The 71,254-nt window shown below is 33.8% G+C and overlaps 16 protein-coding genes across 16 annotated transcripts in view; 7 read left to right on the top strand and 9 right to left on the bottom strand.

Annotated features, from left to right (window-relative positions):
• Positions 1-1,624: 1,624 nt before the first annotated feature.
• Positions 1,625-3,211, bottom strand: PHYBLDRAFT_150831 (GATA-type zinc finger transcription factor; the record flags this gene model as incomplete). The annotated part of the gene is made up of 1 exon (XM_018432553.1): positions 1,625-3,211. One exon carries the CDS (start codon positions 3,209-3,211, stop codon positions 1,625-1,627), a length of 1,587 nt encoding a protein of 528 aa, XP_018286207.1.
• Positions 3,212-6,575: 3,364 nt separating this feature from the next.
• On the top strand, positions 6,576-7,550 carry PHYBLDRAFT_79411 (hypothetical protein). The gene is made up of 3 exons (XM_018443462.1): positions 6,576-6,782; positions 6,844-7,187; positions 7,208-7,550. Exons 1-3 carry the CDS (start codon positions 6,668-6,670, stop codon positions 7,310-7,312), a joined length of 564 nt encoding a protein of 187 aa, XP_018286206.1. The 5' UTR covers positions 6,576-6,667; the 3' UTR covers positions 7,313-7,550.
• A 4,328-nt stretch (positions 7,551-11,878) lies between these two features.
• On the top strand, positions 11,879-13,513 carry PHYBLDRAFT_173656 (hypothetical protein; the record flags this gene model as incomplete). The annotated part of the gene is made up of 1 exon (XM_018437079.1): positions 11,879-13,513. The coding sequence occupies one exon, from the start codon at positions 11,879-11,881 to the stop codon at positions 13,511-13,513; it is 1,635 nt and encodes a 544-aa protein (XP_018286205.1).
• Positions 13,514-14,292: 779 nt separating this feature from the next.
• Positions 14,293-16,426, bottom strand: PHYBLDRAFT_200777 (hypothetical protein; the record flags this gene model as incomplete). Its single annotated transcript, XM_018439717.1, has 8 exons — positions 14,293-14,480; positions 14,575-14,722; positions 14,852-14,857; positions 15,020-15,107; positions 15,232-15,402; positions 15,726-15,883; positions 15,962-16,146; positions 16,285-16,426. 8 exons carry the CDS (start codon positions 16,424-16,426, stop codon positions 14,293-14,295), a joined length of 1,086 nt encoding a protein of 361 aa, XP_018286259.1.
• Positions 16,427-22,143: 5,717 nt separating this feature from the next.
• On the bottom strand, positions 22,144-23,764 carry PHYBLDRAFT_173654 (hypothetical protein; the record flags this gene model as incomplete). Its single annotated transcript, XM_018437078.1, has 4 exons — positions 22,144-22,274; positions 22,793-22,801; positions 23,064-23,125; positions 23,640-23,764. The coding sequence occupies 4 exons, from the start codon at positions 23,762-23,764 to the stop codon at positions 22,144-22,146; spliced, it is 327 nt and encodes a 108-aa protein (XP_018286204.1).
• Positions 23,765-26,293: 2,529 nt separating this feature from the next.
• On the bottom strand, positions 26,294-28,463 carry PHYBLDRAFT_136576 (hypothetical protein). The gene is made up of 4 exons (XM_018429798.1): positions 28,165-28,463; positions 27,899-28,071; positions 27,145-27,799; positions 26,294-27,096 (listed from the first exon to the last, which is right to left on the bottom strand). The coding sequence occupies exons 1-4, from the start codon at positions 28,388-28,390 to the stop codon at positions 26,654-26,656; spliced, it is 1,497 nt and encodes a 498-aa protein (XP_018286203.1). The 5' UTR covers positions 28,391-28,463; the 3' UTR covers positions 26,294-26,653.
• Positions 28,464-28,622: 159 nt separating this feature from the next.
• On the top strand, positions 28,623-30,136 carry PHYBLDRAFT_69234 (hypothetical protein; the record flags this gene model as incomplete). The annotated part of the gene is made up of 3 exons (XM_018442071.1): positions 28,623-28,741; positions 29,679-29,779; positions 30,042-30,136. 3 exons carry the CDS (start codon positions 28,623-28,625, stop codon positions 30,134-30,136), a joined length of 315 nt encoding a protein of 104 aa, XP_018286202.1.
• A 4,636-nt stretch (positions 30,137-34,772) lies between these two features.
• Positions 34,773-38,140, bottom strand: PHYBLDRAFT_173652 (hypothetical protein; the record flags this gene model as incomplete). Its single annotated transcript, XM_018437077.1, has 7 exons — positions 34,773-36,058; positions 36,166-36,326; positions 36,417-36,744; positions 36,800-36,967; positions 37,083-37,115; positions 37,254-37,426; positions 37,488-38,140. 7 exons carry the CDS (start codon positions 38,138-38,140, stop codon positions 34,773-34,775), a joined length of 2,802 nt encoding a protein of 933 aa, XP_018286201.1.
• Positions 38,141-40,010: 1,870 nt separating this feature from the next.
• On the top strand, positions 40,011-41,668 carry PHYBLDRAFT_69232 (hypothetical protein; the record flags this gene model as incomplete). Its single annotated transcript, XM_018442070.1, has 4 exons — positions 40,011-40,066; positions 41,177-41,232; positions 41,430-41,632; positions 41,654-41,668. 4 exons carry the CDS (start codon positions 40,011-40,013, stop codon positions 41,666-41,668), a joined length of 330 nt encoding a protein of 109 aa, XP_018286200.1.
• Positions 41,669-43,160: 1,492 nt separating this feature from the next.
• On the bottom strand, positions 43,161-43,604 carry PHYBLDRAFT_150824 (hypothetical protein; the record flags this gene model as incomplete). Its single annotated transcript, XM_018432552.1, has 2 exons — positions 43,161-43,192; positions 43,364-43,604. 2 exons carry the CDS (start codon positions 43,602-43,604, stop codon positions 43,161-43,163), a joined length of 273 nt encoding a protein of 90 aa, XP_018286199.1.
• Positions 43,605-50,386: 6,782 nt separating this feature from the next.
• Positions 50,387-51,843, top strand: PHYBLDRAFT_117859 (G protein alpha subunit; the record flags this gene model as incomplete). Its single annotated transcript, XM_018428599.1, has 5 exons — positions 50,387-50,504; positions 50,632-50,974; positions 51,043-51,301; positions 51,360-51,513; positions 51,656-51,843. 5 exons carry the CDS (start codon positions 50,387-50,389, stop codon positions 51,841-51,843), a joined length of 1,062 nt encoding a protein of 353 aa, XP_018286198.1.
• Positions 51,844-52,356: 513 nt separating this feature from the next.
• PHYBLDRAFT_160252 (glycosyltransferase family 77 protein) lies at positions 52,357-53,067 on the bottom strand. The gene has a single exon (XM_018434148.1). It carries the CDS (start codon positions 53,051-53,053, stop codon positions 52,481-52,483), a length of 573 nt encoding a protein of 190 aa, XP_018286197.1. The 5' UTR covers positions 53,054-53,067; the 3' UTR covers positions 52,357-52,480.
• A 926-nt stretch (positions 53,068-53,993) lies between these two features.
• Positions 53,994-55,679, bottom strand: PHYBLDRAFT_69229 (hypothetical protein; the record flags this gene model as incomplete). Its single annotated transcript, XM_018442069.1, has 4 exons — positions 53,994-54,053; positions 54,742-54,864; positions 55,142-55,256; positions 55,531-55,679. The coding sequence occupies 4 exons, from the start codon at positions 55,677-55,679 to the stop codon at positions 53,994-53,996; spliced, it is 447 nt and encodes a 148-aa protein (XP_018286196.1).
• Positions 55,680-56,879: 1,200 nt separating this feature from the next.
• On the top strand, positions 56,880-58,582 carry PHYBLDRAFT_127808 (hypothetical protein). Its single transcript, XM_018429188.1, has 2 exons — positions 56,880-57,368; positions 57,453-58,582. Exons 1-2 carry the CDS (start codon positions 57,128-57,130, stop codon positions 58,367-58,369), a joined length of 1,158 nt encoding a protein of 385 aa, XP_018286195.1. The 5' UTR covers positions 56,880-57,127; the 3' UTR covers positions 58,370-58,582.
• A 1,269-nt stretch (positions 58,583-59,851) lies between these two features.
• Positions 59,852-61,187, bottom strand: PHYBLDRAFT_69227 (cyclin; the record flags this gene model as incomplete). The annotated part of the gene is made up of 3 exons (XM_018442068.1): positions 59,852-59,870; positions 59,942-59,979; positions 60,216-61,187. 3 exons carry the CDS (start codon positions 61,185-61,187, stop codon positions 59,852-59,854), a joined length of 1,029 nt encoding a protein of 342 aa, XP_018286194.1.
• Positions 61,188-70,167: 8,980 nt separating this feature from the next.
• PHYBLDRAFT_127802 (carbohydrate esterase family 4 protein) overlaps positions 70,168-71,254 on the top strand; it is a 1,794-nt gene continuing 707 nt past the window's right edge. The window contains exons 1-2 of the mRNA XM_018429187.1: positions 70,168-70,495; positions 70,611-71,254. The exon at positions 70,611-71,254 is cut by the window's right edge and continues 707 nt beyond it. Coding sequence (XP_018286193.1) covers positions 70,309-70,495; positions 70,611-71,254 — 831 coding nt within the window. The 5' untranslated portion in view covers positions 70,168-70,308. The remainder of the gene's footprint in view (positions 70,496-70,610) is intronic.

Here is a 71,254-nt window from a genome sequence, read left to right as displayed (position 1 = left end):
CTACTGCTGCTGCTACTGTTACTACTTCTTTCAAGAGTACAATATGTCTTGTACACACCTGTATGAATGTGTGCGTGTGTTTGTGTGTGTGTGTTTGTGTGTGTAAGTATTAATATATATTTTCTTTAACCCCCAAAAAAAATTACAGATCTCCTATTACTGTTATTACTGCTATTACTGTCATTACAATGCTTGTTACTGTTAGCTAGTATTTATGTATTAATAAAGTAAAAGAAAAAAAATTGAATGATTTTTAACAGCATGATTTGTGGGCGCCTAAAACATTTGGCATAAAAATGATCGATGGATTTTGGGTAAATTTATGATTTACATGAAAATTTCTATTACGATCGCATTAAATGTATGTATATATTACAAAAAAGATAAATAACTAAATAAATTAACTCTCCTTTTTTTATTTATTTATTAAATGCTTAACGATAAATAGAGACATTTTATATATATGCATTGACCATTTCCCTAGAGATTATATTTATTTATTTTCTCTTTTGTTTCAATTCAAAATTGAATACCCTTCACCCCCCCTCCTCCTTCCTGTTCTCCTGCCCTGTTCCTTATATTGCTCTCGCTATTACCATATTATCCCCTCAAACTTTGACAGGTTTATATTTATTTTATTATGATTATAATTTTTTGACGCATGGTTACAGATGAACTACCAAATGTATATAAATATTTTTAAGATTGAAAATTGCAGATCGATTATATATTATATAATTTTTGGAGTCATGGTACACATACATACATACATATATTTTTACAATTTTTTACTTTTATTGTTATTATTCTTACATAAACGAATACATTGATATAAAAATATAGATAGATAGATAGATAGATATATTTTGATTTATATATATATATATATAAAAGAGACAAACAAACAAACAAATAAATGGATTTTAAAAATATAGAAATAAGACAAGAATTTCAGACATACAAAATATAAAATGAATAATAGAAAGAAGAAGAATAATAATAATAATAAGAAGTAAATGATGAGCATGGCCATAAGGTTTAAAGAAGAATGTTGGATTAAGCATATTCAAGTGAAATGAAACGAAATAATAATAATAATGAAATTATGAACTATTGATTTTTGAAGAAGAAAAAAAAAAGGGGGATTACAAGTGTTGCTATTATATATCTTTCTGTCTTTCTTTCTTTCTAATGTATGTATTAATGTATGAATGTATGTATGAATGCATTTATGAATGTATGTATAGTGTATATATGTATGTATATTAAAGAAGAAGAAGAAGAAGAAGAAGAAGAAGAGGTAATGCATTGATTATGCTGAAAAAATAATCTGTTGAAAGAAATAGAAAATAAATAAATAAAAAATAATGAATGAAATAAAAGTATAATAAAGAAAGCAATAATGAAACCAATAAAGAAAAGGCGACTGAAAGTTGGGGGGGGGATGTAGTAAGAAAAGTAAAAGAAGTATAGTATGAAATGAGAATTTTTTTTGCTGCTATTACTGCTATTACTGCTATTCTTAATATTATAATTATTATTTTTTGGAATAGTGTTTTTTGTGAGGAGCACAATCCTTTTCTTTATATATAGATATATAAAAGTAAATGTATAATGTGTTTACTCAGCCGTCTAAAGACCAAGGCTGATAAAAGACCCCATAGGGCGAGCCATAGGTCTGCGGCGCAAGTGTAGAAGATTGGGTGGATGAGATTGATGTCCGGTGTTTTGAGTGTGAAAAAAAAGAAGGCGAAACAGACGGTGGTGTGGTGGGGGATGACACCAGACTGGCATCAGGACTGTTGTGACTCGAGGACGAACTTTCATAGACAGAAGAAGCACTGCAGCTGTACCGAGCATGATAGAGATGCGGACGGCATCCGGATGGTGTCCAGGATCCGACTGTAGAAACCGTGGAATCTGAAGATCGGCGGGTGATTGGTGTTGACAGACGACTTTTTGTTGTTATGGCTGCAGTGTCGTCAGTGTCATCTTCTGCGGCCCAGGAGGACCAGTTTACGAGGGTGCGGACATCAACCTTGCGCTTGGCAGCCTTGACAAACAGCTCTGGGGGGCGCACCTTGGTGTGTCTGAGGTAGTAGCTCTTACAAGTTTCGCACCAATGACCTGCGCCGCAGAGATTGCGGTACCACTGATGAGTCTCATGGACACCGCAGTTTGCGCAGCTCTTCTGAGACCTTGGTATGGGGGCAATCATGGTCCTTGGTACATTGCTGGGGCACATCAAAGGCATTCCGTGGTCAGCTGTGGCTAGAGTATCGACTGAGGTTAAGGCTGCTGCTAATGTTGCATCAGCCAGGTCACTGAGACGGGGTCCGGGTCGGTTGGCAACAATGAGTCTGAGGGGCCGTGCCTCGCCGTGCTTGAGCTGGTATCTGTAGCAAGCCACACAGAGTTTGCGGCGTGAGGCTGGTTTGGTGTTGCAGTTGTGGCAAAAGGGTTTTGTTTTTGATGGCCGCGGGGTGTGCAAGAGGAGTACAAGAGTTGGGTACAGACCAGGTTGCTCTCGCTTGCCAAGGTCCTCGCCAGGAAAGTAGGGTCTGGGTAGCGAGCTTGGGTCTAGTCCGGCCGTATCAAACAGGTAATTTGCGAGTTCTACGGCCCGCTGCATTTTCTGGCCATCAAAGTTGTGCAGGTTGAAGCGAAAAAGGGTGTTGAGGACATGGTTGAGACGGTAGATGTGGTCTTCTTTGGCCAGACCGGCATTCTCGAGAAATCTGACATCAGTTCGGCCTGGAGTCGAGCCGTGCTGGGTGTACCGGAAAAGATGGAGGAGCCAGGTTGGGAAGAATATGAAGTCTGGGGAGACCAATTGGCTCTTACTATTCTCTGCTCTAAAGAAGACTGCCAATAGACGCATCTGGCGGCACAGTTCGGTGGAGCGGATGGGACGAGATGCTTTTCCGGTGCCAATGTGACAGCGGAAGGAACCATTCATGTGCCGGCCAATGACCTTAATATGGACTGGGGTGTCTGGAAGGAAACTTGAGACTGGTGCGCTGGTTGGAGTCAGGATGGCGTCTGTGAGGGTGTTGCGCTCCGAGGTTGGTTTGAGACGAAAGCCATACTGGTCTAGAACTGATTCCCAGACAGCCATAAGATTGTCATCATGGATAGGAGCCTTTAGCCCTGGGTAAGATAGATTGGTGTCTGACGTGGACGGTTTGATTAAAAGATCGATTATATTCATCAAGTTTGTTTATGATTTTTTTGGTAGGTATATTTCTTATTAATTAATTAGGTAATAAGTACATATATATATATATATATATATATTGTAGAATGGATTTTGCGTTGTTAATGATTTATTGATCGATGGATCGATTGACTGACAGACTGACTCTGATTTGATTTGATTTGAACAAATGAATGAGTGATCGGTAAGTAAGTGGGTAGGTTGGTTGATTGGTTGATCAATTGATATATAGATATTACAGTGTTGTACTTTTATTTTATTTTATTTTTGAATAAGAAATATTCTATAAAATGAAGAAACCAAAGATCCTTTTTTATATCAATTTTTTTTTAAATTTTTTTTATTTATTATTATTATTATTCTCCTATTTTTGGCTACTTTATTTATTTATTATTTAAAGCACAAAAAAGAAAGAAAAATTAAGAAATATTTATGTATATAAAATATAATTTCTTTGTCTTTATGATGAATGTTGAACAACCTGTTGAAATCCAGACACAATACTGAATTTACTATATGTTTTTGATATGTTGACCATAAATGTTAGACGCAGGTGTCTGTTTGTCTGTTTGTCTGTATATCTTTTTTTTTTCTGTGCAAGTATTCAAAGTAAGTGATCCTCTAACCAATAACTGGTCTCAAAGGCGCAAATAGGATAGAATAAAGCAAAGCAAATGCGTAGTCTTGTTGGTATTCTTGCTTGATTAGATATGCCCTTTTCTTTCATTATTTTCTTTGGCTGCTTTTGTATGTATATATAGTAGTAGAGATCAAAGGCAGTATACATGATATCCCCTTTTATATAAATATAATAGTAATCATGAGAATTATGTTATCGGATTACTATTCCTAGTCTTTAACCCTAGTCTTTAGAATCCCAAGACATTAATAGAAAAAAAAATATTCTTTCATTGTACACACCAAATAAACCACATGGAATAAGCATTGATATACTAATAAGTAATTATTTTATAATGATATAAAATCCTTGCTCCTTAACCTTGAAGCATTCAAAATGTCAAATCACCATCGTTATTATTGTGTACTGTGTATTGGGTGCTTGTACCATATAATAGAAATAAGTAAGCCAAATATGATCTTGAATCTTCCTCCTCTTCCACCCCCTTCTTTTATGACTATTATTATTATTATTATTATTTTAGGGTCTATACCCCCCCCCCTTGCCTATTATTATTATTTTATTATTATTGGTCTTAAATGATTTCTGTGTACAATATTATACAAGTTATACTTGCACTTGATACCCATGCCAAGGATATATCTATTTCTGAGATCTTTCTTTATTATTTTTCATTATTTACTTTGGATACCAAGTAATAACCATAAAGAATAAGCATAAAGAATATATAAATGCATAAAATCTATCAATAATCTTGGGTTAACTCAAACACCCTGTGTTACATCTACGCACATACAAATAATAAAAAAAAAAATTAATAAGAAAAAAAATTACAATCCTACATTGGCGTTTTTAGTCCCGAGACCCCATTGACGATCCTTGAGATCAAGATAAATATAATAGAGAGAGAGAGAGAAAAAGGACGACCGACTGAATCAATCTTAAAGGAACTGCCGATCTAACTAGTATGTGCGCACACATATATAATTTGTGTTTGTATCTTTTCTTTTCTTTTTTGGTATTTCATTGTTGAATATATGGTAAACATTACAAGTTCTAACCAACCCAACCAATCCCAACCAATCCAATCTGATCTTATCCTACCCTAGCAACATTCGTTAATTTGTTGCTATTCCTGTCAATCTTTTTTTCTTCAACATAATAGAATTGTTGCTGTAAATGTCTTTGTGGCTTATCAATTGACTACAGTATTCATATATAGATGTAGTCAATTAATAATAGCCAAATAATATTTTTTAATCATTTTAATTAGCTGTTGTCAGGCCCGAAATACGGAACCCACTTGCCGAAAAGTACAAGATTCCCAATAGATCTTTATATAGATAGCTAAAATAAACAGACAGAGACATATAGTATTCTTACTACTCGTCAGTATTGGACTCCTTGTATAATGTATTTAATAGGTAAATTCAGCTTCTTTTTTCTATTTACTGTATATGTTTGACTGGTTGACTGGCTAAATGGATAGATGTGATGTGATGTGATGTGATGTACTTCTAGAGTTTGATGATCTGGTGACACGTCTGTAATTCACTTTAAGCCGTTGCGTTGCGTTGCGTTGCATGGCATTGCATTGCATGGCACACACATAGACACATTTCATAAATGACGATTTGAACACGAATAATAGGGTTCATTGTTCTTTATAATAGATACATACATTTTAGTTACTTCTTTAACAGAAACAAATATCTATCTATATTTTGTTATCATTTCTTTACATAATATCAACAAAATTGTACACCATATTCGACTACCTCTGTATAAAACATCCCTAAAGAAAAATGTAGTCATTTAGTGCCTCATTTCAGAATATATTTATATATTTATGAATGTATTTTATGGGACGATAAGTTTTATTCAGTACACAGTAATGAAGCTAGACCTAAAATATCCTTTTAAACCTGCATCATTCCCCCTCACTTTCCCCTTTCTGTCTGTCACTGGAATTCAATTCAACAAATGAGTTTTTCCAAGACTTTTCTTTTTGGGTCTGTGCTGCCAGACACATCAAAATCCGCTTTAAATAACAGAATAAATAAATAAATATATTTAGATAATTTATTTTATAATACAAGAATTGTAGATTTATACAGAAATACATACAAAATCTAGTCATTATTTCTTTGATTTTATTTGTACTTGATTTGGTTTGGCTTGGTTTCTCTCTCTCTTTTTTTTTTATTCCTACAAGTGACGTAGACTCATAATTACTATTATTGAAACAAAAAAAAAATGAATATATGTTTTACATTCATAAGGAAGAGGAAGAAGAAGAAGTACAGCAATAGTAATAGTGACAATTGAATATGTATTGAATTAATATAACAATAACTTTTTTTTAATGAGCATAACCAGCCACAATTCATGTGTGTAAAGAAAAATAAATAGTGAATATTTGACAATAGAGTATTTTACTTGTTGGCTGCTCAGATATTACGCGTTTGTATAAGGAGTATATCTGTCATATGTCATACATACATACACACGTAAAGGCAGATATAGTGATAGATAGAAACAAAGCCAAAGACACATAGAAAGAAGAAAAAGGAAAAAAAAAAATTGAGTGCTTCACTCCGCTTAATGACGCAACTCCAACGCACAGTTTCCCTTTGACATCTCTGACCTGTACACAGTGTATCACCTTAGTTTACCTCAAATATGGACCCATATATAAAGACATCGATCCAGGCATCCAAAGAAGAAAATAATTATCATCATCATCTTTCTTTCTTACTTTCTTACTTTCTTAATTCTTGCTCTTTAACCCAAAAATCATCATCATAAACATGAAGTTCACATTTGTTCTCGTCGCTGCCCTTGCCCTTGCCACCCAGGTTTCCCGAGTTATGGCTGATGGCTGTGATTGCGAGCCTAGTGATGGAAACTGTCTTAGCAACTGTGGTAAGTAACTCTATCATTAATCTAAAGCAACATCAAACTAAAGTCTGATAACATTATCTAGTTAACTCTACTGGTGAATGTATCAATGCCTGCAATGGAGACACTACCTGCTACAACAACTGCATCGATACCAAGTGGCCCGGACAGAACAGCAACCCCTCTGTAGTCTCTGCTGCTTCTTCGGCTGCCACTTCTGCTGCACCCTCTGCTTCGTCTGTCTCTGCTGCTGCTGCCGAATCTGTAACCTCTGCTCTGTCGTCCATTTCTGATTCATCTGCTACTGCCGTGTCTTCCATTGAGGGAGCTAAGAGCTCAGATGCTGCCAGTATTGCCTCTTCTGCCAGTTCTGCTGCCAGCTCAGTCAGTGCTGCTGCCACCGAAACCCCCAACAGTGAGAGTGCTGGTGCTCGTGTCTTGCCTGCTCTTGGACTTGGTGCTGTTTCGGTTGCCATTGCTGCTGCCTTGTTCTAATTTGTTTCTCTTTTTATTTATCTATAAATTATTCCCAACAAATGGTCCTTTTCGTTTAGTCTAGTTTAGCTTAGTCTATATTTTTATTTTTCTTATTATTATTCTTTTATTTGGTGTTCTGAAGGATCTGAATTTATCTTTCACACACATATATATAAGAAGAAGAAGAACTATTCTCGATCTATTACTTTCTTTTACTTTTACTTTTATTTTACCTTATTCTACCTTATTCCATTATCTAATTATATAAAATGTAATATATGATATAATATAATATAATATAATATAATGGCAATAATAATGACAATAAATATACATTATATATATACACTTCATTTTGCGCTCATAAAGACATCTCGGTGAACAAGGCCAATAGATTTTTATTTTATTTTATTTTTTTACGCTAAACCAAAACCCAAATACACACTATTTCATACTTATATTCTTTCCGAGATTGCGTCCAAAGAAAAGAAAGAAGAAAACTATATATTTTAGACTAATAAATCTCCCGACTTCCCACATGGCTAAGAAGTATATACTATTATCACTACTACTACTACTACTACTAGTAGTAGTAGTAAGTGACTTACATTGGGTACACTCAAGAAAAGCTTAAAGACATAAATATAGAAAAGACGTGATAAAGAAGTATCCATGACATTTGTCCAAGAGCCAGTCAGTTTAATTAAAGCCTGGTTTAAAGGAAAAAGAAAGGTTTCCTGAATAAACTATATAACTTTATATGTATTACATCTTATTGCACCCCGGTTAAATGGGTTCGCCCTGAGAGAAAACTTGGATCTAGGCGTTATATACTATACTTTAATATACACATAAAATAGTTCAGTCTCAGATCATTCCTTCATCTTGCCTTCCCTTGTCTTCCCTTGCTTGTTAAGACTCAATCTGAACTAGTCCTCGGAAATAACATATTTTTATGAAAGAAAAATGTTACACAAATCAATTTGATCTTTTCTTTTCTTACTTCTTTAAAGTACACCGTTTTAACTTGGATTTCACAAAAAACCAAGACTATTCGATAAAGAAGAACACGAAATAAAATAATATCATTTCTTAATTATTAATAGACCACTGGACCAAGAAAATGTGAATATATATATATATATAAGCATAATCCATAAAAAATGTAAAGAGCTCCTTCATTTCTAAAAAAAAATTATCCATTGTACCACTGGCAAATTGTATATGATGTAAATTCTGTTGGTTTTGCCTGGGAACAGGAAGCTTATCTACAGGTGCTTTTACATTTAATTTCACCGACTATTTTTTTTTCTTCTCTCTACATTTTCAGATTTTCCTCATAGCCACATTTACAACACCAAAAGAATATATCTATATGCTATTACTCTTATAAATTAGTTGTGGAAAGCAACCTCTGTGTGAGATAATCACTATAGGGAAATACGAGGGAGCTCGACTGGTGGATTTTGTCCCAAACACCCCAGTGCACGCATTTTTTTTCTATTTTATTTTTTGATAAAGAGTTTTTTAAGAAAAAATGCCAGATCACCAACATTGATGCTTATTGTACTCTGAGTCTACTGAAATTTTATTTGAATAACTATATATATATATATATAACCTGCCGGTATGAGTTCTCAAAGCGAGAAAATACGAGATATCAATTCAAATAAGGCATGGGTTCGCTCAAATGGCTTGTTTACTTGTTGCAGTTATATAGCGTCAATATCATTTCTTCATATTTTACCTTTATCTTGCCAAGATGCTTGATAAACTCTTGAATGACATCATTGTTGGTGACATTCTTGGTGAGAGAGAAACCGACAGATGGTCACTTCTTTAATGATATACAATTTTGGTTTTATCAATTCCAAATTCAACAGAAAAAGTTCAAATCCCATCATTTGTTTTAAAAATAGACACTACAGCTTTATTACTAAAGTGCACTAGCAAATAGTTAAGATGTCGTTTTTCTTGTTACTATTGTTGTTGTTGTTGTAATCACAGCAGTTTTTAAGCCGATCTTAATAGATCTTAGTAGAGTGAGTGAGAGAGGCATGGACTTGTAGCAATTTACTTACCACTTATATTTTTCAAGTTTGTTTTCAACCCAAAATTGCTTACAAGTCCCTCCCTTTTTCTCTTTCTACTATGCAATATCTTTTTTTTTTCTCCAAAAGGTATTACAACACAACAACTACACCAGTAGATTACTCTTTTACTTGATCCATTGAAAGCGTGCCATAAACACCTTTTATCTCTCACAAATATGTTAGCAATTGCAGCTTTAAATATATTTCTAGTCGTTATAAAAGGTACCTTGATTCAATATAAGTTAATGACAGACAAAAAATAAATAATTTATTTTTTATTGACTGAGTTCACTTTGATAATTCTATATCGATTTTATGCTCTCGATAAGCTTTAAGGTAAAAGTATCCCTAATATCACTGTACTGATTGGGTCGAGGATTCTGTATAATACGCCGTATGGCAAACGTGACATTATAGTAAAAAATAAGACAGTGATTTATTATTAGACTGAATAATGGGTTATGAAGGTGAGGTGAGGTGAGGTGCTGTAGAGTGGAGTGGTTGAGGAACCTACTCATCACGATTCTTTTTCTTTTTCTTTTTTTTTTAATCATTTTTATGTGCCTAGACTAATGAAGCCATCACTTCAAAACTCATATTGCACATGACTGATTACATCATTCATGCTTGCGTCAGCCAACAGGCCCTTGTGCTGATATAATAGTGAGGTGTTGATTGTAATAGCCTTACAATAACTTTCTGATGGACATTTACATTGGCTAATGGTTTGTATTTTTAAAACAAGACATGTAATGCGCGTAACTAATCAAATTTACTGTTAATTTTTTAAATGTATACAAAAGTAACGCGTCGTGTCATAGCTGAGAGGCATTAAGACTTCTAAGAGGCAATCTAGGCCAGTGCATGCACGTCAAGGTTCCGTGGTGTACTAGCAGCTCTTGTCTGCATTTCATGTCAAGATTCCGTGAGATGTAGTTGACCTTGTTATGATACGATACGGTAAATTCTAAAGTTCATTACCTGAAGTAAGTTTTATATTTATATGCAGGTTCTTTTTTTTTTTTTTGGAAATGCACCAATGTCTAATCTTGTAATCTCTCTTTTTATTATTATTGCTTCTTTTAATTTTTCCTTTATGACATGCAAAGGTTCCATAATGTACAGTTGTCATTACTGGGATGGAAGGTGTGGCAAGTACTGTGTCATAGCGCAGGGGCGTCACTTCCTCTAGTGGCAGTCTAGGCTAGTATATTCACGTCAAGGTTCCGTGGTATGCTAGCAGCTCTTGTCTGTATTGCACGTCAAGGTCCCGTGTAATATAGTTGACCTATCTATGACACAGTACACCAAATGGGCAAATGCCCTTATTTAAAGTAAGTTTTTATCTTTATATACAAGTTTTGTTAAATACATCAAGATGCTAATTTTCATTTTTTTTTTCTTAGAATTTGATATCAATAAAAAAAATTATTATTACTATTATTATTTTTGTATGAAAATGAATGCCTTTCTTCTTTCTTCTTCCAATAAGCACCTAACCAATAGTTTATTGTCTGTCTGTCTTTTGAGTAGTTAGAATATGGTAGCTTATGTTCGTTATAGATGGGGTTTAAAGACCATCGAGCGCCTTATAAGAATAACTATCTCATTAATCATTTTAATAAGTAGGGCAACTCAGAGCACCTCTGAAAGCCATAGACACCATAGACGCTCTTAAGTTTTAAAAGTACTCAAACTCTAGCCTTTTATTTTATTTTTTGAAAACCTATTTTACTTGAGCTTATTTGAAAAAATAGAGCACCTTAGATTCCCCCAGTAAGAAGTAATTTGATGATAACGAATAGTACCTTGAGAGATGTTTAATTACATTGTTTACATTTGGCCTTTGCGGATTTCTTAAGATTTTGCAAGCAAGATTTGTCGATTGGAGTATGCTTGGGAGGGATATAGTGTACCAATGTAAAAAGAAGATTCTCGTGCTGCATAAATATTTTATTTTTCTATGTAATATCTTATCATTTGAAGGTTCTAATAAAATGAAAAGCTTCATACAGGCACATATAATATACTTGATCTAATGTGTACACAAATCAAAGGTTGGTCTGTAATATAATGCTGTTTTCAATGAATCGTTGGTTTTAATGGAATATCTGACCTTTGAAAGAGTTGCTCTAACGAATCATCTCAGTACTTTATTCTTCTTCTTCTATTTTGGTCAGTTTTGCTCTAAATTTGTATAAAAATCTACGTATATGTATATGTATATGACAATGTGGTTAGTAGTCTATCTATTAAAGGATACCTGTTTTCTAGCAACACCAACAAAAAATAATATATTGTATGCGTGCGAGATAAAAGTCCTCATTTTTTGGGTAATATTTTAAAAGGAGAGAGAAGAAAAGAGAGTTGGATATGAAACGGACAATTAACAGGTCAGAATAAACTGAAGCACGCCTATTACACACACACACACACAAAGAGAGAGAGGGAGAGAGAGAGAGAGAAAAAAAAATATTATATGTAAAATAATCCTCTATTGTTTACAACTGCCGTTATTTATTTATTTATTTATTTATTTTGGTACCCAGAATGAGTAGCTCATCTCATGTCTACACATCAGTTACCAGTTACCAGGTTCTCCAAAGAGACGGCAACAACACCGCGACTATCCACCTACCAGGCCAAGCTCCACAAACACTCGGGGTTGGTGGTCCTTACACTGTCGGTAATGCGATTCAAGTGATGGTTGGTGATGTCTGGGTCATGGCGGGCCAGAGCAATATGCGAGGCTACGGTTACATCTTGGATCCCGTCAGTGGTGAATCTCTGGTGACCAGACCTCTGGCCAGAGTGCATCTGTTTGGCTCGGACGAGAAATGGACACTGGCCAGTGAGCCGACCCACCGGCTGGCTCTTTCGCCTCGACGGGTCCACCACACTTTACCCGACCCAACCGTGCGCGATCCGACAAAACCCAGCGTGAGGGGTGCCTCACTGGGTCTGGCGTTTGCCGCCAAGTACCAGGCCGAGATGAATGGTGTTCCGGTAGGGTTGATTGCAAGTGCCCACGGAGGAGTGACGATCCAGGACTGGACTCGATCGGCCAAAGATCCTGAACAGGACACACTCTATGGAGCTATGATTGGAAGAATCAAATCAAACGGATATGGAAATGTAAATGGTATTGGTAGTGATAGTAGTAGTAGTAGTAGCATTAGCATTAGCATTAGGAATTCTGTGGCGGGAGTACTGTGGTACCAGGGCGAATCCAATGCAGTCACACACGAATTGGCGGACGGGTTCTACGACGCCACCAAGAACTTGATCAAGACCTGCAAGGATGACCTCGGAGATCAACTTCCGTTTGTGGTTGTTCAAATCGGCCGCCACCTCTGGGATGACGGAACAAATTCGATCCAGGGTTGGGGGAGTGTGCGGGATGATCAGCACAACTTATTATTGTCGTTGACGAATGAGGCAAGAGCAACCGTAACAGTAACAGCGACGGCGGCGGAGGTAGAGACGATGGCGATGGCGATGGCGATGGTGGGGGAGGGGGCGGGGATGGAGGTTGATCCGACCATCGATGTTGTTTCCAGCATCGACTGTGAAATGGATGATCCTGTCCACCTTTCGGCAAAAGGCCTGGCACGAGTGGGACACCGCCTTGCACTCGCTGCCTCTGCGATCATCCTGAAAACCAGAAAGGATGGACAATCAGCTAGCCCGCGCCTATCTGAGGCCAGATTCCAATCAATAACATTGCCACCGTCATTACCACAATCATTGCCACCATCTTTAGTCCAGGGCACCTTTCCCAGCCGTCCATCGATTCTGGTTTCATTTGTGCCACATGATCTAAAGTGGAAAAATACTGCTTCTGCTTCTGCTTCTGCTGCTGATATTGATATTGATACTGATACTAATAGTAATACTAATGCTAATAATCATATTAATGGTAATGGAAACAAGAGGTTGGATGTGAATTTGGCGGTTAATGGATTCAGCCTGAGAGATTCTGAGGGTAATCGGGTATATTCGATAATCAAGGCATTGGTGGAAGGACCCAATGTAAGGTTGTACATCTCTAGTCAAGCTATAAAGGCTATCGAGAGCCGTGAGATATATGTTCACTATGGGTATGGCAAGGATCCCATTTGTGATCTCGAAACTCAATCTGGAATGGGTTTATTGGCCTCTAGTATTCGAATCTTTTGTGAATAAAATCAACATTAAAACAATAAATATAAATATGTCTTGCACGTGTCTCTCTCTTTTTTTGTCTGTGTACATGTGTGTCTGTGTACATGTGTGTCTGTGTGGGTGTGCGTGTCTGTGTGTGTAAGTAGTTTTATTATTAATATTATGATTATGATTATTATAATTGTTATAATTATTATTATTGGTTGTTGTTGTTTTTTGGATTTCCACAACAAATGGATGAAAGATGAAAGAGATGAGATGAGAACTAAAGAAGTAAAGAAAGAGAAGAGAAGAATAGAATAGAAAGAGAATGAGAGGAATAGCACGCTTCTTCTTCATTCATTCTTTCTTTTTTTTCTTGTACAACTGTTTCTGCTACTGCTACTACTGCTACTACTGATATAGTTATTGGTATTGATATTGGTACTTCTTCAAGAAAGTAATAATGTAAAGAAATAATAATAATAATAAAAGAAAGGATAATTCCAATGTAAATGCATTTTAGACAGTGTGAGAGTTTGTGTGTGGTGGTGGAATGGTGGAAATAGTGAAATAGTGTGCAAAAAAGAAAGCAAAAAAAAAAAGAAAACAGAAAATGAGTGAGGAAAATAGGTAGAAAAGAGGAGGGGAAAGGAGAGGGTGGGGGATAGAGAGATAGATAGAGAGAAAGACCAAGGGGAGTGAGGGAGAGAGATAGAGGGGGGGTGAGGGGGAGAAATGATGTGGTTAATGAGTGACGAGACCAGTTGTTGATGTTAATGTTGTTGTTGATGATGATGTTGATATTTTTCTTGGTTTGTTTAAAGCATGAGAGTATCGAGGTTCTCGTTGAGGATGATGTCTGAAACTGCCAACATGACGTGCTCTAGTAGTTGTGTGTCTGTTGCGTCTGTATAATGTACATATACTTTTTTTGATGCACTGCGATTCAGTCTCAAGAACCGTTTGCTGAAATAGGATTTTGCCTGATCAACGTCTACATTTGAACCTATAAAAAAAATAAAAAAAAGAAGTATATATATATGATTGTTAATTAAATTAAATTAAATTAAATAAATATATATATATTTGTAAAGCTTTACCTTTATAGTCTGGGAACCACTCTGATACTGGCGAAGTATTGATCTTGCTTTGAAAGATATCAATCTTGTTGAGAAACAGGATCATGGATGTGCTCACGAACCATGGGGAGTTACAAATGGTGTCAAACAACATGAGAGCTTCTTGCATCTAATGATTACAACCAATTAAGCACAATGAGTACATAATCATCACATTAAAGGAATATGTATAGTATAAATATACATAAAAGGGTCTTTTCTTCCTTTTCTTCCTGTGGTTCAAAGCATGATATCTTACCTGATTCTAAGGAGGTCCAGGAGAAATGAGAAAGATAGAAAGAAAAACAATAATACACATAATAAAATAAGATTAATAAAGGGATCATTAGAAGACGATGGGTTTTCATAGACGGGTTAAGATCAATCAATGCTTTTCTTTTTTTTTTTAAATAAATAAATTACTTACTGAGTTTCTGTCTTCTACCAGACATTGATCGTATCCACTGATGGCTACGACGAACAAAATTGCTGTGACATTTTCAAAGCAGTGTATCCTATTTGGACCAAACAATGATATCAATAAAGTGAAAATGTCTTTTGTGTGTGTGTGATGACAATTGTGATTATAAGCTAGTATATAAATGTATATATTATGATTATGGGTTGAATGTAACGTACCATTTCTTTCGTTCACTTCGTTGACCTCCAACATCGAACATCCGATATGTAAGAGGACCAATGTGGAAGATTGTTTCCACAATGCCGGTAGTTTTTGCACGACAGCGGAGAATGTCTTGGTCGCTTGGTATATAGTTTGATGCCCACAATCTATCGAGTTGCCCAAAAAAGCTAGGATGATTTAAATCGAGATCGAACAATCAAGGTACATTATATATATGTATATATGTATATATGTATATAGCCCCACAAAGCCTTTAATGTCAAAGCATGGCCTTTTCTTGTTTTTGTTTTTTATATTACTATTATCATTCTATAATCTATAAAGTATATATTTCTAGTATGATTTTATAGCGCATTGTTGTTGTTGGTTTTTCTTTGCATGTCATGCTTGTACTTGTACTTGTGCTTATGCTTATGCTTATAATTATGCTTCTGATGTGCTACACTGTGATATAAACAAGTAAACAAAGAAACTAGTCATTGATACTTACTAGGTCACATTATCATGCAAGGCAAATGTATTTCCACGTTCAATGGCACTCTGAATGCCAGCATCTGCCCAGATGCGTTTTAATGGATCAAGGAACTTTTGGTTATAGGGCTGGCCTAGGATAATTGGAGTTTCTTCGCTGAACATTGGCAGGTATTCCTAAACACAATAAGGAAACAAAGGACGTCAATAATGATATCAGTTTAACCCAATATGTATATATATATATATATTTACCCTTAATGATTCATCTTCTAAACTAATGTTGAGGTGTTCGGTCGCTTCAAAAAGGGTCTGGACAGTAGATGCGATATTTGAAAACGCAATTACTCTAAAGTTTTCTCTCTCGCAACCATCGAAGCCGGCTGCATGGATAAGCCTCATCTGTTTGAGTACAGTTGACTTTCCAGACTCTCCTGCACCTACACAAAATATACAATATATATATATATATATATATATATAAAGTTTATTTTATTTTTGAGATACATATAAATATAATATACATATATGTATATTGTGTATATAAAGAATTTCTTATGAGCCACAAAAAATCTTACCTAAAAGTAAGAGTTTGACTTCGCTCTTCATCCGTTTCTCGTCGGCTTTTATCTGTTTGTCGATCATTCGTGTCTTTGCTGCTCCAAGGCTTGCTTGACTAGGTTTACTGTCCGTATTACTGCTGCTGGCACAATTTCCCATTGTTTATTATCGAATATCGAATATCGTCGTTGTTGTTGTTTATGGTTGAATGGTTGTGGTAAAAGAATTAATCGTTGGTTGAAATGTCAGGACTGTTTCAACGCAAGTTTCAAGTAGTATGCAAGTAGTATGAGAGTATAGAGAAAAGGGTATTTAATTGACTCTATACAGTTTTTTATTATTATTATTTTTGGGTGTCAATAATATTTTTTGTTTCTCTACTTCTTCTTGAATAGAAAAACAAAAGGTAGAGAAAATATATGTATATAAAAGACAAAGAAGAAGAAGAAGTAAAAAAAAAAAAAAAAGAGGAATTTTTAAAAGGTAGGAAAATAATAATTATATATATAATAAATAAATAAATAAATAAAAAATCAATCAATCAAAAGGGTAAATAAATTGGCAGGGCTTTTTTTATATATATATATATTGTTTAAAAAAAAAATAAAAAATAAAAAATGAGTTTTAAATAGGTCTGCTTTTTATTATTATAGTAGAATAGCATATAAAATAAAATAAAATAAAATTCTAGGAGGTGTTTTAGTGCCACAGTATGACAGTTTTATATATATAATATAATATAATATAATATAAGCTTATGTATCAAAATTCCAAAAGCAAGAATAAAGACACATACATACAGGAATAACCATTTTTGACCAATTTGATCTACTTCTACTTTTTTTTCTTTTAGATGGACAAATGAAGAAACACCCGAAAATGTACAAGATAATAATAAGAGAATATATAGATCTATCTTCCACCCCCTTACTGCCTTTATTATCCTACTCGCCTGAACCTATCCTTTGACTTGTTCCTTTATCATAGGTTGATTTTGTAAACATTTTTGGTATCAAAGAATCACAAGACTAATTCTGTTGGCTATCTATTTATGTAAAAATCACATTTAGCAACATATATATTTTCTTTATTTTTTACTGACTGATTTACACCTATGTACATATTGGGCTTTCCGATTGAACCGTTCCATATACATCTTTAAATCCGCACAATTGAGATTCAGTGTCAATATATATTTCTGCGCATCTCTGTATTGAAGATTCATATACCATAATTTATTTATTTATTTTCTCTTTTGAATATCGAATTTTACATAGATTTTCACGATCTTCACAAAAAGGTGTTTTACATTTCTTTCTTTTCTGGATATCAACATAAATCCAATAGGTACTTACAAATGCCCGTGAGCAGGTCGGATAATCTAATTTAACAAATAGCCTACCATATATCATTTACACGCTACACAAAGGAAGTATATTCTACAAAAGGAAAGTCGCAAGGACTCTAGAAACTATAAAAATGTATTACACACACAAACATTATATGTATGCATATATATATATATATATATATATAAATACCCACATTTCACATTTATATCTACATCATATATATATATAATATCGATCGAAATAACCACTTATATAACAAATTATATACAAGAGAATGACACGTTTATGGCTTCTTATGCTGAGAACAATAAACCCAGATATACCTGGTCAGTTTTAGTTATACAAGCCTATAAGCGCGTGGACACAAAAGGGAAAATGACATTTTATAAAATGACATTATTTTATGTTATAACCTAAAAGAACAAAAAGAAAAAAAACAAGAACAAAAAGAAGGGTCAAAGAGAACACCATAGCTACATTTTTTGTATACATATACAGCTATATGCATGTATAAATATATGTATATGAATATGTATATATGTATGTATGTAGATGTACATATATACAATTATAACCCTGACATATTATATTTTTGAAAATAAATACTCGGATATAAAAGTACTTTTTAACGCGCTTTCATTGATAACCAAGTATTGTATATATATATATATATATATATATATATATATATATGCATGTATATACCTAGATACTCTCTTCCTCTCTCATAGTATATTATTAATTGCCCTTATTTAGGTCAGTTAGTCTGTGTGCCTGTCCTTAATTGAAATGATCTTATTGATATTGGGTTGGAAATAAACTACATGGATTCTGGACACTTCAAGCTAATTAAAGCTTTGTGTGTTGACTATAGCTTCATATACAATTTAATTTTGAATAGAAAGTTGAGAATCTGCATTAGAAATATTCTATCGAAATCATATATATATATATATATATATTTCGATTAAAGAGTGGACCACACCTTGTATAAAGCTGATGAATATAAAAGAAATACAAAAGGCCCTGTCAATCTTTTTATAGAATTCACACTCCACAAAAAAGACAGAATCAAGGGTACCCAGTACTCGGACTATGCTCAGGTTCCTATATATACATATAATTACAGTAGTAATTCCCGATACAACACAAACCTACCCGCAATGTATATATTTTGAATAAATAATATATAGCGCACCCTATTAATGATGATCGACATGGTGTCAATACTCGTTGTACATGATGTCTATAAAGCACATGAAAAAATATATATACCTAGAACTATTTTGAATATGTTTTTTTTTATTTTTGGTTTTACCTAAAAGCTTCCTTGCCTTTTTTTGCCTAGTTTCGATAGGCATTATTTTTTTATTTTATACATGTAGATATATAATAAATAAAGAGAAGAATAGGAATATGAATATGAGCAGCAATCGAGATCGACAAAAAAAAAACATGACAATGCACACGGGCACAAGCTTGCTAGATTTTGGTAAAGGTGCGTGTATATTTGCCTTTCTAGAATCCAATGTCCTACTTTAAACGCGATCTCCGCCAGTCAAAAGAAAAAACCCCCTCTCAGTAACCAACCAGGTAATATATATATATATATACTCAACCAAAGATGTGGATTTTATATATGTATGTATTTATACGTCTGTGTGTCTGTGTTTGTGGGCAAGTGAGAGTTTATGTGTGTGCGGGTGCACATACAATATAAAAAGAAGATATATATATATAGAGAGAGAGAGAAGTTTTCCGATGAGAAATAAAATAAAATAAAATAAATACTTCTTTAACTATTTCATTTTCCTTTCCTTTCCTTTCCTTTCCTTTTCTTCCTTCCTTTCTTCTTTCATTCTTTACTCTTTCCTTTTTACTCTCAAGCAAAACTTTAAAGTCAATATACAGGTTTAGCCACACGCACGCACATGAACCCTGGTACACTAAGCATATATAGATATAGATACATTATACACACACATGTAAATGAGTATAGGGTAACGTGTCAATCTACTAATTCGAGATAGAAAATGCTTTTTTATTTTGATATATTCAAGACTGCGATAAAAAAAATTTCCCCCTTTTTGAACAATATTATACTATTACGTTGATATATATATATAAAATAATATATAATTAAAGATGTTCATTTTGTAAATGTTATTTTATATTATCTAATATTTTTATAATATGATTGCACAAGAATAGAATTTTTACTTCAAATGGTTATTCAATATATACAGATCTTACTCCTTTACTAAGAGCGCGTAAATTGAGTGAAACCCTCTTTTTAGATTCTTGGCGTACACTTTTTACGGCAAAATGGATAATAATTGGTTAGACGTCAAATATTGGAAAAGAATATATATATTTCTTATAATATTCTATCTTATTTTCTTGGCCTGTCTTGGCCTGTCCTGCCTTGCCTTGCCTTGTATTCAACAATAACAAAAAAAAAAGAACCATATGTAGGAATTTTGACTTGTTTGGAAACTAGTCACAACCTTTCCTCGAGTACACAAAATTCTTTATATATATATATATAAAAGGCTTGGAATAAAGGAAGAGGGCCGTACAAGATTTATTCCTTCTCAGTGTACATTTATCTTATTCTTTCTATTTTGGGGCGTGAACAATATTTTAGGTGCTGCTTGTGTAGTACATTGATATCCTGTACGTCTACTTTACAAATGTATAGAATCAAAACGATTTGAAGCTAAAATATGTAAAACAAAAAAAAAAGTATCATTTTATATATATATATATATATATTGAGTATTTTTGTATTTTGACACCATCATCAACATTAACATTAACATCTACAAAATCCCTAGCACTAGCACTTGTATAATATAATACATGAGAGAAACGATGAAATAAAAGGAAGGGAGGGATTTTCATGTACTAAACTAAAAGAAAAAGAAAGAAAGAAAGAAAGAAAAACAGGAATAAGGGATCCTTTTTAAGCTGTTACGCCACTAGATCAACAATAACCATGACCATGACCATGACCAAGATTCAAAAATATCAAAATATTCATTTGTTCACTCATTCAAATATATCCATATATATATTTGTATTTGTATTTTTATTTGTATTATTATTGTTCTTTTGGTTTAAAATGGCAATACAAAATGTGTCAATTGTGTCTCATTTTATTTTGAAGGTACTAAAAAAGAAAAAAAGGTGATCCAAACCAAAGATATTCAACTCCCCGGTGAGCAAGGAAAGTCAAGATTAACATTTTTTTTTCTTTCTGTAAATTGATGATATTAAATATACATACAATATTAAACCATAGAATAGGAATAAAGAGAAAGATATGATGTCTAGGAAATCAAGAAAGTCTTTATTAAAAAATCATATTTCTTACTGAGTTTTGTGCCTGTGCCACATTTGCATGACTTTACAGCTCAAGAGAGAGAGGGACCCTGCTTAGTACCCTTGTCCCAAAGCTTATTTCCAAATCCATTCTTTTTGGAATTACAAACAAGAACTTGGTTTGGCTCATAAAATTCATAAGAATATCATAAAAGAAAATTACTACAGTTGGCAGACAGACAAACAGGTAGGTAAATTTGATTATTTTTACATAGTCTGTCGGTACAGATCCAAATAAAGAATTATGAGTACAAAGACTCTTTCTTGGATAGCCAATGGTTTTAAAAGAACATCTTGATGATCTATTTTCAAATATTTTCCTAGTTCTCCAAACTCTTCTTTTTTAAAGTACCAAAAAGAAATATAGAAAGGAAGGCTTCACAAGAGAGTACAAAAGAATTGTTCCTTTTTCTTGGGAGTCTGTGTATATTACGAGATTCAAGACTTTTCATATTCTTGTATGCCACAGATCCTTTCATAATTACACTCATTTTCTTCTACAAAATAAAGTAAAATAAAATAGAAAATATTATTATTGCTAATGATGATCTTCTATGTATCTGAAGCAAAGGGAATCATAATTAAACAGTATGAAGATAGATAATAAATAATTACTATTATTATTATTATTATTATTATTATTATTATTTCTGTAATCTTGTTTCTACAGAATAGAAGTTTATTTGTTCTAGCAAACTTGTGAAATCGGCCTTTCACAAAAGTGTACACAGATATTTAGACTGTTCTGTATTATGCTATGCTATGCTACTCTGTGTTTTAATGTGCTGTGGTGTGTTAAAGAGAAATAATGAGCTTCAAGTCTGGCTATATATCACTGTAGGAAATCACAGCATTTAATTCTCTGTATATGTTTCTATAGCCAATAAGAGCATCCACAGCGGTTTGTCTAAACCTGAAGTCACACACCTTTTTACTACCTGAATATTTTAGTCAAACGTTAAATTTAGGAATCTGTTAAATACTATCGAAAAAAAATTCCAGCTAAAACTTTTAGTTAGACACAACCGCTGTGGATGTTCTTATAGATTTCAAGCTTGGCAGATACACAAATTTGTGCGTTTTTTTTTGGTATTGTGCACCTTGTATACTTTTTTTCTCCTAATAGTCTTGTTTATTTATTTACTTCAACAGCAATAATTTCTTCAGTATGTTTCCAAGTTTTGTAGAATTCTTGAGAATAATATACAGAAACGCATATTTATTCTTGAATTCTGAGATGAAAGTAGCTGTAGCTGTAGCTGTAGCTGTAGCTGTATGCGTATTTGACCAAACATTTATGTGTTTACAAAAATTATAAAAAATAAAAGAGGTGTGCATCAAAAGTACAAAATAATATATATGTACATAAATTATACATGCACAGACAAAGGTTTTGAAAAATATACAAAGCCTAATACAAAAAAGAGATAGTATGATGTTTATTCTTCCTCTTAGAAATAATTAAATTTTATTAATGGTAATGGTGCTCTTTGTATTAGGTAGTTATTTTGATAATAAAACCAAATTGAACTGTCTATCTAGTGACAAATTTAACCAGTCAAAGAGAGAGAAAGAGAAAGGCTACACTCAACAATTTTCATTTTCATTTCTTTATTGGCAAGATCTACTATGCATTATTAGTGCCAAAACGCTATCTATGTCTTTCCTTCTTCTTTTTTTCTTATGATTATATGTATATGTGTCTGTATTTGTAATGATGTGCAGACCGATTTAATCGTGCACTGTGAGCACATTTTAGATCCGATCGTTCTTACATTTTACATCTTACATCTTACATCTTTAATACTAATAAAGAACTCAATATATATATATGAACAAGAACAAAGAAAGGGGAGAAGAAGGATTGAGGGTTAATAAGACAAATAACCAAAATAAATAAATAAATAAGAGGGGGGGAGGCGAGGAAGAAGTGGGGATGAAAGGGTAAAGAGGGGTAAATATTATGTCCAAGATGTAGAGTAAGATCGAATGTAGATATTTTCTTCTTCTTTATTTATATGCTTACAAAGAATACTTTTAACAAGGGTCATTTAATTTACTTGTTGTTCTTATCTTATTTGACATTTGACAGGTAAAAGTATTATTACAATCAACAGTAAATCTACAGAGAGAGAAAGATATAAAATGTAATTGAATTAGGCACTTATTCAATAAACTAATAACAAAAAAAAAACATCGTCCTCAACAGCAGCAGAACAAATAATATAGTATAATGTGTGCGTGTGTGTATGCCAAGTCAAAAAGTACCAAGAGAAGCATATTTACTGGTGTACAACCAATAATAACAGTGTAGCTGTATATTTGTGTATGCAATAATCTACAAGGGTACCTTGGGAATTATCTCTGCAGTTAATGTATCACAAGAAAAAAAGGTCCTTTTTTTTACTGTATATAATATATATTGATGTCATTATATAGAAGAGGCCTTGAGCTCTAGAATTGAATGGATTTGAATGAAATCTGTATATGCTTGGTATAGAAGAGCAGGAGATTTTTATCGATCTATTCTTCTTTGAATACATGTGTGCTGTAAAAAGGATTTGTCGGTTTTGAATTGTACCAAAGGAAGAAAGAAAGAAACAGAATAATAGACGTGTAGAATGTGATATTCTTACCTAGCCATAAGACTACACATGTCAATTTTGATCAAAGAAGAAATATGGGTTAGTCGGCGGTGTTCGGGTTTATCATCTAATAAATCAAACATCAAACCTTGATTATCACAGTCCATATATCCCATTATATACACATATTGATTGTTTGGACACATCACCTTATAGATCTGATCTGATCTGTCCTGACCTGACTTGATCAAATATGTCTTCTTTAACTATTTGGCTATCGAGTGTTTCGAGCCAAAAAAAGGAATACTTCAACATTGCAAATAATAATAAAAGGGAAAATGAAAACCAAATCCAAAATCTTCAATATTAAGAATAATAATATCTTTGGCACCGTATACTCCACCCACTTACCCACTTACCCACTCACAGATATATATATATATATATATATATATATATATATATACACAACAGACTGTGTAGCAATTTATTCTAGATTTTTATTATTATTTTTTACATTTGTATTTACCCTTACCGCTTTACCGCTTTCTCAAGCTTTGTATTCCATCCTTCTCTTTTCCTTTTCCCTCTTCCATTCTCCCTCTTTCTCCCTTTAAACTTGTGTGGGAAGAGTTTCTAATATAGAAAGAATATTTCTTAAAAGAAGAAAGCTTGTGCATTGAAGTTCTTCTTATTATAATGGCTACTGCTATTATTACTAATTTTTTTCCCGCTTGGTGCAGCTTACGGAATAATGGATTTGAATTTTTTTGTATGTAAAGAGAAAATCCAATGCTTTCCAGATGTATTCCAGGTACCATAAAAATAAAAAAAAATTTGTTTGTTTATTAATTGGTTGATGAAATTGATGGATTGATGGATTAATTATTTTGGATCATCTATGATCAGAGTGTACAATGTACCGTGTACAGTGTGGATTTGTAGCACCACAGCAAAGTAGCAAAAAAAAAACAGAGACCAAATATATACATTCGTGCGGATCTTGTCAATCCTTGTCATCATATAGATATAAAGATTTTATAGTAATTCGCTCACTATTAATTACTCATTAAGCTTGAAAAATATAGTATAGCTGTATATAATATCTAAAGATCTTTTACATAAATATATATATATATATATTCTATATATTCATTCAAGTTAAGTTACAAAGCTCTGTCTTTGATTATTTTGACTATTTAAGTTTTGAATTTTGGGAAAGGGATCCCCAGGGTCTCTAAAACTAAATGATGCCCGGTCCACTGCAAGTCAATTCGACTCGAACCAACTCAACTCAAGTCAAGTCAAGTCAATTAGGTTCAAGTCAATTAAACTCAAACTAAAAATACACGTACACATACACACACATATATAGAATACAAGCTTAGAATCTCACAGCTGTATTTTATATATATATATATATATCACTTTTACTTTATGATTATCAAACAAGAGAAGAAGAAATATAAGCCAATATAATGTATGTATACGTGCCTGTCTTTATTAAAGAACATTACAAACAAGTTTCTCTTTTTATTGTTTAAAGTAATGTCTTGGCAACCAACCAATTGAGAGAGAGAGAGAAAATAAGAAAACTAGTTAGAAAGACAGCTTGCTTGTAAATGTATAGATATCAATTATACACAAGAGCCAGAAAAAGTCATTTTACACAAAGGTTCATTCTCTGAGACCTATGAGCACTTTTTTGTTTTAAAAAAAAATATCATAAACATTTTTCAAAATCGCCCTCTGAATCACCCCTTTTTCCCGTAATACTATTTTATCTTCTCTCTCTCTCTCTGTTAAATTATGTTATAGTATTATCATTATCTCAGTAAAAAAAAGAGGGGTTTCTTGAAAGCAATTGGTTCTCATTCTTGTTTTGTACAAGTTTTCTAAAGTATATATGGTATATACGGTATATAACTCTTTCATTGGTTTGATAAAATCTAGATTGTATTTACCCTCCACTCAATTTACTTTACTTCAATTTACTCTCCAAATAAAATGACTGGTACACTTTCTGAATTCAAATATTGTACATCTTTAGAGAAGTTACATAAAGTCATTTTCTTTGAGAAAGAAAGAAAAATACCAACAGCTATATCATATAATTATACTCAATAACTCTGTACATTTACTCTAATTATAAACAAATAGCATATATATGTATATGTATATGATAGTTTATAGAGAGCTTACTCACTTTGGGCAAAAAAAAGGGCATGTGGCAGTCTACATTTTGAGATATTTGCACAATTTGAATTTTGAAAGTGCTATTTTTTTTTTTAATTTTAATTTTAATTTTATTTTAAAAAAAAATGTGAGTGAAGCAAAGTGAAATTAGTGAGTAATTTTTCTATAGCTGTATTATTGGAAGGAAGAAAGAAAAGGCTGGAATAGCAGCACATGATCCTAGCCTGCCTTTTTAATTATATTGAAAAAATTTACCATTGTATAGGAAAGAAGAGAAAAAAAATAAAGAAGTTATTTTGACACTTTTGTAGCTTTTTTTTTTTTAAAAAAAAAAAGCCATGTGTTTTTACCTCAATTTAAACAGATCATATATATTAATCTTTGACTTGTTTTCTTTTATAGCTTAGTATAGCTTGGCTTGGCTTGGCTTGGCTTGGGAATTAATTAGAAAAAGAAAAGGAAAAACTCAACAACAATAAAATAATCACACTTGATTTGTAAGATATTTTAGAGAGATAAATATATATTTATTATTATTTTTAAATATTAAGGTAAAGAAAAAATAGTAATTGAAATTACGAATGGGAACTAAATCGTAAGATGTGTGTGTGGGAGAGAGAGAGAGAAATCTGTTGGCTAATAAGCCTAACAAATAGGAATTATAGATAATAAGAATAAGTCACTAAAGAGGGATAAGAGGAGTTGATTAAGATAAGTTATACAGCAGCCTGGCTGAAATATTAAGGTAGATAGTTAAAAAGAGGAAGAGTTAGGGAAGTGAGGAAGGTGGTGAAAAAAAATAAGAAGGGAATATTAAGAGTGCTAAACAAGAAATGAAATAGCTACACATTTTTTGTTTAACTTTTTTTTTAAAACTCTTCCTTGGATTCAACCTTCTCGGTGGCGTTGATCTCAACGGTACCGATGTTAGGAGCAGCCTGGGCACGGAAAGCGAAGACGCTACCGGTGAAGACACTGTCCATCTCCTCGAGGGAGCGACCCTTGGTCTCAGGGAAGAAGATGTAGACACAGACACTCATGACACCGCAGCAGCAGCCGAAGAAGATGTAAGTACCCCAGGTAATCTTGGAAAGCATGACAGGGACAATCTCGGAAATGACGAAGTTCATGAGCCAGTTAGCAGCGGTGGCGATGGAGTTACCCTTGGAACGGACGCTGACAGGGAAGATCTCGGCGGGGTAGACCCATCCGACGGGACCCCAGGAGTAAGCGAAACCGGCGACGAAGAAGTAGATCATGACAATACAGAAGTAAGAGGCAGCCTTGTTACCAGACATGTCGACAACCTTGTCTCCACTTCCGGGGTGAGCGGGGTCAGGGTTGACTTCACCACAGGCACCCATAACAATACCAGCCAACAACATGCAAGTACCCATAAGCAAAGCACCAGAGATCAAAGTCATACGACGACCGAGTCTGTCGAGGTAAACGATAGCGGGAATAGTAGCAAGCATGTTAAGGACACCGTTGACACCGGAGGCAATGAGAGAGGCAGAGTTGCCGTCAATACCGGCCTGCTGGAAGATCTTGGGAGCGTAGTACATGATAGAGTTGATACCGGTGAACTGCTGGAAGACCTGGATCAAGATACCCAAAATGAGACGACGACGGAGTCCGGGCTTCAAGAGCTCGAGGTAGCTAGTGACGGCAACGGAACGCTCATACTCGATCTGGTGGACAATGTCTTCGTATTCCTGAACAACGTAAGGGCTGGTCTTGTCACCGTTGGCGTGGAGGTTGGCCAAGACGGTCAAGGCCTCTTCGTTGCGGTTCTTGCTGACGAGCCAGCGAGGGGAGTAAGGGAGGAAACTGGCACCGAGGGCAAGAATCAAGGCGGGGGCGATCTGGATACCGAGAGGAATACGGAAGGAAGCATCAGAGTCGATCTTATCACCACCGACGTTGACCCAGAAGGCAACCATCAAACCGGTGGTAATCATGAACTGCTGGAGAGAGATGAGACGACCACGAATTTCCTTGGGAGCAAGCTCAGACTAAAAGGATTGTCACAAAAAAATAGTCATTTAAAGAGTTAGATTACGTTTTGGCTTATATTGCTATATAAATATCCATTAAACTAGTTTGTGTCATACCTGGTACAGAGGGATAAGCATGGAAAGCATACCAATTCCGATACCGGCAATAGCACGACCAACAATCATCATGGCATAGCCGCGAGTACCGCACTGGATACCAGCACCGACCATGAAAATGCAAGAACCGAGAATGATAGAGCGCTTACGACTGAAGTATTCAGCAGAGGGACCTATTCAAAGAAGGAAGCAGAGAGGTAGAGATTTAGGTCAGATTGATGGGTTTTAAAAGTTGAGTAATATATAATTTGTAGAACAAGACTTACTGGCAACGAGAGCACCAACGAAACAACCAGCAAGAAGAAGACCAGTAATGGTACCGGTTTGGAGAGAAGTGAGTTCGATTTGAGTACCGTCAGTCATGAGGTTGATGAAGTGCTTCATGGTCAAGACACCAGAAATGATACCGGTATCGTAACCGAAACAGAAACCACCGATGGCGGCAAAGAAGCAGACTGCATAGACCTGCCACGAATGTGCTAAGTTACCCATCACTATTTCTTATGATTTGAAGATATGTGAGAAAGAAGATAAGAAGGGGAAAAAGAAGTGTGAAGAGGTAATGAGTTAATGAGGATGAAAAAAAATTAGAAGAGATGTCGAAAAGGTGCCTCTTTATATACCAATTCGATTTTTTTTCTTTTTTTTAAAAAAATAAAATAAAATATAATATAATAATAATATCAAGGGTTGGACTGTACTATCCTCTAACCGGTTACAACTCATGTTGTACAAGATCCATCGCCCAAACCCCATTTTCACCCGCACAGAACCAGAGGAGTACACGCGAACTTGCAACTCAGCAAAACAGCACCACCAGCCAAAAGAAGAAAAAGAAAAAAAGTAAAAGGCGGGGAGGAATTTTTATTTTTCAAAGAAGTGTTTTTTTTTTATTGTTTTTTTTTTTACTCTTGCTGTTGTTGTAAGTAATAAATTTAAACAATGTTTTTGAAAAGGTTATTTACTCTTGCTTGGCCCCATTCGCCTGTTCAATACTATATGATTTCTTCTCCTTTTTCTTCTTGGTTGCTACGTTACTAATAGGGTAGGACCAACCAACCAAAAGAAATATGAGCGAGAGAGAAAACCTTGGACAAAGCAAAGACAAAGAGAGAGAGAGAGAGAGAGAAAAAGGAAACTTGTCCCAGAGCCAATTGGAAGCAGTGAATTCTATTTTACTTACAGCGTCAACCCAATAGAAAAAACAAAAGAATACACAAGAGAATTACCTTTCCCGTCTTAACCTTTCTTCCCCGCGCTTTAGCATTTTTATTCATCATTACCCCACGGGCAAAAAAAGAAAGAAAAGAAAAAAAAAACTAGGTAACCTCCAGTCATCCAACCATTGGGTCTCCCCATGGTTACCTAGACAAACCAAAGTTGATCCATTCTTCCTTCCCGAATCCTCCTGGCGCCGACCAAATAACATAATGTTTTATTTGCCCACTTGTTTTCTACACATTTGTTTTAATATCTATAGTAGTGCATTGTGTATTGTGCATAGTTTGTAGATTGTAGTCTGTCGTTTGCAGTTTGTCGTTTGTCGTTTGTTGTGTACTGTGTACTGTGCACTGTGTAATCCAATCCAGTTCAGTCCCGTCCAGCCCAATCAAATAAAGCCAAATTAAATCAAATCAAATCAAATCACAACAAAATATAACAGAGAAGAGCAGATCAAATCAAATAATAATAATAAAGAAAACATCAATTGGTTTGTACAAAATCTATAAAAAAAAAGTAAAGAGATATATGATATACTCTTGGCTGTCTATTATTAGAGACGGCTGCATGTATTGAGCTACATTCAAGCAGACAATGATATAATTATAGCCAAGTGGCTGAATGGCTCTTCTGCTTGCGTACATGCATACATGGAAGGGTGTAAGCATGCACGCATGTATCGCTGTGTGTGCATATACTACTATTCCTATTTCTATTTCATTTCATTTCACAACATGTCATTTACACATGTTTTTATCTTGAGCATTTGAGCTCGTTTATTGATTCGTAACACTTGAAATCCATTTTCCTCTTTCATGAGAAAATTTGAGGGAAGCGGTGAAACACAGTAAATAGCGGTAGGTGATTTGTCTCCCCCTTTTTTTTTTGGTTTTCTTGGAATAAAAAATAATAATAATTCAAGGCAACAGATATTTTTTCTGGTCAGGCCATTTAGCTCAGGGTCCCCAGTCCCTTATTCCAACTCTAGTGTTACACCCACCATACTCGGAGACCTAAAGACGTCTGTTTTAGTCTCTATCTAACCCACGTCATATTGAATTCATAAAGTACAAGAAGTCTGGTCCTCTATAAACTGTACAGAATCGCAAGAACAACAATAAGAAAAAATGAAGTACTTTTAATAACATAAAATAAAATAATTGACGAATATTGACATTGAGCAATTTTAAAAGCAAAGACCATGATGTGATTTTATTAAAAAGACATTATTACTGTCATTAACAGCGTATTAATTAAATAGTAAATGTATGATCTTTACATATGCATGTGTACTTTGAATAGATTTTCTTGCAATTTTTATGTATCAATCTTTATTGAACTTTTGTAAGCGCTACCAAGTGAACTTGAAAATGTACAACCACAGAGAAACAAATTAGCTTTCTGAATTATAGCTCTTATTCAATAGCCACCAGTAGTCTATACATACAAGCAGAGATATATAGGCAGGCTAGTCAGACTAGTCAGACTACTCGATGTCAACTAACAGTAGCAGCAGCACCATTAAGAAATAAAATAAAATAAAAGACAATAATGGTAATAAAAAGATAGTCACTCCGCGGGATAAAAATATCCAAGGTTACATGTAAAACGGCTGATTCCTTTTGTCTTATTTAACTCCAGTATTGGGTATTAAAAGACAGGAGAGTAGGCAGAAAGGAAGGTCAGCTTCGATAATCCGGCCCTTAATGAAGCTGTCAATGTGAACCCTTGGCTTGCAACCAATGATAATTGAATATCCTTAGTAACAGTTTATCTCCACCCAAATGACTCCTTTAGTATACTATACTATATCATTATATACTATATATTTTTATTTCCAGTTAATTATCATTTGCGGGAAGCCAGCGACCCTTTTCATACAATATACCAAAAAAAGAAATGCTATTCCCAAGGGAAGAAAAGAAAGAAGGACGACAAACACTTATAATATAATTCACCCAGTGGTATATGAGGGTTATTTGGTGACCCTGTAATACAACTTCTTTGTACATACCATTTCTTTTTTGGGTGCCTATTTCATTCCGCCCAGTCCCGTAACCAAAATGAGAAAATAGTAAAAATAAAAAAATACCTCCACTTTTTCACTATTATTAATATTCACACCAAAAATAACACAAGCAAAAAAAAAATCAAATTATATCACAATCCTCCACATTAAAGCAATTTATGAAAGAAAATGAAGTGAAAAGAAACAAAGAAACAAGAAAAGGCTTTATTCCACATTCTGTATATTGTTTTTGGTACAGAGCAATGTGTCTTGCTATGTCCCAGCAAAATAGATAGTAAAAGATTAACATCAAAAGTGATAGTCATGGTAGTATAGGAGTATAGTAATAATAATGTGATTTCTTGGTTCTTGGTTCTTGGTCCTTCTTGACTCCAATTCTATGTAAAAATAACTTGGGAATAACTATAGTAATAGAAATCTATTATGAACCAACCAAAGCATTCTACAATTTTCTCCGGATTGGTTACATACATATACAAATATAATATAATATTAAAACATCGTTATCTCCCTTTCACTGACTCTCTCCCTCTCTCTCTTTCTGTGTGTGTGTGGGTGTGTATATATCTTTAGCTTGGTGGGGTAATTTTTCTTTTTATTTTTGCTTTGCTTTGGGTTGGTTTTTTCTTTCTCGGTCAAATCTTTTGAAGGGAAAAGTATGTGGGGGATTTTAAAACGTATAATAGTAAAAGACGGCCAATCAAATGTACGTGTGTTAGGTTCACAAAGGTGTAACAGCAAATCTTCCCGGCGGGAGGGAAGGGAATATCATCTGAGGTGGGGGAGGATGAGGGATCCAATAAAATAGTCAATTGGACATTTATTTTTATTTTTTTAACTGGAAAACCTACAATTGCCTTTTTTAATACCATAGAGATTAATGCGTTTTTTTTTTTTTTTTTTGTATTTATTTATTTTTTGTACACACAATTATTAATTCAGCAAAAGTGAGCTGTCTTTGGGGAAATCCCTTTTGAATGTCTTATTTTTTATTCGTAAAGACATGTATTATTTATACTTCTTGGCTCTAAAATACTATGAGATTTGTGAGCAGTTGAGTTTTATTTTTGTATTATTATCAAACAAATTATTCGAAGCAAAAAATGGTTCCTCTTGTTACTAAAGATCATTAAATTATATTGTGAAAATAATATTGATAATAATTCATATTAATAATGATACATTCAACACTCTGCCTCAAAAATAAAAGAAGAAGAAAAGCTTAAAAAATAATAATTTGTGGTCATCAGTTAACTTACACCAACCAAAAAAAGAAAGAACAAAGTGCTACCATTACAAATTACATTCTGACTCTCACCAAACCCAAACCAATCCAAACTAATCAAACCCATTACAACCCAACAGTCTTTATACACAAATATATACAGACAGCCGGACAGAGAAGGCAAGTATAATTCAGTCTGTCCTTTGATGTAGATTTCCCGGTTACACTACTCACCCACACCCACACACATACGCCCACACATACGCTCACCATCTGGCCACCTTACCAATCCCCCCCCCCCCCCCCCCCCCCCCCCCCCCCCACACACACACACACAAGCACATCTACAAATTATTTTATATTACATTGAGCTGATTTAATATACTTTTATTTTCTACAAGTCCCAATAACAAACTGGACAATAAGCATGATGTATCTACTACTATTGAATTCAAATAAAGACAACTGCCTCTCAACTGTGTGACAATAACTTGACCCTTCATTCTTCTCTCAAGAGCATATGACCTCTAATCAGGGTTTTTGTGTATGTGGAGAGAGAGAGAGAAAGAAAAGATGATGTTTATATGTATATGGAGAGATGGAGCGTGTGTATATGAGCTTGTGCCATATAATTATCCTTATTATTCTTTAGGGTCAAAAAAAAATACCGCTTAGTCCAGTTCAGTTCAGTTCAGTTTACTATTACCGTTCAGCTTCACAAGCTCACCCAAAGTAATATCCATAATATTATCCAAACCTTCTTCTTATCCTTTGTTTTTTGTTTTTTGTTTTTTGTTTTTTGTTTTTTTTTATCCCATTTTTAAACCAAAATCTTCTCAACGTAGATCAGTAATAATTTTATTTTTATTTTATTTATTTGGTGAATTTTGATCCCAAAATGATAATAGTCGTAATAATGGTAATAATGGTAGATTTGAATCCTTTAGAATGATTTACGCTTCAAAATTTACTATTACTATCTTTTGTTTATAAAAGAAAAGAAAATGAGATCTTGGCTCATAATACAACGTATAACGTAAATTTGTATTAAATCTAATTTTTTTTTTAAAAAAAGAAAGAAAATTAAGCTTAATATATTGTAACATTAAAAAAAAAGAAAAAAAAATCCATAGTACTTGGATTCTTTTTCGCTCTCGCTTTCGCTCCATATTTCCAAGCCGTATACGTCTTGAATGTTATGCTTTACAATAAAATAAAATACAGTATATCTGTAGTTTTCCAAGCGTAATTTTTTTTTAAAAAAATAAAGATGTCCAAGTTGAACACATGTAAACCAAAAGAAGAAAGGGAAAAAAAAATCCCCCTTCCCCTCCTGTCGTATTTTAACCCGAATTAATGGGAACATTCAACCTCAACTACTTTCACATCAAGAAAAAAAAAGTAAAACTGGGAATAAGTGTGTGATTCTTGTCACTCCACATCCTATGAAGGTTCAAATATTTCAGTTTTTACAGTCTTTCCACTGTGGGTAATTTATTTATTTATATAAGATTTGAAAATTTTATGCTTTGTGTTATAAGATTTTGTCTTATTAGACAATGCACACATCAAACTAAACAAAAATAAATAAATAAGAATTGGAGAAATAACCCTGTATTGAATTCCTTACCTGCCTGTGTTTGGATCCACAGGCTGATTTCCAAACAACAGACACACACACAAAATGAAAAAGCACCGTGCGATCCCCACATGCGGTAAATTATTTAATCCCAGTCTAGCAACAGATTAAATACAATTCTTTGTATATTTATATATATATATATCTCTTTTTCTGATTGGTTAAAATAATACCCATACAAAAAAATAAAGTTAAAAAAAAATGAAAGCATATAAACTGAACAAAACATGAAAGAAATAATGAATCAATAAATATCATAAACATATTTTATCTTTTATACAGATAATAATAAATAATTTTGTTTGAGAAAAATAACAAAACAAAAAGTACCTTGATTTTTCATCAAAACCTAAAAAATCATATATATATGTAAAAAAAAAAGGCAAATTGAGAAATACACTTTGTTTCAATTTTTCTTTGTTAGTGTTGTCATGGAGATTTTTTTAAAAAAAAAAAGTATTATAAAATTATATACACAAACCCAAATACTCGAAACTCAGTGGAAATAATCAAAATTTACATAGTAGATCAATCTATCTATATACATGCTTTTTTTTTTTCAACTTAACAACCAAGATTCTTGGAATTTTATTTTATTATATTCTAAAGAGAAAAGAGAAAGAAAAACCTTAAAAGAAGAAGTAAAAAAAACAACAACATTATATCTTTATTAAGTAAAATAAGCTTTAATAAGAAATATACATATATATTTATATTTATATTTATATTTATATTTATATTTATACTTTTAGTTTTAGTTTTAGTTTTCATAGCCGCCTTTGAACGTTTCATTAAGATGTTCATTACCACTACCACTACCATTACCACCACCAGTGCCATTTTTGTTACCGCTGTCACCGCCGGCTGTCTTTGGATATTTTTCGAGGTTGTCTTGCTTGATAGCAAGATCAAGTTCCGTAAAGATTTCATCGTCAACATAGTACGATTTAAATAATTTTTCCAAAAGTTGGACTCTTCTTTCCATATGTTCCATACGGTAATTTTGGTTTCCGCCATCACTTGCACCTGAATTTTCGATAAAGGGTACCTGAGCTTCTTTTGATGCCCGAAGCTCCTCTTCCTTCTCTTGATATTTATATTCATATTCATATTCATCCTCATTTACATCCTTTCCTAGACTAAAAGCAGTGAACCGAGGAATGACAGGAGTGGCCAACGGAACACTGGTATTTAGCGAATCAAACTGTGTCCGCAAATTCCGTTTGATAGACCGCCTCATGGAGCCTACAGACCAGCGATGGACTATACCCCACGGAGAGCTAGGGCGGAACCCAAACAGCCAGATTTGAGCCGCTGCGCCAAGACTGAAGAAACCACCAAGTGTACCGAGTGCGTCCAGAAGTGTATAGATTCTTTTTTCTTCCAGGACCACTTTAGCAAACTGGCTCGGAAAGACCTCCAGGGTTGCCAAGACCGTGTACCCCGCGATGTCCAGCAATCTATCTGAATTGCCTTCGCCATACTTAATCACAACCTCAGGAGTGTGGTTCAAAAGGGGCAAAAAGCCGACATTGTTCCATCCGGCGGGCTGCAGATACTGATGATCCTGAATCTGGTACTCGACCGTACTCGACACACCAGCAGGTATAAAATAAGTGTTCGAGTCCCGCACGGTTCCAGAATCATTGATTATCCATTCATTTATCGCATCTTCGGTCAAGAGTTGGGTTTGATTATTAGTGGTAGTGATGTTATAGAGAACATTGTTGGGATTCATCTTGGGTGGATAGACCGTAGCATAGAACCCGCTTGTGAAATTTATCTGGGTAACCAAGGATATCGCAAATCTCGTTCCTTTGCTGTCTCCATCACGGGTAGGGGAAAGTCCAAATTCTTCTGGTGGAGAGAACAAGATGCACACCTTGGCTGATCCCTCGTACGAGAAGCGAGGCTGATGGATCTCCATATCTAGGAGCGTTACATACTCATCACATATATAGCCACTGTCAGTTATACAACTGTAACGAATATTATAAATATCAAATGTGTCACTTCCATCCCATCCATCAAGACATATCCGTATATCTATTATTGATATGTTTTATTTTTAATTAATAAATAAAATAATTAATAAATTATAGTAAAAGTAAAAGGGTAATTATTATGTTTATATAATATCAAGAAAGACTTACCAGGGGATTGAACAATAGAAGAATATTCATGGATCTCGATGGTTGATATCCCGCTTGTCATAACTTGCCAGATCAAATAAACCATGAATAGTGCAAAAATTAAAAGTAGAATGACTCGGCATCCAAGTCTACACAATTCAGTCCAAATAGGTTCACCTAATCTATATAGTAATATAATAATTGGTAAGCGATAGTTAATAGTGTGGATCATGTCGAGTAAAATAAAGTTATATACATATATTTGTGCTTACCTTTTGTTCCATAAAGTACGCCTAGTAGAAATTAACAGAACAGTAGACACAAATTTCCTAGGTCTTTTGAACAAAAGAGTAACAATAATGACAAATGCCAAGACACCAACTACAATTCCTGCAATAGCACGACCACTCAATCCAAAGCGGTCTTGGTCATCTGGGTGTATATAATTGATGATGTCTGATGAATCTATCAGCCATAGATAATCCTTAGTCTTTTTTGTTTCGATTTGAAGGACATTAACAATATCACTAGTAATTCCAAATACAATTCCTAAAAAAAAAGAAGGTACGAGATGATTTTGAGTAAAGATATATAAATGATCTAAAATAACAAGACTAATATGATATATATATATATATATATATACATTTCTTACCATATGAGATCATTAAAAGATCATCAGCTATAAATCCTAAAGAACACAAGGAACGTGGAACAGGAAGTGCTCCTCTAGTAGATGCCAATGAGGTTGTCCAAGTGGATGTGTCCAATAAAACAATGGTATTGAAAATTGTCATGTTTGGTGAACCGGAATATCCAGAACCTTTTTATTTATTTTACCGAAAAAAAAGAAGTATGTATGTAAGTAAAACATTATTATATTCTATCGGACAATACATGCTAAAGGCTCTTTATATATATATATATATATCATTTACCTCCAAATGTAAATATTGTCTTTTGATCAGGACCTGGATAAGAATTAAAATGACCATAATTGAGTAATTATATATGATAAAGACATACACACACACACACATATATATATATGTATGTGAGACTATTATATGTTCGAGAACGTCTTGTTGTTGTAAAGGCCAAGGACTTACCAAGTACAGAATTTCCCTCCATCCGTAATTCATCAGTCTCTGAGGTAAGCCTGATCTTTGCCCATGTGTCGTTGTTGGTGTTATAGACAATAACAAATTGGTTTCCTAGAAAGTATCCTTCGACTGTAGAAGTAGTCCTACGATATCCAATAGAAAGCACAAGCTCCCCAGACCTATATATATATAGTTGAATAAAAACACCCCCAGTTAAAGTAAAATACAATATATTCTTACGGAAGCATTGTTCCTGTGTGACCATATAATTGCACGTCTCCAGGGGAGCTAGGTATTTCTATTTGGTGTGTCCTGGGATCAAAGGAAAAGAACGGCATTGCTGGTGAGATTGTGTCTATGCGTACACCGCCAAACACATAGATCTTTCCATTGGGGGCCAGAGTGGCACTAAAACCAATCCGTATATCAGGCCACAATGCATTACCGACCGGCTTGATTTCTTTCCACATCGGATTTGGGTCCAAGAAGCTGTAGGTATAGATTGGCATGCTACTGTTTGCAGATAAGTTAAAAGCCTGTCCGACAAACAAAATTACAGTCTGGTTGTCATCCAAGAGAACGGCGGCAGAGTAGCTACAGGATGGACCTGGCTTAGACTGTGGTACGGTTTCGATTATCAAGCTTTTGTCTTTTGGGGATAGTGACATGGAAGTAAAGAAACTAGAGGTGTTGAATAGCGATGACTCTCCTCCATAGGTGTACAAAGCATTGTTACGCACAAAACTGGCAGTTGCATATCTGTTGTTTACTAGTTTAATGTACTTTGATGGTATAAGGTAGCTTGACTCCACAGGTGTAAACAAGAAAAGGAAAAAGAATAATAAAGCACGGACGACTATGTGACGTTTGTTCATTAGATGAACAGAAGCCATACTTGAAAGCTCACAAAATTTAGATAAAGAGAGAGAGAAAATTAAAGAAGTATCAGATAAAGAGGGTCTATACAAAAAGAGAGAAAAATATTTTTATTATTCAATTAAAATCAAAGCCAAAATAAAACTAGATATATAGATAGAATTTGTCGGTAAGCCTAGATTTGATCTGTGAATACAGGTAGTGTAATACTTAGTCACATATGAGTAAATATTATAAAGAGACTGCGTGAATATTGTGATTTAAATCATGTGTCTAGTGCACGATACAAGATATATATTTATATACATGTGCGTGTGTGAAGGATAGAGAAAGCATGGTTTAATGTAATGGCTTAAACTAGATATTGTACAACTTATTGGAAATATAATTTTTCGGGATGATCTACATAAAGAAAAAAATGTAATCGATGAAACATGGTACAGATCCGAGAAATCTAATAAAGAATTACCAAATTATCAATCTGCAATATTCTCTTGCTTTCTAGCATTCAATGGTATTATACTTACATTTCTTATATACACATTATCAATGTAGCTTTTAATTCAATCCAATTATTAATTTTGTGTCAAGAAATAGATGTGTAAAGTACAAATAAATAGAGCTTGCTGCAAAAGAGACGTGTGTGTATGTGTATTTAAATGTACTTTAATGTAATGTAATTTTATATACATGATTAGCCACAGGCACACACACACACACACACGCACGTTCGCATTGAATTTCATTGGTAGTAACATGGATGATCTCAATAAAGCTAAAAATGTACGTAGTATTGTACAACTAAAGACTTACTTTACAAATAATTAAAATCACGAATATGACCACAGTATATTTGGTAATACATGAATACATACATATATATATATATACTAGATTTAAGAAGAAGAAGAAGAAAGTTCGGCTTTAGAAGGAGTATAGAACTATTGGGTGCTTTCTTTTTCGAGGTTGAATAAAGATTAAATTTTGAGAATTTGATTGACATTCCAAGTAATAGCTACCAAGAAAACAAAATATAACGTAAAAGGTTATAGGATGAATACCGAGGCTTGGTATGCTTTATATAAATAGCAATTATATTTCTTTTATTAGACTTTTGTACGGCATAGACTGTAGAAAAGCCTGTGATTTCTTTTTATTTGCTATTTATTGTGATTGAATTCTTACTTACCAAACGAATATTATTATTTTTCTTCCATAAAACATAGTATATACATATAAATAAGAGAATACTTTTTTTCTGTCTAGGTGCAGTTGAGAATGCAGTTTTTGCGGATCTTAGGTGGAGTATCTGTATATGTATAGAGCTCTTAATTACTCTTGTGCTCTGTACGATCCAAACTAGACAATAAAGTTATACAAAGAATAAAGAGCAGAGAACAAATACAATGATAGAATATGAGCAAGAAAGAAAGAAAGAAATACCTTACTCTTCTCTATTATCTATTGGTTCTTTAATATTTCCCTCTCCAAAATCTTAATAGAAAAAAATAAAAGCTGCCATGTCTAGGGCTACAACATACAGATGATATAATAAATAGATAAAATTCAAGCCTGTGTACAGAAAGTCCAAGTACTCGGATGTTTGATAAACGATCAGATATACATATAAAAAATATAAAATATAAACTCATAAATTAGGTTGTGTAGCACAGAAAATCTACTTGCTTACCACACCAGTGGTTCATGTGGCTTGCGAAGCTTCTGTTTCTCTATGCACACAGCATACAATATTCAGCAGTCTTACGAGGGCAAAGTTTCTATCTAACCGGACTAATTAGTTGCGACTACTTGTCTGGGCACGGTGTGCTTCTCTAATCCCCCAGGTTGTTGGATATTTCACTATTTATTAGCCTTCTTATGCGTATCATGCCATTGTATTTCTTTTACCTACTCATATTACCAAAGTCTAAAAGCACCGACTGGTAAGTAATTCCAAACAACCTTGTTTTTTTTAAAGCACAAAAGAAAATATTGATACGAATATTTTGTATCCTTAGGGACCAGATATGATTATTCCACGCCTGGAACAAGGCCACAATTTGTGGTCCGATACAATCAAAATGTCATAAAATATACAAATATAATTCTTATGTATGTCTTGAGGTAAAACCGCTGTTTGACAGAGCCGCAATGGCTTCATAAATATTTCTCAATTTTTTAGGTGCTGCGATATAATGTAATTAGAGTTTTAGTAGATCAATCGGAATTTTAAAGCGTAGTGTATGGATGTGATCTGAGAATAAATAATGACTTTTTTATAGTGTACAGCACGAGTACTCTAAGCTGCCTACCCACCTTGGCTCCGCCATTACATCCACAAGTGGGGAGAGTTTGGTAAACTAACCCGATTATTCTCTTGCCCAAAATAGCATGAATTTCTTTTTGGTGCATACATGTTTTCATTGGGTTATTTTGAGAGAAATTATGCTAATTTCATAATCCACCGAGTACAAGAAAGATAGAAGAATCCTATCAGATTATTATAGCTAAAAAATTACTCTAGCTATTTTCTTGTGTAGTAATATTACAGAGTATTAAGTTTTAAGTTATAATAGTAGAAATTACTTAAAAATAAACCAGTGAGATACATACAAATAACTATATGTCAGTATTCTTTGTACCAAGAAAATCTTATGTCAAATAACCTGTCATTATTTTAGCAATAATTAATGAATCAATAAAGAACTGTGTCCTGAATTTCTGTCTTTTTCTTTTGGGTAGTGAAACATATCTACTTGGTACCTTGAAATTATATATATATATATTTAAATTCAACATATGAAAAATCTAATCTTACCAGTAAAAGAAACTTGCGAAACAAATGCACAATTTATGGTTCTACCTTATTTTCTGTTAGATTATATTTTTCACAATCTAGAATACCAGAGACCAAGATCGATCTGACTGAATATCTTACACAAGCAAAAAAACAAAAATAAGGAAGTCTCGATTGACGTAAATGTTTTCTGATGATTGTCTTGTATTGATTTATTTTGCAAGTTGGGTGATTTTTCTTTTCTTTTCTTTTTTAGCTCATTTGATGTATGTGCCCCAGTTGCGAGTGTGAGTGTGAATGTTGGCGTAAAATGTAAGTTTCAATGTAAGTGTGTGAGAGTATTTGTTTTTATTAGTGTTGTTATTATTCAATCCCCTTCTTACAGCTCTACTGTCAAACCTTTTGTTATCTCACCCAATCTTTTGTGGCACACACATACACATAAAATATATATAAAGAGAGTTATAGTATATTCTTTGTCGCAATATATATTATATATCACCGATAAGCTTACCGAGTTCTTGGGCAGAAAACATCTACTTTAGTCAAACATATATATAACGTAAATTTCATTGGAAAGAGATTTAACGTTAGTGAATTATTTACAGCTGAGATGATTGGTGTTTTCTTTATTCTTATTAACAAAAAAAAAAGACAAGAGTTTGAAATCATTGTAAATTCTGTCAGAAGACCAGTGTGGTGTAATCCTTTGGTAATATTTTATTATCAATAGTATTCTATGATATAGAAATATCTACTATAGTATTTTTTTTATAAAGTAAAGTAAAATAAAATAAACTAATCACTAAATAGAGTAGGAAACCATTAATAAAACAGATACTCTATATTTTATTATAAGCTTATGATTACTTAAAGAAAAAAACACACATGCACGAATTTATATATAGTATTCATAAATCAGCCACATAATGCTAGTGTAGGTTTATTTTCTTACAGTTCAAAAAACATGATAAAGATTACTCTATTTTCAGAATGGTCTCTTGTAGATATTTGATAGTTGGAACAGGTGATTAGAAAGCAGGAGAAAGAGACCGAAGCATACGGCATGCGTGCGATCAGACTATACGATAAACAAATCGCCTTGTTGTCTTTACTTGAATGATAAACTCTGTCTATGTATTAAGCTAAACCAGGCTAGTAAGTGACGTTAGTAGTGTAAGTGTATGTTTTTGCATATATATGTGGATTTGAGTTAAAATATAATATAATATAAAATAATGATAATTACATTGAAATATGACGTATCTTAATCTATTGTCTATCTTACAGAATTTAATTATATATTTATATATGTTCAATTGACCAATTGATTGGTATGTTTATTGTATAATAGAATAAGCTATAATATCGAGAAGAGGCTAGATTTAGTCCGTTATAAGGGGATATTCTCCCTTTTGTAAGTGGTCTATTGATACCCTTCTCTTATTTGTCGTCATTTGGTCGCTCTAAAATATTTTTACACAGTACACAGGCTGCTAAAATAAAGTCTTTCTTTTTTTATTTTAGTTAATCGAAGCTTTAGAAGCCATAAGAACATGTTAGTAGGAGAATATACACGAAATAAAGAGCAACCAAATGATTCGTTCTTATTGAATAAGATGCTCAAAAGTTTAGGTACATTTCTTTATTATATACGTATAAATGCATATATAAAAAATATTTTATGAGTCTAAAAAAAAAGAGAGAGAGAGAGAGAAAAGGAAATATCAGACTATATTTTGTTAATATCATATGAATATACATTTGATAAAATTTTTCCATGCTAAAAAAGAAAGGTATTTCTTATAGTAACTCGATGGGAAACTCACACCCTCGCAAATATGCTCATAACCTCAACGCGTCAGTTAATTTGAATTTGAAGCAACCAAGTGAATTGATTAAAAAGGGTCTTTTGTTTCTGTACTGTATTGATATATATTTGCATACTTGTTTTAGCTGGTAAGTATATATTTTGAATTGTATGTGATCATATCAGTATCAACAAATATTATTAAGACAAGTTATATAAGTGAAGCACATGTATTAATATGTACACTTTTCAAAACAAAACACACGCGTCTATTTAATTTATGTTTACACTTGTTCCTTTATCTCCCTCTTTTTTTCTCTCTTAATGACCATAAAGAAGCATACTTTGTTTGTAGATTTTGTACAATTTTTGCACTTGTTTTTTTATTTTTATTATTGTTATCACTATCCTCTTCTTTATCTTATAGAAACTAGCCCTTGAGGAATGTACAAGAATAAAGAACTAGAGTTGGTATTTACAAGTAAAGAATAAAGAAAAGGGTATACAGTAAAAAAAGGAAAAAAAAAAGACAAGGATAAAGAATAAAAATTACGACATATGAGAAAGCTAGTAATACATATGTATATATATATATCACTATATCATCTTGTTCTTGTTCTTCTTTTTCTTAACAGGCAGCGCTACGTTGTTCAGTTGCTGGCTGGGAACAATGGCTGTGGGATCTGTGTTCGGTAGAGATGCGTCTTCTCAACTGTTTTTCAGTGTATCTGGTCAATTGGCGGGAGTACTCGGCTTTGGCCATTTTCAAAAGTTCTTCTCTGGAGACACCTGAGCGATCGCTTCTTGGCTGGTTGAAAGAGCTCATGCGAACTTTGGATGTAGCAGCAGTAGTGTTGTTAGTCATGGAAGGCATTTTTTGTTTTGGATATTGTGTGTTTGTGTTTGTGAAAGAAAAGGTTGATAATTATAATCCAAAATTCATCTAAAATATTGTGCTTTATATATATTTTTCTTTCTCTCATTTTGTTTTTTAAAATTTTTTATTTTTAAAATATATATACACACACACACACACATACGCACATACGCTGACAGCCCAAGGCTATTTACTGTACTTTGTTACATGACATCATTTACCAAATGATTCCCATAATCTAAGCCAGTTTTATTAAAATAAAAGCTTAATTGTGTGGCCCGTCGGCCTACGATTATTTCAATATGGCTATTATTTTCAACCCAAGCTTTGGATATCAAAACCAGATAATCGGTTGTATGTTGGTTTGCTCTTATAATAAGTAATAATAGAAAATGAGCAAAGAAGTACAAGATTAAATTTCAAATCTTTGATTTAAATTATGATCTCTTTACTTTCCTTTTATCTTAATGATATAGAGAATACATAAGAAAATTATTACAAAAAAAACCAAACAATCAGTATGGAACAATGCGTAAAATTACTGATTTTTTTTTTAAAAAAAAACATATGGTTTATAAGTGTACTGTCTATGATCAAATACTTTTTAATTTTACGCATCTAATCCCAAATTGAACTCGTGTAGATATGAATTCATATTCATAAAATCTTTTTTTTTTTTTAAAAAAAAAAAAAAACAGGTATTTTGCTACTAGTGCTGTTAATAGTCGGACTGGACTGGACCAAGGGTCTTTATTCAATCTCACTGTGGTACTACTCTCAACAAGTCAAGACAAATTTCTGACGCATAGGCTGTAAAAGCTAAGTATTGACTCAATTAGGAATAGTACCAACAAATAGTCCTTTATATTATATATATATATATTGTTAAAGAGCAAATAGGAGAATATGTGTATTAAAATGAGTCTAGGCTTATTGATATATTATGCACTGTTCGCATCTTCAAAAGCAGGTATATGATTATAATGGACCTTTTCATGATAACTTGTTATAGCTTTACATATATATGTTAAGAATAACAATATATTGTTATCTATTTTAACACATCATCATTGTTAAAGACATGCTCTTGAACAAATGTATCTAATTAAACAACCAACGCCTTTTGTTTTATTAGCAATATGTTTAAATGTTAAAAAGCAACGGAAGATGTGTAACAACAGGGCCAAGTGCAGATTGAAAGATGTCCTTTAGTTTGCAAGGAGTCGAGCGGAAGTTGAGCGGGCAAGATGCAGATAGCCCGCCTTTACTTTTTATGTACTATATGTATTTCAAAGTTTGGTAACAAAGCTTTGACAGGGTGAAAATAACGATCTTCTTTTCCAAATGTTAAAGTAAGAAAACATTTGATCTTGCCCGTTCTCTTTTGAACTCAAGGTATAGAGATATATATATTACCAGATATTCATAGGCAGAAACACATCTCTCTTAAATTCATTTAATTAATTAATCATCTAATCAATTCATGTAACAAGCAGCAATAGCAGTAGTAGTGAAAAAAGAAGAAGAAGAAGTTAGACATAATATCTTAATAGTATTAGATTCCAATAGGTTTCTTTGTCTGATATGGTTTAAAGGGAAAAAGGCAAATCCAGTATTGCGTCATAGCTTGGACATGACGTGAAAGTAAGACAATGCGATTGCCATTTTGCAATTGATTAAACAAAATCCTGATTTAACAATAATAGTATTGTATTATTAAACCTATAGAGCAATATGCATATTTTATTTGCTCAATTTCTTTTTTTAGAAGAAAAAACGTCCATATTTTGCACTATTATATGAGATTCTTTTGTTTCTGGATTAGCAATGTGGATGAAGTTGTAATTTGGTCGGATTATTTGCAAGTAATCTGGTTTAATCAATGCTTAGTAAGCACTTTACTTTTGACACCTCTTTAGGTAATCATGGTTAAGTCACTAGAGCTCTCGCAGGATCTTGATCAATAAACAATCAAACCAAGACAAACTAAAATAAACCAAGTGAGGTAAACACACTACACTACACTACACTATACTACACTACATTACGCTACACACAAATTCTACACTCAATTTTTTTTTTTAAAAAAAAACATTATTCATATACCGCCAAGGAGGTTTTCTCTCTCCCCTTAGCAATGAAGGATAGTACAGAATAAGACATTCTATTCAGAGATAACCTAATAATATAATAATAAGGTATATACGTATACATATACATAAAAGTTTGTCGTGTATCTATAGCAAAATATATACTTTCTGTAAAAGGCTTTTGGAGAGTATCTAGCCACATTGCACCACCTTGTTTACTTTTCTATTCAAAATAATAAATCTTTTTTTTTTTAAAAAAAAAAAATTAATATAAGGTAGTATTTAAAGTTTCTTTTTCATAAAATGAAATAAATAATAGTAATAAATCCCTACCATTTTTTGGAAAGAGGCTTAAGATATAATACTTCTTTATCAATTCATTTATGAATCTATTCAAGGAAATAAATAAAGGAATCTTATTTCAATTAAATGAAGGGAGCAAGTACCCTCTTTCTTTTTCTTTTACCAAGCGTTTGAAAAAGAAAATAACAAACATACTCATCTCCTTGATTACTCCCAATTTTATCTCATCCCTTCCTTTTTCTTTTTTCCTTCCTTTCAAGCTGTACTCTAACCTTAGTTTTTTTTTTTTAATTTTAAGCAAGGAAATATAAAAGTGATACACATACACATATAAAATTGAACTTTCAAAGGAATTGGCTTCCGTTAAATCATTATAAATCGACTTGAATTACATAGTGAATGTAAGTATACTATACAGAAAATCAGTACAGAATAATGGACTATAAATATTATTCCATTTTATTTTATTTAAAAAAAAAATACTTGTTCTGATATATGATTATGAATGCAACACTATTAATCATAATTAAGCTCAACTGTAATTTATGTTAAGCATAGGCTATATATGTCTTCTTTTGTTCATTATATAGCTTGTTAATAAATATATCTATATGAGCTCTTTATAAAGTATAATAATAACAGTGCCTTTTCAAGATTTCAATATAGTCATTTTCTGCTTTCTTTTGTTAAAAAAAAAGATCCACCATTTTGATGTAAAACATGATCCATTGTGTATATGCAGATTGAACATATACTCTGCTCAATTAGCTCCTCACATCTTAGGCCGCATGTGATTTACCAATATATGTGCGCTAACGCATTCAAGAAGTCAATTGAAGCAATTGCTTCTTTTTTTTTCTTAAAAAAACCTCTATAATTTCATATTATCCCCAAAAATTTCCTTTTCATCCTCTCTCTCTATCTCTCTCTTTGTAATAATACTACATGTATACATATATATATATACAGTTAATGTCTTTATCATTTGGTAAAACTCAGGAGAAATACTACAGTAAATACAATCAGATATTAGCCTTTTGATGTACTTTGATCCAAATAAATAATATTATTATTGTAAGCAAGATCCATTCTTATTCTTACGCTTTTTTTTGTTGGGCTGGTCTGACCTTAAAATTGGCGGCTTAGTCTGAAAAATACAGATCGAGAAGGGAAAAAAAAGAACTTCTAAAGAACTCCTCTATATCCCATCCCTTACTCTTTTGTGTATGTGTGTGTATATATATATGTGGTGGCCAATTCTGTAGCTCAACCACATAATAGCAGTAGAAAACAGAAATACAATATATACAGTGTATATATATATATATATATATTGTATCTGACGAAATAACTCGTCATGGGTATTTACAAAAAAAAGGCTTTTATTATTATCATTATTATTATTATTTTTGTTAATCCTCTCTCAACGCGGATACTTAATTCTGACTGCAGACAGATACACTTTGCGTCAACATGACGCGCCATGCGTTTGGATAATCGTAAAAAATGTCAAGTAAAACGCACATGCTACAAGAGAAAGTTGCGTAAGAAACCCAGAATCCGTGATATTTTCGATTAATTATTGCCACATAAAAATGCAACTATTCGCAAATTATGCACACTAACAGGAAATATCTATATAATAATAATAGATAGGTTATAGATCTCATCATTAGAAAAATCTAATACAGATACATATAATATAAATAATCGATTGCTATTACTATGATCGAAAATGCAAAAAAAAAGTATTTCTGTCTGTGTCGTTGGCCGATACTCGCACGCCAGCACAGACAAATGTGTTTAATGAATGAGTTAACTGATTTGGTTGTAGTTGATTCCTGAATAAATAAAAGAATATTTGGATCAATCAAAACGGTCATAAGAGCGATCGTAGAACCTGGGCTTCTTTTGTTTTAGACTCTAGATCCAATTCCTTTCCTTCCTTCTTTTAATATCTGGTAAGCAAAAAAAAATAAATTAAAAATAAGTCGTCCGTCAGTACTTCGTAGTGGAATAGGTTAAAAGAAGAAACCATAAAGATATTCTATGGTCAGTAAACTCCTCAACTCCCTCCCTTTTTAATTATTTAAATAAATAAAGAAAGAAAAAACCAAGAAATATAACATTATGAGCTCAATTATTTTTTATTTATATATATAATTTGCACATATTGAAAGCTGATTTTATCTGGAAATGCACGAGTTGCGTTTATAGATGCGTTTCTGGTTTTTTTTAAAAAAAAACTATATAGAAGTTTAAAGAATGCAGCCGATACTAGATCCCAGGAGCCATTACTAGACCTGGGCTGCGAGTTGCTATGACTCTTTGTTGTGAAAATAAATATATAAATGTCAATAACGATGATATTAATGAAGCATGCAAACTGCAGATCATTGCTTCAAGGCTCATTTTTTTTGGGTTACTTGGATTATGTGGGCAATTAATACAATTGCTTTCTCTCTCTCTCTCTTTCTATCTTTGGGGGGTAAGATGAGGTGCTTATGTATTGTATTTTACTGTTACCGCATTAACCAATTCTGTAATCGTAGACAAAGCCATACGACATACTGTTGGTTGGATAAGGCTTTATTATATAAATTGTTTTGAAGATTTGTTGATTGTCAGATCAATTGAGCCTGTTAATGTTTATATATATGTACATTTACCAATACAAATATAGCTAAAAGTATTATAGTTAATTAATACTCGATCAGACTCATACATATCTATATATTCTCCTGAAAAGAAGAAGAAGATAGAGGTAAAGAGGAAGAAGAAGGTGAAGGGGGGGCTACAAGTACATTGTATTTACTTTCCCCGTATGTATTGTACTCTTTATCAACAAACAGTACAATGCATTCGATTGATTGGAATATACTTTCTAGATAGTTAAAATATAATATATTTCTGAGATCAAAATACCATTCAATAATACAATCTTCTTCTTCTTCTTTTGCTTGTTTGTTTGTGGTAGTAACCAAGTTCTTTTGATGATGATAATAATGACAATACTATTGACAATTGACAGAAAAAAATATATTGCCTATTAGAATTTCTCTCATACCCACACACACTCTCTCTCTCAATATAAGCAGAATAAAAAATATAAGACAAACCTTTAGGACAACCCAAGAAAAAAGGAAATTAGTTTCGGCGCACTTCTTTACCCCTACCAGCTACTGTTTATCACTCAAGGACTTATTTATCCTTTTTATCACCTATTGTACCTCATGTCTTCTGATTTCTAGAGAGAGAGAAAAAGTATATATAAAAAAAATAAAAGCAGTGCAATTTCTTTTCTTTTTTTTACGCAGGAGTCTCCTGTGTCAGTTCTTCTGTTTTATTGAAAACTAACAGCATAAATATATATACATACACATACATACATACATACACACACACATATATATATATATGTGTGTGTGTGTGTGTGGGTGGGTGGGTGTATTATTTGGTTCATTCATTACTGCTTGTAAGGCCAAGTAATTGTTAAAAAGAATCATAAAGATCCCACAATATTTATCCGTGTATTTTCTTTATTTTCCCTTTTATATATATCTTTCTTTCTTTCTTTCTTTTAGATATGCACCTATGATGACGACCTTCTTATTCCTAGTCTTCTTAGTCTTCTTACTCTTATTCTTCTAGTCTCTCTATCTCTCTATCAATCTCTATGTATTTATGAGTGTTTATGTTTATGTTTATGTTTATGTATGTATGTGCGTGTGTGTGTGTGTTCTTAAAGAAACTGTCAAGCCCTAATAGGTTATTATTGAAAGTCAAAAGAAATGATCATCTATATTTGTTTGTTATATATTATTATTATTATTATAGTTTAAAGTTTTGTGTGTATATGTTTGTGGTTCTGGTTGTAGTTGTGGTTGTACAGAATGCGTTGCTTGTTTGTGTTGCAAAAGCATGTCAAATGTAAGGACAATCGTTGATTTTATATATATATATATTCTTCCTCAAAATAACCATACAGTATACACACACATACATACATACATACATACATACATGTATACAGTACAGTACAGTACAGTACAGTATATAGTACATACAAAAAAAGGGGAATGCAATGTTTGCCTTGGATTCTATTAAGCATGATCGAGAAAACACTTGGGAGGTCTGGGGTGTTACTGGGGAGGGATGGGGAGCATAGCCAAAGAGATTAAATACTACTTATATTAAACCTGCCCATAAAAAAAAAGATATAGAAAAGATTTTCTCTCTTTTCGTTATATTTACCTTTATTTTGTCTTTTTTTTGTACTTTCTTTATTCCTCTCTTTCTTTCTTGAAAGGGTTAAGAAGAGTGTTCCAAAAAGAAACAGAAGACCACAATTTTGGTTCTGTATCGTTTGCTATATAGCTACGTGACATGGGGTGCTGTCAATCTAATGAGGTCCACGAGGGTAAAGCTCGTAACCAGGAAATCGAAAGCCAACTAAGGCAAGATAAGCAGAATATGAGTCAGCAAGTAAAAATGCTACTATTGGGTACGTTTATCCCAGCAACAACAACAACAGCAACAGCAACAACAACAACAACAACAACAACAATATATATATATATATATATATATATAAAGATTGGCCGTTAATTAGTTTATTATTCTATCGACAGGCGCTGGCGAGTCTGGAAAGTCCACGATTCTCAAACAGATGAAACTTATTCACGACGGTGGATACACTCCAGACGAACGGCAGGCATTCAAAGAAATCATTTTTTCCAACACTGTACATTCGATGCAGGTCATCTTGAAGGCAATGAAAGGAAGAGGAGTTTGGCTAAAGAATGCGGACAGCTGGAGTTATGCAGCCGTCATACTAGAATTACCATCCTGCGTTACCTACGAAGAACTACCTACAGAAGTAACCACGGCTATAAGAATCCTTTGGAAAGACAGTAACCTTCAGAGTGTGTTCGAAGTAAGCCGAGAATACCAATTGAACGACTCTGCCAAATAGTAAGTCTCTACATGACTGCCAACTATTTTCCAAAAACGTGCATCTCATTTTTTTTTGGTGTTTCAAGTTACTTTGATTCAATTGATCGCATTGGTGAAAGCAACTATATACCAACTGACCAAGACGTACTACGAACTCGTATAAAAACAACCGGTATAACAGAAACCACCTTTGTCATCGGCACCTTTACCTATCGCATGTTCGATGTGGGAGGCCAGCGCTCCGAACGAAAAAAGTGGATCCATTGCTTCGAAAACGTAACATCGATTATATTCATGGTCGCACTTTCTGAATATGACCAAGTTTTGATTGAAGATGAAACAGTGGTAAAGCATACAAGAATAGTTCTTTGGTTAGGATTGATCGTAACCCTGTTTCCTGTAGAACCGAATGGACGAAGGCTTGACCTTGTTTAATTCTATCTGTAACTCAAAATGGTTTATAAAGACATCCATTATCTTGTTTTTAAACAAGATTGACATTTTTCGAGAGAAGCTCTTGAAGCATCCTTTGAAAGAGAAGTTTCCAGACTACGATGGTAAGCCTTGAAATAAAAATAAAAAAATTAAAGGAAAATTAAGAGAAAGAAGAATAAGATAAAGACGAAGAAAGATAGAAATAAATAAATAAATATATATATATATATAAAAGGACAACTAATAAACATTATTGTCTTCTAGGGCCAAATCAGTTTGAGCCAGCCTCAGACTACATCCTCAACCAATTTGTGCACCTAAATCAATCCAAAACAAAGCAGCTTTATACCCATTTTACATGTGCAACAGATACACAACAAATCAAGTTTGTCATGTCAGCAATTAACGATATTATTATGAAGAACAATCTACGGACAGTTGGTCTGCTGTAGTGTAATAATTCCCTTTTTCTCATCACCCCTTTACCTTCTTGCTTGCTTGCCTGCTTAGTTGCCTGCTCGCTTGATTCCATCGATTCCATCGGTTCGATTTGATTCGATTCGATTTAATTCAGTTTAACCCAAATCTAATGTATTTCATTGCATTTCCCTAATGACTGCATTTGTGGCACTGACCTAGAACTTTTTTATGTTTGGCCCATTTATATTCCTCCTCGAGCAAAACCAAAAAAAAAAAAACCAAAAAAAAAAACAAAGATCCTCCTAACTCCTGCAGTAGACCTAGTCTAATGTTCGATATTCACACTCGTACCCGTACTTATATATATATATACTCTCTATCTCTTTGTCTCTTTCCATCGCCTTTTCTCTTCTTTTTTATATGCTAGCAGATCAGTATCGCCAGAATCCACCCCGAGCGCACAGGAGTTTCTTTATTTTTTTTTACAAGCCAGTCCATTTCTCCATTCATTTCACTCTTTCTTTCTTTCATTCATTCATTACTCATCTTATCTTATCTTATCTTTATTGTGTGTATATGTGTATAGATAGAAAGACAGGGTTGCTGATAGTATCGGTATTTAATTCTATAATAATTGACGGAGAGTAGTAATATATTTATATATACACTTTAATCAATATACCACAACTTGGCATCCTGGAGGGACTTCTTCTTTTCTTCTCCAATACGGTAGTTGGCATGGACAATCATGGGCTGAAATCCATACTTGACCGGTATATTTCTCTCAAAATAAAGACGACCCTGAGGGAACAAGGCCAGATCCAAGAGTGCAATAGGGCTAGAGTGATAGCTAAGGTTGATCTCATCCAGCACCATATTGATGGCCCCCTGTTGGGTAACATCAGGACGGTGATCCTGGATGACGATTGAGTCGTGCAAGACCTTCTTGTTGAGGTCTGTGGGACGCATCACATAGAAGCCAGAATTGATGATATGCTGTTCGGTTTCCTGACTATAGAGGGCTTCGGTCGTCTTTCGGGAAGAAAGCTTAAAGATCAGATAGTTGTAGATTTCTGGAGACATGAATACGATGTCAACATCCGAGAACCAGACAGTGATGTCCATATACAAAAGACGCTCGACCACAAGTGTCTTGGAATGGGTGATTGGTGTATAACTCTTATCTTGCCATTTGGCAAACTTGTCATCAAGTTTCTGATGGAACCAGTCCTCAGGAATCATGATTACATGATCACCATAGCCATTCTTTGTCATCGTATCGACCAGAGCCTGGTCAATTGCGAATACGAGATACTTGTCATCCAACTTGCATCGTTTAAGGGATTCAATCCAGTTGAGTGTATAATCGGCCATTCCGTTGTTTGCTACTGCTGTGAGGAGAACATTGTTTGATTTTGACTTTTTGACGTTTGCTGCTACTGCTTTTGCTACTGCATCACTTGGGGGATCAAATGCCTTGGGTCTCCAGGCTTCTTCGGCTCCAATGATACTGTCCACAGACAGGGACTCATCTGATTCTGGTGATAGGTAGCCGGCATTAACCTTCTCGGATCTCATAAGAACCGCTCCCAGAGAGAGACAGAAGAATATGGCCACACCAATGATTAAAGTGCGTTTTTTGGGTAGACGTTCCATGATGAGAAGAGGAAGAAGGTAAAAAACAGGAACGTCATTAAAATTTCAAAAAATAATAATATAAGTTACACTTAAAGTGGGATTTGCCTAGTAAACGTTTGGTCTTCCTTCCTTTTTTTTTAGGACTCCGGGCGGGTTTATCCCAGAAAGGTCTCGTCTTTCTTTTTTTTTTTTTAAAAAAAAAAAAAGAAGAGTAAAACAAAGGCACATATCTTTACGCATACTTCTTGGTTGTGTGAGTAAAGAAATGTAAAGACCTAAATGAAAGCAGGTACTTTATTTGAAATACTCAAAATAATAAGAATTATTATCTTTTTAATATATAGATTAGCTCAAGATAATTTGTTTAATGATAATAATAAAAAAAAAAGCCAAAAAAAGAAAGAGAGAGAATGAAGGCTGAGTAAATTATTATATTTTTATACACATATAATAGGTTTCACTTGATCTTGGCTTTGATTTTTAATTTTTAATGACAAAAAGAGCAAAGATCCCCAATGAGATTGAAAAAATAAAATAAAAAAAATCAAAGACCAAGTGGCAATATATAAAAGGCATAGAGCTTTTGTGTATTGATTTCATAGCACTAAAATAATAATTAAAAGAAAATTAGAGCCAATTTCTCTTTTAATGTATTGAGTTGGTTTACCTTTATCCCTCATCTTTTACATTTCCTTTCCTTTAATTTATTACTAAATTGAAGGATATTCCTCCTCTTTCATTCCATTCTATTCACCTTCCTCCTTATACTAACTGTGCTTGTATGTTAAGGCTTGTAGTAAGTGAAGCTAAATATTGAGTTTAATCCAATGATAAAAATAAATGGCTGAGCTTGGTCAATCTTTTTATCTATTAATCTCCGGCTAGCAAGTTGCTCTCTTTTACATTAAGAGACACTTTCATAAAATAGAACCAAATATATATATATGTGTGTGTGTGTGTGCACAGAGATTCTTTGCTCGGTACCTTGTTTCATACAAGATAAGTGGCGCTGATTTGAATTCCAATAGATTCTTATATAACAGAAAAATTGAAACGAACCATGAGACACTTGAGCTAAAGAGAGACAGAGAGTAATAGAAATATGAAAGGTTAAGATTACACAGAAATCCAAGAAATCCCTTGTCTCTTTGTAATATACGCCCCAGTATCTTTGGATAACTTATCAAGTAATATTGATACAAAAGAAACAAATTGTCCCTCTTTTTTTTTACAAGTTCTTTTTAATTCCATACGTTTGTTCTAACCATCAGCAGCATATGTGCCCAACTTACAGCCACAAAATCCACAACAACTGTGGTCTTTTCCAAGTTCTGATCATTTGCTTGAGGTCTATAGGACCAACTAAAATAAATCCCTAATCCTTCAAGCCGCACAGAGTGTGGTACAATTGAAGACTATGCGAGTATGTTGTACTACGTGTCATTAGCCAAATTTGGCCTTGTCTTAATCTTAAGCCAGAACCTTCATTTTGTCAAGTCCTAATCAATCTTACCATCTAGGTTCGTGCTTGAAAGAAAGAAATAAAGAAAGAAAAAATGGGTTTGGAAGTTCCTCTACCCACAATAGAACATCTTTCTAATGAGCTTGTTACCTTTCAGATTTATTTATATCTAAAAAAAAAAACACCGTAATATGTCAACTTATTTCTCCTATACGTGTCTAAGCCTATACTTGATACAATTCAGTTGACATAATGGTATCAATGTAATATTCCGGACTCATAAACTTATCGCCCAATTTTCCAAATATCAAATCAATAATTGAAACGGTTACCTTTTGGAAGGTCCTGACGCAATAGTTATTTTAGCTTCTTCCCGCATCATGTTAATTTAGCTATATATATATATTAGATGTAAGAGTGTTATTATTATTATTAAGGAGAGTCAAATAATATTGTTTCATATCAGTCACTATTCAAATCACTATTGTGTGATGGTCGGTTTGTACTATAACGTGTGTAGTGTATGTGTGCCTGGCATGTAACAGTTCCGTGGATTATTAACTTGTCAGGCTCATTAGCAAGAAGAAACCGGTGTTTGGTTGTGGAATATATACTTCACTTGATTGTAGGGTATATACCATAGTAAGAACATTGCAAACGATATTTCAAATTGGAGGTATCACTGTCAAATTGAGCGTATTTGAGCTCGAGGAGTTGGATAAAGAAAAATAATATAGATGTCTTTCGGGCACTATAATACATGTACATTTTTGTAGTGCATATTACATTGAAACAATAATACTAAAACTTCGATTTTTTTTTAAAAAAAAGAAGTGTAATAAATGCTTTATGGTTACCAACATTCTCTAGTAGTATATGTGCTTTTTTTTTCTCGCCACTTATATATACACACACACACATATATATAACATTTTCCAGTGAGTTCCAGAAAAGTTACTACTGTCGTTATTATTCCTCCTATTGCCTGTCTGTCTAGACACTCCGGCTTAAGCTTCCCAGTTTCTTATTCTAGACATACGAATGATATGTATACACAAAGATAATTCTGTAAGATGTCTATTGTTCCTAACTGCACTAGTACTGAAAAAGTGTTTGTTTTTTTTTGCATTCAACATGTATACCTGAGAAGTGTTGCTTTAAATGAGATGAACGAATTCATTTTCTGTTTTACCTTGCTGTCAGGTCAGATTTTTTTGTCTTAGAAGATAGGTGGTATATAGAGGAGATGAACTAAGAAGCTAAAAGAAAGTACTCTAGATACGAGTTAGTATTTTCATAGTTATATCTGCAGCAGAGTTATATAGCTGGTCAGTTTATTATGAATAAGCAGACAATAAAGATAACAAAGATAAGGAGGTAAGATAATGATCCAGTCTGCACTTGATTTTCTTTATTTTAAAGCATAAAAATAATGGATATGTATGCAAGAAAAGAAGGAAAGAAAGAAAGGGCAAACCAGCTGGTATATCTGACGGCTATTATTGAATTGTAATGATTGTAAAGCCCAAGTAGTTAAAACTCTATTATAAATAAATAAACAAAATATTTATTTTATATATATATTTTTTATTTTGGGTAGCTGGGCTCTTTTGACTTTGACCAGTCGGCCCAAAACTTGAGTATAAAACATAATATGCTATGTATAATTGTATTATAAACACAAAAGAACAGACTTTTGAATTTTGTACCTTTTTTTATTATTTATTTATTTGTTCAAAAACGTACCTTTTTTTATTTATTTGTTCTTATATTTATAATCTTCTTAATATAACACACATTTATATACTTTGCTCTTCTTACAGACTGTTTGCTAATTATATTACTAAAAGCTGTAGTGACACGGGTCAAAGTTAATTGTTCCATATATAGATTGACACGTCACCAAGGGAAAAGAAGGGATGGAAAGAGCGAGAAGTTTATTAGGCTTGATTTATATAGTCTTTTAATATTACTATTACCATTAATATTACTATTATACTACTATACACGTAATAGTATATCCTTTATATATATATATATATACTTTTTTTTTCTTTTTCTTAAAAGATACTATAATAATAATAATAATACTAACAAGTAACAAGCAACAGTTGTAGTAGCTCTTTCTTTCTTTATTTTATTTTTATATATATATCAAATCTTATATTTAATATACTACATACTTTTATTTTTTGTTATAATTTTCAACTTATCAAATGTCTACTATCAACATCAATGTAAAGACTTCCAGTGATGGCAAGTTTGTCATTGCCATCGACACTACCAAAACAGTCGAAGAATTGAAAAAGGCAATCGAAGAAAAGACAGAGGTTCCTGTCGAAAGACAACGTCTTATCTATTCTGGTCGCGTTCTCAAAGACGACACCACACTTGAGACCTACAAGATTGCAGATGGAAACACAGTTCACATGGTTAAAGGAGCCCAACCAAAGACAAGTAAGTATAATGAATATATATATATATATATATATATACGTAAAAGAAAAACTTATTTATTTTACCTTTGTATTTCTCTGGTAGCAAACTCATCTTCACCTTCTGGTGCAGCAAACCAAAACTCTTCAACACAATCCGCAACAAACACATCATCAAACACAGCAAACTCCACAACAAATTCTTCTTCTTCGCCTCCTCCTCCTCCTGTAGGTTCTATCTTTGGTCAAACGGCCCCTAATGCAGTTCCTGGTGGGATTGGGTCTGGAATGGCCAATCCATTTGCAGCATTCGGTGGTGGATTCGGTGGTGGGTCTCCTCAACCTGGTGCAGATGGAGCAGCAGCAAACCCTTTTAGTATGTTTGGGTCAGGCTTCGGTGCTGGAGGCATGGGAAACAGCTTTGGTGCTCCGGATCCCAACATGATGAATCAAATGCTTCAGAATCCAATGTTTGCACAGTATATGTCGACCGTTCTCCAGAACCCAGCCGTGCTTGATTCCATTATTGCGACCAACCCACAGCTTTCGAACATGGGACCCGAAGTGCGTAATATGATGCAGTCTCCTGAATTCAGACAGATGGTGTCTAATCCTGACATGATTCGACAAATGGCCACAATGGCCACAGCTTTCCAAGGAATGGGAGGAGCAGGTGGACCTCAACAGCAGCAGCAACAGCAACAGAGTGTGCCTAATCCATTTGCTGGGTTTGGTAATGGTCCTGCTATCGATCCACAGATTCAACAACAAATGGCTTCATTGTTTATGGGTGGAGCTGGGGCTGGGGCAGGAGCAGGAGCTAGATTTGGTGGATTTGGTGGTAATGGTGGTGGTGGTGGATTGGCTGCTGATAATCGTTCACCTGAGGAAAGATATCAAGTACAACTACAGCAGCTTAATGAGATGGGATTCTGGGATGCAGCAAAGAACATACGTGCGTTGCAAGCAGCTGGAGGAAATGTGAATGCAGCTATTGAGATGCTGTTTGATGGAAATGTGTAATGGAGTAATGTTTATTATTATTGTTTCTGCTTTTATTTTATTTTTATTTTTTTTAAAAAAAAACACACACACACACAATTTCCCTTGCGTTTCTTATCTATTTTTTGTCTGTTTAATGGATTTTATTTGTTTGCTTGTATGAAAAAGAGAGAGAGGTTTCTTTGTATATTCTCTTTTGAATAAATAAATGTTAAAGAAGTATTATTTAATTTATATGGTATGTGATTATTGGTGGTAGTGATGTGTATTCAACAACCTAGAATTCTTTATTTATATTATTTATATTGCCAATCTATCCAAAATTTGGTAGCAACAGCAATAGCAATAATAAAAATGGTCGATGGCGATATCGATGCCGATGATAATGATGGAGAAATAATTATTATTTTTTGTGTGTAAATTTATTTCCTTGTTTAACATTTCTTGGAGGAGGAAAGGGAGAGTGAAAAATAACGATATTTTAAGTGCAAAGGAAAAAGAGATAAAATGGTAAAATGGTAAAATTGAATGGAAAAAGAGGGTTTGTGCGTGTGTACTTTTAGTGCTATAAGTGCCGTGTGCCATGTTATATATTTGTCTATGTATATATGTATGTATGTATGTATGTATGTATGTGGGCGTGGGTGTGGGCGTGTGGATGTGTGTGTGTGGGGGGAGTGGAGATCGAAAGGATCATTATTTTTATTTAATATTCAAATGTCATTTATTTATATAAGACGCACATTAATGTTAAATGTAAAATACAAGTTACAAGTCCTTGATTTCTTTCTTTATGCTTTCGTTCTCAACGCTTATAATTGTTGTTCTTTTTGCTGCAACATATTATAAAATCTATATATTTAACTAAAAAAAGATGCTCAGCTTTTATTGCTTTTTTAGTATAATCCCCTTTTTTTATTTTATGTTTTATGTTTTATGTATGTTAATGTTTATGGTTTACGTTACCTTTACGTTAGTTTCTGTGGTTACTGAGTTGGTAGAAGTTAGATTTGTACTAATTAGTACAGTTTTGTACAGATTTGTACAGATTTGTACAGATTTGTAAGGTGAATTTGATTGCTGTCCTACTACTACTACTACTACTACTACTACTACTACTACTACTACTACTACTACTACTAGACAAAAATAATAATATTATATGTATAGAATGCATATGTATCTATAAAAATCATGCCATTCTCCTATTTGTTCTTTAGTGAAGAACAAAGAATATATATATATTTTTATACTTTGGCTTCCATTGTCGTACTAGAGTGCAAGGTTACACTACAGTAAATGTCTTACAAAAAAAAATATAAAGAAAGACAGACAGAAGCGAGGAAAAGTCAATAAAAAGGGTATAAAGTTTAATAATAAATTATTCGTATCTTTTTTTCTTGTGTATATTTCACATTCAGTCTCAAGTAATAGATAAAATATTTTTTTTTGCATGTATGTTGTATCTCTTATACACATTCTAAGCCCTTGTTTTTTATTCATTTATTTCTTCTTCTTTACACTACATACATTTTATATATTAAATATTTATTTATTTATTTATTAAAGATATTTACAATATACATTACTTACAAAGCCAGCCAAGTAAAAGAAGAACTTGAAGCTAAAAACTATATATAAAAAAGAAAAAGAAACTAAAAAGAAAAGCATGTGTATTCTAAAATATACATTATTATTATTATTATTATTATTTATGTAATGTAATGTAATGTTACTTTATGTGTGCGGGTTACAAAACACATTGACAGAAAAAGCAAAGAAAAATTTTTTTTAAAAAAAAAATAAGTTTGGTTCAAGGCATGGTGTTGATAGTTGCTGCTGATGTGGATGTGGTTGGGTATAATACATTGGTGTACAGCGGTACAAAGGGAACATTGCGGGAAGCTGAGGTCCAGCTGAGGATTGGTCGGCACATGTTCAACGAAGTCGAGACCATGATTGCTTCAGGTGTCCAAGCCATAGTAGGAGGGTAGACTTGGTATCCAGGATTATAGTGTTGAGGTTGTGCTAAATGATGTATTATTTGTGGTTGTGGGAGTGGGAGTGGGAGTGGTTGTGGCTGTGGTTGAAGATGTACTATTTGAGGTTGTACTTGTACTTGAGACTGTGATTGTGATTGTGTTTGAGGTTGATATTGAGATTGAGATTGATGTTGGTGTGCATGGTGAGATGATCGACGTTTGTTGTACTCTGATAGTTCTAAATCGGCATCTTCAGCTGACCGCTTGACTGGAAATGATTGTTGAGTGTAAAAAGGGGTTAGAACCACTAGTTTTGGGGTGGATGTTTGACGTCTGGTGGGCGTGTTTGATTTTCTGAGAGTTTGTGCTTTGGCAGTGAGGTTGAAGAGATACTGACATTGGGTGGCCCATGTGTAGAATTGGCGAGGGGTCGGGTTGATCTTGTAATCCAAGGCGACCAATAGATCTCGTTCGACCTGATTTAATTTGCGGACCGGAATCTTTGACACGGTTGACCAGGTGTGATTGTTGTATGCGTTGTCGTCGAGGGATTTGTTGGCCAGCATTAATGCGGCTGTTAATAGTTCGGCTTCACAATTTGACGTCGATGATGATTTTAGGACCGAATATCTAAATCGGTCGAGGTAGTGGAGGGCGAGGATTAAACATGAGCTTGATAGCTGGGTTGCTTTTAAGAGATTGAAACAGAACATGACGAATATAGAATGATGTTCGGGACTAATATTCGACGCGTTTGGACCACTCCACAAAAGAGGTACTGCAATTGCTGCCAGCTCTGATAATTGTGCCGTGTTTGTACAGACCAAGAGTTGAATAGGTGAATTGAGTGCCTGCATTTTTATATTTATATATTTTTATATTTTGTATGTACACACGACCAATAAGAATAATAAGAAGAAGAATGAAAGACCAATAGAAAATTAATATGAAAAATATATAAACAAGAAATAAAGAATGAAAGAAGAACAAGAACAAGAAGAAGAAGAACAAGGAAACAAAGAAGCCTTTTTATACAATATATTTTATTTTTTAAGTCGGAGAGATGCAGACCTTAATTGTCAAAATAAAATACGAAAAAGAAGGTTTTTTTTTTTTCTCTCTTTTACTGGTGTACAATTTTATACCCCCCGAGCTTTACCTCTAAAGACCTTTTTTTTTTTTATTTTAACATTCACATAACAAAATAACTCATTTCTACTCTTTGCTTTTTTTGGAATATTAAAATATATTTATTTATCTATTTATTTTATTTATATGGCTTATTATAAATATTATGTATCTTTTGGTTTAGTTTATCTATTTAAGGTTAACTCTCGAATGATGGTTCCATAAAAGAAACAGAACAAGAAACCCTGTTCATTTACACACACACACGCATTACACACATTACACACATTACACACATTACATACATTACACACATTACACATAATCCTTTTTTTGATTTTTTGTAATTGACAACAACGATCTTGCCTTTTTGGTTTTTTATTCCATTTAAACAATTATAATATTCACAAGACAGGTTAACATAAAGATATGAAGATATCAATCAATAAAACTCCCATTACATATATGTACAAGAGTAAAATTGCTATCATTCGTATAGGGTTCAAAACCTTGGCAATAATAATAATAGTAATGCATTTATATTGGATTTTGGCGTAGATAAAAGAAAATTTGTAAATGCACTTGTGCTTTTTTTAGTTTATTTATTTATTTCAAACATCTGTACTACCATTATCCACACTCCATGATCCAGTTGTATGGTAAAAATCAATACTACTACTTTTTTATTTTATCTAACGAAAATGTATAAAATATAATAGTCTCGGAATAAACCAAAAATAAATTATATATATATATATATTATTATTATTATTATTGAAACATCATCAACCCTTATTAACAAAAATAGAAAGATAAAGAAGTAAAAAAAAAAAAAAATCGATAATGGGGTCGTAATTGTGTCTAGAACTTTAACTAGGAAAATCAATATAAAATAATAATAAAAAATAAAACACATGCTCTAGACACTCACATTATACACACTGTACATAAAATTATAATACATAGCCAATGATAATTCATTATTAATTGTTAATTAATTATCATCCTCTATGTACACACACACACACACAAAGCGCGTACCTTTTCTTTATTTGATTTTTCTTATTTTATATATTTATATATATATATATATATATATATAAATATTTAATATCTAATATTTTGATTATAATTCATATGTGTATATCTTAATAGACATAAGAAAATAATAATAAAAAATAAAAAATAAAAAGATGCATTACACTCATGCCCTGAATACTTTTACTGCAACCCTAAAACTACAAAATCAACCAAGCCCATTAAAGATTACAATCAACAAAGGAGACAACATCAATGATGCAGTCGCTCACTTCATCAAAACAAACTCTACACAACCCTACCTCGCCACTCCTATTCTCTCGACTGTCCTGGCTGCAATGAACCAGCAGGCAAAACTAGACTTTGAACTGACAACAAAAGCTGACAATCCAACCAAGAATCTACGCAATGGCTTTATTGAAGATTATCAAGCCAATACACTTCAATATCATACCAAACCAGAAGAAGTACATCTTTTTTTTTTATCTTCATTTATTTATTTATATGAATAATAATAATAATAATAATAATAATAAAATCTAAAGGATATCTTCCCGCGTGCCTATCACACATTGGTCCATTGCCCAATCTCTGCAATATTCAATACCCTTTTGGAACTAGAACAAAACTACGGTCTATCTATCCAAGCACATTTCACAGCCTTTGAACAAGAACTGGTCGCATTGCAGGCCATACATTCACGAGATATTGATCCTAGTTTCTCTCCTTCAAACATGACCCACCATATTAATCATAACCATAATCAACAGCAACAACATAATCATTTGTCATCTTTATTTGCAAGACATACAGAAGAAATGGAAGTTTTGCAGGCCACATGGGCCTCCGATTTACTTCAGACCCAACAGACTCAGCGTCAGGAATATCGAGATTTTGTCATCGAACTCTACCGCGAGTACCAGCTCCGATTGGCCTCTCTCACAGACGAAAATAATCTCAAGCCAGAAGATACCCTGGCAATGGCTGAAAAGAAATTGGACGGCAAAGAAATCATCGCTGCTGCTGCGGGTCGGATTCCACAGTGGGCCAATAATTCCAAAAATAAAGATATCCCCAACAGTTCGGCAAGCAGTCAACTCACCGGAAAATCCACAATTGGATCAACCAACACCACCACAAATACTACCAACACCAACAACAACACTACTCCCGCCGCCATCCTTACCCCCGCCTCCGCCACTACCACTACCACTACCGGCACCGGCACCGGCACTGGTCCTGGTCCTGGTACTGGTACTGGTACTGGTACTGGCACTGGAAATATTGCCTCTCCCGCCCCCGCCCCCGCTGTTGCTAACACAACCGCCACATCACATCTAGTGTCACAATACACAGCCGAACCACTATTATTGCACCAACAATCAGTACAATCACCGGCAATTATTGATACAATAGAATACAATAGACGTAGACAAAGTTCATCTGCTAGTATCGGCAGTTCATCTCATCACTACTCTAATATGCCTGGTTCACCTTCAGTAATCGACCAATATCAATACCAAAACCAAAACCAATATCAACAACAGCAACAGGTCAGTATGCTCCGTACTGCTTCATTATCTCAAGCCGAGTCAAAGGAAAAGGCGCTGTTTCAAAAGATGGTTAGTGACATTCAAGAAATGGGATTTCCAAAGGAAATGGCAGAAACCGCATTGTCACTGTGCCACCAGAACATGGAGCAAGCAATCGCAATGTTGCTCGAGAACCCACAAAAGGTGACGGCTGCTGCTGCTGCTGCTGCTGCTGCAATTCAAGCAAATCCACTGCAACCCACACCCCAACTTGCACACCGATCACAATCCCAAAGTGTCAGTGGACCACAATTCAGACGGTCTGCATCACTGAGTTATCCATCACCATTATTACCCCACCAGCAACTCCAGCTACAGCTCCAGTTGCAGCAGCAGCAGCAGCACCTACAGCTTCAGCAACAACAGCAGCAGCAGAATTTACCTTTCTTACCACAAACCCCACTTCAAAGACCAATGTTGTCCAATGCATCTTCACCCGCCCACTCACGTAATAGTTCATGGAATGAGATGCCATCGACCCCAACAACCGCCGCGGGTGCTAATAACGGCAGTGGACTTGCTAGCAATCGACGCCATTCGACTCAAAAAATAGCTACTGCCCCGGCATTTTTGCACCTGTCGGGCAACAAAAACAATACAAATAACAGCAGTAATGCAAACACTTCTACTACTACTAGTAGTAATAAAGCTTGGAATCCGATTTCGTTTCTTCAACAACAGAAACAAGCCATGGAAAACACAAATCTCAGTTCAGTACGCAAGTTGGGTGGCTGGTTAGGAAAGGCAATGGAGAATTTGGGAATTGAAAATGATGAAAGGTAAAAACCAATATATATATATATATGTATGTGTGTTGCACTCATAATCTAATATTATCTATACATAAAATAATAATAATAATTAAATAGTGACCCTCGATTTTCTCAAGAATCATCGGCTTCTGGTTTTCACAATTCCCAGCAACTGGTGGAGTCATTTACGATTACACTGGGAACTGCCCAAATTAAGTCAACCCATAATCTCAGGCTACTGGTGGCTGATTTAGCTTCAGATATTTTGAATCCATTACCTTATGACGGGCCACGGGAGATGGCGTACAGAGCACAGACAGCCACTAACCTCTATTCTACCCATCTCAACGCCATGATTGTTTTGGTTGAGCTGAGTGAGCTCAAACAAGCCTCTTTAGATGATAACATTGGCTGGCGAAACTACAAGACAGGCAAAGGCAGTAACAAAGGTTTACTATTATTTCTTTTTCTTTTTCTTTTTGTTGTTGCTGCTGTAGTCTATTGCCTATTAATCTAATTTTATATATGTACACACACACACAATGTAGCTTTGTTTGAACGTTGCCAGCATTCAACTGAATTCCATTTTCCTAATATCGAATCACAATTGTCTACAATCGAGGCTGATTTTAACAAGTACCCGGATCATCTCCAAGAAGGCTGTTTCTTTATCACACGTCATTCGAACCTTCCATTGACCCAGACCGTGTTCCATTTGGTAATAGATAGTGATGGTAAGTGTAAAGCCAAGAATTTTTTTTTTATTGTTATTATTTTATCTATTTATTTATCTGTTTGTACATTTTGTACGTTATGTTGTAATCATTATTAATTCATTAATTCAATTTTATTTTATTTTTTAATTTTTTTTTTGTGTGTGTGTGCGTGTGTGTATATTTTTCTTGTATGTTTTAAATTTTGATTTGATAAACTTTCTATCCTATCCTATCCTATACTATCCTATACTATAATTCAAAGCCATTCCTTCTACGGATCTATCCAGCAGACATAATCTGATCACCGGTCTGCGCAACATCCTAAGACTCGTTACACGCTTTGATATCTCATCCTTATCTATTCCTCTCTTGTTACTTCCTGATCGGTATCTCGAACAGCCCGAATACTTTTTCGAACAATTCGAACACCACCACAACCAGGCCCACCAACCGCCAAACTGGCTCCACAAACGTGGCGAGGTCACGATGAAATGTGTCAAAGGGTTTCTGATAGAGAACTCCCGGAGTGGGAAGCGGGTCCAGACAGATGAAAATGTGTTTGGTGGAGGAATGAGAAATGTAGAATTTCTTTTGCCTAGTCAAGCAGCCATCTATGGAACCGGAATCAACGGAAACGGAAACGGAAACGGAAACGGAAGTGGAAACGGAAATGGAAATGGAAATGGAAACAGTATTGGTGCTGCTGGTACTGGTGGTGGTGGTGGTGCTGCTGCTGCTGGTGGCAGTGGAAATGGTAATAGTGGTGTAGGTGGAATTACAGGAAATACAGGAAGTATAGTAGCTGGAGGAGGAAATGGAGGAAATAACGGTACTGGGAATAATGGCAGTGTAAATGGTGGCAGTACTGGTGCTGGCAATGGCATTAATAATAATGGTGGAGCTAATAGTAATAGTAACAATAACATTAGTAATAACAACAATGGTGGGGGCTCATACAGCACAAATCCAACCTCACCAGTTACTGCCACTACTCCAACAACTGCAAATGCGCCTGTGACCTCTTTAGGCGCATTTAGACACCCACAAGAAGTTGAGTTTGCATTCCAACAATCTCGAACACTATTAGTCAATTTGTTTAGGACTAGTTGAAAGAATCTTATTTTATACTATTTTATACTGTATTATATTATATTATATTATATTATATTATAATTTTGCCTGGTTTTACTTTAATTTGCTTTTGATTTTTTGTTTTGCTGTGTGCATAAATGCGCACCTACGCACAAAATAGCATGAATATTGATTGATAGAGAGTAAAGAGAAAGGGTGAAATGAATTGGAGATTTACATATACATATTGTAAAAACATATATATATATACACAAAGATGAAACCAAAAGAAGAAAAAAACACTTTACACATGTATTGTATTGTATTGTACTGTACTACATCTACACCCACAAAGAGAGAGAGAGAGAGGGGGGGATCTTTAGTCAAAAAGTGTAGATTATTAAAAAAAAAAAAAAGAATTGAAAATCCTTGTGGAATGAATATATGCATACAATTATCTATTGCCTTATATTTTCATTTTCATTTCAACTTTTATTCGTGTGAAGCTCAATGTACATACAGAACCAATACCTAATTGAAATACTCTTCTTCTTCTTCTATTATTATTATTGTTAGTATTAGTATTTTGATGTTATTTCTGGTTGTATTTGTTGTAAATCTCATAAACACTTTCTGCGCACTTGAAAAAAAAAACAAAGATCTTGCTTTTGATTTTCGTGTTTCTTTTATTTATTTATTTTCACTACAATCACAATCACAACAACAAAGGATCTACTGCAGTATTTTCCCAGCCCTGTAAAATACACCAAATCACGGTACAATAACATCACTGCATAGTAGCATCACAACACAGCACATCACCTAACAGCACAGCACAGTACAGCACACCCAAGATAATTCCTCATTTCCTTCTATATTTTTGTTGTTGTTGAAAAAAGAGAATGTAAAGGTGGTTATAGGCCTGTTCATTTCTGCAACTTGTAAATAATCAATATTTTCCATAACACGTTTAATTACCTCGAATAATAGATGGCAGATAATCACACTAATCAATAAACACAAGTACAAGTACAAGTACAAGCACACAGGGTTGATATCTTGATAAAGCAAAATAAACGTAGAAATAATAATAAAAAAATAGAATTTTAAATGATTTGCATCCTTAATACTCCACTCTTTCCATTGGTGTTACTTTTATTATTTCTTTCGTTATTCTTATTGCTATTTGTGGTTGATCGAACATTGAAAAAAAAACACAATAATAATATATACATATATACCTATGATGTGCTGTATTGTACTGTATTGTACTGTGCTGTGCTGTGCTGTGCTTTGTTGTATACATCAAAAAAAAAGTAAAATTACACACACACACACAAAGAGAGATTATCATCATAATAATAATAGCTGTCCTATAAACAAAAGGCGATTTTTATTTATTCTTTATAGATCACCCTAATATTATCATTTAGGCTATTTTGAAAATTCAATTATGTCAAGACAACAATCAAGCCTTTATACCTTTTTGTCAAGGGGGAGTTTCTTTATAGAACACTATAATATGTATAAGGGAAAGTGATACCGACAATGCTCCCTTGGCTCCCTCTCCATCTCTTTTACCACGTGTGGGCAAGAAATAAATATATATATATATATATTATAGAAACAAACTTCAAATCGAATGCTGATTACTAAACGATCCTCAGATAAATAAGATAAATAAGAATAGACCCAAAGATAACTAGATCTAGTTAGAGGCAGTGTAAAATTGACAGCCAAATTATTGTGCAGATGTAAAATAATAAGAATAATAAGAATATTTTTTTTATAGTAAAAATAATTCTGTTGACAAAGGAGAATAGTAACAGTAGACCAAATTGAATATTAATATTATTATTATCATCAATGCTATTACCATTCATATTGCTATTAATGTAGCTTGTGAATTGAAATAGCAACAGCAACAGCAACAGCAACAGCAACAGCAACACTAACACCAACAACACCATCACCAACACTAATACCATAATTCACAGTATATACATATATAATATAGAAATTACCTCGAGACCGCGGCTGAGAGCCAAAAAAAAAATCCTAATAAATATATGATTAAGCAAAGGCTTCTTGATATTCTGTGGCAAAACATCTCAAATAATAATAATAATATATCTATACATATAAAAAATATCTTGAACTATAAATGGCCTACGCCCACGAGACAGAAATAGGAATAAGATATTATTATTTTTTTTAAAAAAAAGCCGCTCAACATAATTTTATTTTTGTAAAGTAAAAGTACGGTACAGTACAGTACAGTAAAGTACAGTAAAGAAGACCGAACAATTCTTTTAGTGCAAGGGCACTAGAGGAAAATAAATAAAAATAAATAGTGAAATAATAACATGCACTTATATATTAATAATATATATATATATATAATATGTAAGCGTGCAAATTACAAGAAGTAAAGGAAGGTTGGGTAAATTAGAAATCAGAGATCAGAGATCAGAGATTAGAAGATTAGAAAGCGAGGCTTGCAAAAAAAAAAGGGCAAAGAAAATAGCTGGCTTCTTACTGATCTGATTAGTTGCTTAGATATATATATATAAAATGTACATAAAGAGAGATAGTGATAGTGATAGTGATAGAGAGCGAGGCTGAAAATAATAATGACAGCCAAAGAATAAAATACAACAAAGTAAAAAAAAAAAAAGGTAATCAAACTGCCATGGCAACTAATACTTACTAAGCCATTTCCTTTGATCTTAAATCAGATAATTCCGGTTTCTTTTTCTTCTTCTTTAATTGAAGAATCTCCACACTATGTGGCTTTTTTTTAAAAAAAAAAGCATATATGATTCTTTACTGAGCCAATTAACCTTTTTGTTGTTGTTGTTGTTACGACATAGTTACCAAAGTCCTAAAAAATATTACTGTTACCATGACTACTACTACCACTAACACTACTTTTTTAATAAAGCCTCTTTTTTTTATTGTGCTTGTAAATTCAAAAAATAGACATGTATTTTTTTTTTGGAATCAAAAGAAAACTATTACTTATTGTTGTTTAAAAGTGTTACTATAAATATACACATGTACAGAGCTTATGTAGCCTGTGTAGTTTATATAGATAGTGAATTAAGCGCGCATATATGTCTAATTAACGATCTTACCCTCATGTAAAAAACCAAAAATTTCATTCCATGAATTCCGGCCAACCCGAATATACAAAAGTCGTAAAAAAATATTTTATATATATATAATAGGTCTATTTTTGGGGGGTATTGGGTGAAAGGAGGCTAAAAACAGGACATAGACCACGCCACGAAGAAGCCAATGGTCGAACTTTAAAGCCTATTTGTCACACACCAGTCCGATACACTTTCGTATTCCAGGAACTTCACTGTAGCACAACCACCTTGCAAAAATAGATGTCCAACCCGTACCTTCAATTAACGATAATAATCATAATAATAGAATAAAGAGAAACCACAAAAAAAAGGGAAATAATTTCAAAGATGTATAAAAAGCCCACCTCCAGTGTCGATTCTACAAATTTTCTATCCTTCCATTCTACTATCCTTCATATCTCTATCCTCCTCCTTTTCCCTTTTTTTTTTCTCTCTCTCTTCTTTTTCTTCTTTCGTCACCACCCTCACAACACCTTTTTTTTTGTTTCTTAGCATTAGCTTCATCATAATCTATCCTAAAAGAAAAATGCTCCCTAAGCTCTTTGTTCTCGCTGCCGTCGCTCTCTCATTCGCCAATGCTCAATCCACCTTTACATTCAAAGAGACCTATCCTGCAGTAGGATCTATTCCCACTGCTAAACCAGAGTGGCTCGCATTGCTCAACGGTGTAACCATTACAAAGGCTCCTGTTTATGATGTCTCTGCTGGACTTGGTAAATAATTACAGTAGATCTATCACTATTATCTTTAATTGTGAAATATATATAAATTCCACAAATCAGAAATTCAACAATTCAACAATTTATTAACTATTATTATAATTATCAGGCCCCCAGCCTCAGGAACAGGGTGATCCTTACTGCGACTGGACATTCACCGGCTGCCTTGGTCCCGATGATATTTCTTTCTGCCCAAAGGGTCAGTGGGGTATTACATACGACGACGGACCATCTGAATTCAGTCCTGCTCTTTACGACGAACTTGACAAGACCGGCACCAAGGCTACGTTCTTCATGGTCGGTGGCCAGGTCAACAAGTACCCTCAGCATGTCTTGCGTGCCTACAAGGCCGGCCACGACATTGCCATGCACACCTGGTCCCACAGCTACATGACCAGTCTGACCAACGAGCAGATCGTAGCCGAGCTCAAGTGGAACGAGCAGGTCATCAAGGAAGTCATCGGTGTCTCGCCAAAGTATTTCAGACCTCCCTATGGCGACATCGACAACCGTGTCCGTGACATCGCAAAGGCTCTTGGCTTTACTGCCGTCATCTGGAACTTTGACACCAATGACTGGGCTGCCGAAGGAAATGCCAACTTTAAGGTCGAGACAATTGATGCCGAGGTTGCCAAGTGGGCCGCAGCTGCCCCAACATCTGCTGTCGGTGGTGTGTCTCTTGAGCACGATCTGTACGAAAGCACAGTCAACATTGCTCTCCGTGTCTTGCCTGTCCTCCAGAAAGCTTATGAC

This window comes from Phycomyces blakesleeanus (genome assembly GCF_001638985.1).
Source record: "Phycomyces blakesleeanus NRRL 1555(-) unplaced genomic scaffold PHYBLscaffold_26, whole genome shotgun sequence".
NCBI lineage: Eukaryota > Fungi > Mucoromycota > Mucoromycetes > Mucorales > Phycomycetaceae > Phycomyces > Phycomyces blakesleeanus.
The sequence above is the reverse complement of the archived record's forward strand: the minus strand, read 5'-3'. Positions and strand labels throughout refer to the sequence as shown.

Bases quoted from the DNA above. Each gene is read 5' to 3' on its own strand.
- PHYBLDRAFT_79411 (XM_018443462.1), top strand. From the start codon at position 6,668: ATGAAGTTCACATTTGTTCTCGTCGCTGCCCTTGCCCTTGCCACCCAG. The intron at 6,783-6,843 runs GTAAGTAACTCT...AACATTATCTAG, and splicing joins AAACTGTCTTAGCAACTGTG to TTAACTCTACTGGTGAATGT.
- PHYBLDRAFT_136576 (XM_018429798.1), bottom strand. From the start codon at position 28,390: ATGGGTAACTTAGCACATTCGTGGCAGGTCTATGCAGTCTGCTTCTTT. The intron at 28,072-28,164 runs GTAAGTCTTGTT...TTCTTTGAATAG, and splicing joins CGTTGGTGCTCTCGTTGCCA to GTCCCTCTGCTGAATACTTC. The intron at 27,097-27,144 runs GTGCCTGTGGTG...CCGGAAGTGGAG, and splicing joins GTTGGCTGGTATTGTTATGG to ACAAGGTTGTCGACATGTCT.
- PHYBLDRAFT_160252 (XM_018434148.1), bottom strand. From the start codon at position 53,053: ATGATTCCTGAGGACTGGTTCCATCAGAAACTTGATGACAAGTTTGCC.
- PHYBLDRAFT_127808 (XM_018429188.1), top strand. From the start codon at position 57,128: ATGTCTACTATCAACATCAATGTAAAGACTTCCAGTGATGGCAAGTTT. The intron at 57,369-57,452 runs GTAAGTATAATG...TTTCTCTGGTAG, and splicing joins AGGAGCCCAACCAAAGACAA to CAAACTCATCTTCACCTTCT.